Source organism: Choristoneura fumiferana, chromosome 12 (assembly GCF_025370935.1).
Source record: "Choristoneura fumiferana chromosome 12, NRCan_CFum_1, whole genome shotgun sequence".
NCBI lineage: Eukaryota > Metazoa > Arthropoda > Insecta > Lepidoptera > Tortricidae > Choristoneura > Choristoneura fumiferana.
In genome coordinates, this window is record NC_133483.1 from 14,868,071 (window position 1) to 14,939,712 (window position 71,642).

The following is a 71,642-nucleotide window of genomic DNA, read 5'->3' on the forward strand; positions in this document are numbered from 1 at the left end:
GGTCACTCGGAATCGAATATATAAATCCCGTTTTTTCCCGTTACCGTTAGAATTTCCAAAAATCCTTCCTTAGTGGATGCCTACATTGTATAAGGTATCTATGTGCAAAATTTCAAGTCTCTAGGTCCAGTGGTTTCGGCTGTGCGTTGATATATCAACGATTGGTTTTTGATTGACTTTGTCACCACATTACCCCCTTTTAGGGGTTGAATTCTCAAAAAACCTGAAACACGTGTTTACTTATTTATTGTTAACAATACTCCTGTGAAGTTTCGAAAAAAATAGTCTAACTAATCTTGTTTCCCCATACTAACTTTGGACCCCCATTTCAACCCCTTAGAGGGTGAATTTTGAAAAATCCTTTCTTAGTGCACCCCTAGACCTTAAAAGTAACCTACGTGCTAAATTTGGAATCCCTAGGTCCAGCGGTTTGGGCTGTGCGTTGATACATCAGTCAATCACTTTTGCCTTTTATATATATAGATAGATGTGTCTTAAGGGCGGTAAATAAGGAATTACGAACGAGAGTCTATTAGAAGCCCGAAGTCGAAGACTGAGGGCTTTAATGAGTCGATGTTCGTAATTCTAGTACCGCCCGTGCGACATACAATGTTTTTCATCACATTTGCGAGTAAAATTTTATATTTCTAAAAGAAAAAATATAATTGTTCCAAATATTGGCGATACCTTAGGCTGCGCTGTTGGCAGCGTCGCCCTCCCCCTCCCTCAGCATGTGCCTGAGCCGCGTGTGCATGTGGTCCTGCTGCTACACCATGCGCAGCAGCGTGCTCGCGCTCCAGTACGGGCCCTGCCTCATTTACCGACCTTGGGCTTCATGAAAAGAAGATTTGTACGCGCAGTGACTCATTTACCGACCACGGGTTTCATGACAAGCACATTAAGGTCGAGGGTTTTATTTAGGGGGTTGCAATCAAGGTAGCCTTCATGTTTTGACACTGTTTACGAGCAAGTGTGATGAAAAATAACTAAATGAGCCCATCGCAAACAAACGTCTAATGTCATGCAAACGGACCTCACGATACTAACGCCATCTAGCGATATTTCGCCTCTGTGAAAACCCTCATTGTTGCATATTAAAAGTGATTGAAAGGTCAGTTTTAATGCGGCACGATCGACGGGCATAGCTTATTTAATTGTTTTAAATCAGATTTCGTAATAACTATGGGTGCACAATCATTCCGCCTACAATGCCGGCTGCTAAGGTCCGGCAAGGCAGCTACTGAACAATACCGTTTGGTTAAGTGATTGGTTGGTGTTGTTTCTCTCCTACACATTATAAGTTCGAGTAAGATAGCTGGTGCTTTTTTATGTTATTGTTTATATTTAATACTTGTGTCCGGTATATGTGATCGTGAGCCTAAATGGTCGCGGAAGCGGGATTAGATAACTATTTTATATTAACAAAGGTCTTTGTTGTTTTCAAGGATGCCTGTTAAATTATTGAAAGGCACAACTTGAGTTCAGAGGTTGCTCACCCGCGAATTTTGTTATTCAACCGTAACGTCGACAAAACCCATTCATTTTATCGTTGTCGACAACTCTGACACTTAATTGAGTTGAATACCAGGATTTGAATAAGCGTTCTGTTGTGATTGATTTACTAATCACGATGTTTGAAATTAGTTTAATTTCTTAAGACATGCAATTCGTTAATATTCACGAATAAATATCGTATAGCATATTTATACTTAAAAGTAATAGCCGTTCCGCCTGTCATTAAATAATAGTGATCAGGACAGGAACGGGAAGGGTAGTTGGGCGATCAAACTTGTCTGTGATCGCTTTTAGAATGCTGTTGGAGCTATTTCGGACCCGACCTGACAACGAGACGAGACTATTAATTCTGTAGTCTGAACTTATAGTAACTGACAAAAATAAAACCGATTTTACTACATGTCAATGTTGTTAAATTAAAACAAGAATGAGTAATACCTTTATCAAGTTTAATACTGACATCTATAAGATACCTATGTCTAGGTATAATCAAGTTCAAAGACCACTTAGGTATCTAGATTATAGTTAAGAACTTACTAGGCGTAGGTACAATCAAGTCGTGGGAAACAATCGCGTATTAAATTTGCGGCTCGTAAAAGGTTAAAACATTAATCATTATCTGATCGTTAACAGCTTTTGCGTCTTGTATCAATATATAACGAAGTGCTGTTTTTTTTATTGGTACATACTATGCCTACTAAAAAATTAAATCATGTGTTCTCAGTAGTCAGAGTGGTTAAGCGTAATGAACTTACATGTATACCTAAACATAAAATTTAAAAACATCGCATTAAAGTGGTATGCTGCTTCATTTATGGTACAAACTATTAAAGATAGTGGTTTTCTAAGATCAAGTAACCATTTATTAAGAGTTTAGGTTACAAGAACTTTGAATGTAAAGGTGGAAAAGATAAATGTTACACATTATTCAGATTTTGTTTCACAAACTAGTTACTGGTTAAAATTAAATATTAATTAAGGTGTCGTAAAAGACTGCGTATTAAGAAATGCTCTGGTAATTGCTTCTAGTTGAGATAGGCTATCGGTCGGGCTTGGGCGTAACAGTTATTGCCTGGACATGGATTATTACTTAATGTTCCGGACACCGGGTTTAAGGTTCCGTGTCTTAAATGTAACCGAAAAAAATACAGGATTACACCGGTAGTGATCATTATTCTGAGAGGGGGTTTGGGCTCAGGAGTACGACTTATAAAAAGCTTAATATAACAACAAGTATCACTTACTATTGGATTTTTTTCGTTTTTTTTCCGACTGGATGGCAAACGAGCAAGTGGCTCTCCTGATGGTAAGAGATCACCACCGCCCATAATCATCTGCAATACCCCTGGAGATGCGTTGCCAATCTAGAGCCTAAGATGGGATACCTCAAGTGCACGCCGAAACACAACAGTGCAAGCACTGCTGCTTCACGGCAGGATTAGCGAACAAGATGGTGGTAGCAATCCGGGCGGACCTTGCACAAGGTCCTACCACCTGCAACTATGGATGGCGAACTAGTTTGTTCCCTATCCCTATTTCATATAAAAGACGATACAATTTACTGGATACTTATTTCCTAGTCTACTTGAATGAAGTGAATGAAGAAAATTTCCTATTCGGTTATTTAAGAAACACACTCTCAGATATAAGCGAATAATTAATAACTATAGATTATGCGAACAAAAAATGTACGTCCTGAAATTTGGCACTGATGCGTTATATTTGCAGCTTCATTGAATTAACATATTGACTTGTCCTAAGCATAGATACATACCGAGATAATAAATGGAGAAATCTAAAGGAAGTCTGCACCATCAAGATGGTAGAAATATGTTAAAAATAAATTAAGTAAATAAATGTAAACCTTAACAGTGTTTTTCAACCTTTTTCATCACACGACCTCTTTAGTATAAATAAATATTTCGCGACCGGGTACCCGTTGTTTTTTTCCCATGTATTTTATTTCGTGGCAAATATAATTAGTTAACGCATTTACTTGCTAAATATTATATAAACTACTTTTTGTTTAGAGAAGTAGTGCTCCCAGCATCTAATAGGGGCTCCGCGACTCCCCTATAGAGGCTTCGCGACCCACCAAGGGGGTCGCGATCCACAGGTTGAAAACACTGATTTAAAATAATAATTCATTTTCTATTCCAATTTGTGAGAGAATAAATGCCTGAGTTTTAGCTAAGTATATTGATTTGGTTCAAAACGGAGATTAATAAACAGAGGCAGTACCACAATGACTCGTTTGTCGGTTATAAAAGGAAGCAAATTAAACTAGGTAACTTAAATATATACCGTTGATTTTAGAAATTGAACACTGTCGCGATGTAGATAGTTTTTAACCTTATTAACAATTAAATACTTTGTTTTAGCGGATCATCATCATCATCTCGGCCTCTATACGTCCCACTGCCGAGCACAGGCCTCTTTTCAGTATGAGAGAGCCTGGACTGTGATTCCCACTTAGACCCATTGGGTGGATTGTGAATTGCATTGTACCTTAGTAACTATTTTCAAGTCCATTGTGTAAGTACTAAGAATGTGCTTGTGACGAAATATTTTTGTGTCAAGTAAATACCGATAACTATCAAATCATTTACTCAACTGTGATTTGTTTGCTGTGGGATAGTATAGGGTCGTGATTGATCGAATCGATGTTACTTTGTAGCGAGTGATCGATTTTATAACTAGTTCGCTGAGTTGAGGTAACCCGCCTTTGAAACGCCTATGACAGCATTGTATATCTAAGATGAATTTCATAACTTGCTTTAGATATATACAAAATGCATATCTCATGTTCCTATTAATTTTATCATTTGTTATAGTCTGTGCAATTAAAACTAAGCTAAACTTCGTTTTTTTATTATTAGAAAAAGGGTAAACAATCTTGACGAGACTATTTATTGAGAAACGTTAAAAGAAACCAGTAACTATTACTTATGATACCAAAAGCATGTAAATGATCATATGTCCATGCTAATTGTTACATATATGATGTGACTTATTTTTCAAAAGTGGTTTTCAATAAAAAGACACATCAAGGGCGCTTACCTTCTTTCTAATGCTAAAAAAAAAAATATGTAAGTTGTAAAATGTAGTGATTGTAACTTGATTTCATTTGGTGTCTCATTAGACTACACTAAGAGCAATTCCTACTAACGGGTCTCCTTTCGTAAATTAGTTCAAGCTTCAGTAATTGAGCTATATTCTATTTATCTCATAATTTTGAGGAAATATCCAAACTTACAGAGAACTGAATAATGTTTAAAATATAATAAAACCAAGTCCTTATTTTAATTTACGTATCTTTAATGACTTCATTGCAATAACAAATAGTACATCAAATACAAATAAATAAACAAGGTACAATTGACACATCAAACAAGCTTATTTACAAATAAGAGATCTAGTAATGGTGGTGCTGGGAGGAGTACACGTGGTGGCTGGGGCCGGAGTTGTGCACGACCGCGTTGAATCTGCAATCAAAACAAAAGTCAACACCTCAAAAGCTCAATTGTTCTTATTAAAACTCGTTTGAGAACGAGTTTGATGTTATGGCACCTGTTCTGGCACACGCGGACAGACCCGCGGCGCAGGGGTCGCGGGAGGTCATTACTCATACGGCAGACACCGGAACGCGATCGATACCGGTTTGACCACCATATGATAAAATGTAAACACATGCTAAAGTTACGACCGTATTACGTATCGGCAAAGCTTCCTGGGAAAGCAATGTCAAATACGACCAGGTACTCGTTAATTCGCCAGATTTACGCAATTGGGAGAAAGTTGCAATGTCATCAACTCGAGCTGGGCATTGCGTAGATTTTAATGACTACGCAGAGGTTAAGAGTGAGAAACATAAGAACGCATTAGCTGTGACAATGCGCGTTGTTGTTGAAAGACAATGTCCTTGTTGGTCAAATAGTTAACGATAATAATCCCGAGGTATTGAATGCGTGCTATTACACAAACAAAGGTTGAGAAAAGATTGCTAATCATGAGGTCAAAACATGCTTTGTTCTCTGGAATATGAGTATATCCAGGGTTCTTCTTACCCATTGTGGTCATCAGCGGTGTAAGAGACCTTGCGGAAGGAACCATCAGGCTGCAGCAGAGAGTATTCTCCCTTCACGACATCACCATCGCGGCTTTCGTGCTGGGATTTGTGGTCACCGGTATGGGGATCCTCCACGGAGTAGGAGTAGTGGTATTTAGGATGGGCCTGTTAAGAAAAACAACAAATGTTAAAGTGTGATAATGCATCATCTTAATTAATTGAAATATGCGTAATTTATAACATAATTGTATAAAGGTATACTATACTTACGTATTCGTCATGTCCGTCATGATGAGAAGCGTAACCATGATGAGCAATTGGGGCGGCGTGAGCGATGGGAGCGGCATGGATCAAGGGAGCAGAGTGGATTAGGGGAGCAGAGTGAACCAGAGGGGCGGCGGCGTAGTGGCTATCATGGGCAAGGGATCCGTAGTGGGCACCATGGGTCAGGGGAGCGGCGTAGTGATCATCATGCCCATAGTGAGCATCATGAGCGATGGGCGCGTAATGGGCCTCAGGAGCGTAATGCGTGTCGTGATGAACCACATTGTGTTGAGAGGAGACGGAGTATCCATGCCCATGGCCAAGCAGGCCCGCCTGGGCCGCTGCCACCATCGCGCCGAAGGCTAAGACCTGGAAATTCACAAAATAGCTTATCACTGTTTAATTTTTTTTTAATAAGTTTTGCATTAGTATCCGTTAAATCGGCCTAGATTACAGGTGCCGTGACATTATTGACATTAACGCCTTTCGAAACTAAAATCAAGATATTACGTTCAAATTAATAGTTCAGGAAGGTTACTACTACACGTTTATCTTTAATGGTATCATTAAATTCTATTCAAGCCGAGACGGTAACCGCAACGGGTAGTGACCGTTGAAACCTTTAAACCAAATACTTGGTGACTTACTTTGGTGAACATTTTTTTTGGATAGTTGTGCGTGACTGACATACATTTGATAAGCAGCAGTGGTTTTTATAAGAAGTGTTGTGACCGGTGGGGCGCGGGGCCGAAAGCACTGCCGAGTCCCAAGACGCAAGGTCGTCGCGCTTTGTCTTGAGCTCGCGTGGTACATAACATACACTATCAACCGAATGATCATTCATTACTTAACGTAAATATGTATTTACGCCCAAGATTATGCCTCGTTATTGTAGGTCAATGAGGTCTGAGAAAAGCTGCCGATCATTCGTTGTTTGCCTCTGGTTTACTTAGGTGGTATAAACGACATCGACGTGTGCTTCGCTGTAGTGTTTGTTTAGTGTGACTTAATGTGGGATATATAAAATTAAAGTGAAATGACAATATTCATATTTTCCTCTTTCGGCAATTAAGCTTTCAAGTGTAAAATTATGAAATATATTGTCACAAAATTAATCCGGAGTATTTCAGCACAAATTTGCAGAAGTTTGTCTGAACACACATTGTCATGTGAACTGTTTTTATGATTTTCTTTATTGTTGTTGACAAATGTTTCTGTATATTGGTATACATGTGTTTGTACGGCGTCAATGGTGTCTTCATAAGTTCAGATAAAATACTTTAATATTGTGTTCAGTGAAATGAACCCAACTATCTACCTAACTAAATAAATACACCGGATTTATTTTAAAACAACTTGTATACGTTTTCTTTTAAAAACGAAAAGAATTTTCGGGTGCATAGGACACGATTTGAAATTTCGTTGGGCAAATATACTGCTAATAAAAATAAATAACTTGTAGCGGGTTTAAAAGAATACTGTTTTTTATATTCCTCAAAAGGGAAACACAAATGGTGCCACATTGAATAGAGATCTATCTTAGAGGTTTATCTTAGGAAGCAAAGTCCATCCATTCTAAAAAAATCTTAACTTATGGGATCAAAAGAAAGTATAAATAAAAAAGTATTATTTGTTATTTTTATAAATTTTCAATGACAAGTTCGGAAAAATCATCATTAACTATGGCCTTTTTACTTTAAGGTTCTTAAAATAAAAGAGCATTTTTTTTTGTTACCTCCGTAGTTGTCTTCGCTACACGTGATCCGATTTACGAGTAGATTACCTATTTATTTTTGGTCGACAGTATTATCTTTTATAGGTAGTTCATTTAATCAAAATCGGTTCCACAGTTTCAATTTTATTAACGTTTGTTCTAAAAAAAAAAGAATTATTTATTGTTATTCTTTTCTTAAATCAAAAAGCTTACTGTAAAAAAAAGAAAAACGGAAAAACAAGTATAGTAGTCTAGAACTCTGTTAAGTTACTTAAATGATTATGTTTTTATGTTTTTTATGTTGCTGATTATTATGTTTTTTCATATTCGTACAGATACATGCAAGGTTATAATGATATTCATATTATTACCGTTCGCAACTGAGACAACTTATAGATTGAATTTAGCCCTATTGGGTTAAATTCATAATAGCCTATAATGTCTAAGCCTATTGATTGATTCGATAATTGATAATTTAAATGAAAGAGTGCAGTCAAAACACGATATAAGATTCATTGAAATATTGGAGGAAAATAAAGAGCAGTCATAGTCACAAGTTTTAATAAGGTCCATAGTTACCATTGGTTTAGCAATGATTAAGCACCTGCTCTTGGTTTCCTGTAACATAAGCAGTTGGCAAATATGGTGCAAAGTGCATGCTCATTCAACGCCCTTTTAGCCTTTAGCTATAAATACCAGAGCTAGGTATTCAATGAGTTTGACCTATTAAGCTGTCCTTTGAGTAGTTAGATTACGTTGAGCAGAAAGGTTATAATGTCGTTATTTGGAGGACCTCCACAAAATAACCCCTAAATCGCACTGGGATGCAATAAATAGGTAAACAGACAGGGATTCTACCATTTTAGCACAAAAAATCTTTATTCATTGAAGCTCTTATTCACGACTGTAGTCCCAGTCCAGAGGTGTTATCATTTATGACACCTCTTTCTCAGTCGCTCTCTCAATGTATGTATGTATCCTCTATTCGATTGTACCATAACATATACAAACAAACACAAGTGACAAATTGAAAATACAAACTTAAATATAGATGCACAGAAAAACCCAGAAAAATAAGACCATCACTGGGAATCGAACCCAGGTCCTCGGTATTCCGTACCGCGTGCTATACCGCTACACCACTGATGGTCAACATCTGTATTTCATCATCTATATTTCAGTTTGTATTTTCAATTTAGGTTTTACGGGATGACCGTAAAAGTAAAAATTTGGAATTGAAATAAAAAATACAAAAAGATTCCAAAAACCAATCTTAATTTGATTGCTTAGTAACGACATCTCTTGTCCGGGTGAGCGGTTAGTTCCAATGGAGAGCCGAAAAAAGTTTCTCGATGAGGGCTACGGTATAGATGTCGCTAGCGTCACTGCTCAAGTGGCTAAAATAAGAAACAAACAAGCTGAGATATGAGGTGCATAGGAGAAATTCGTGTCTGTACCGTTGACCATCATTGGTGTAGCGGTATAGCACGCGGTACGGAATACCGAGGACCTGGGTTCGATTCCCAGTGATGGTCTTATTTTGACCATCAGTGGTGTAGCGGTATAGCACGCGGTACGGAATACCGAGGACCTGGGTTCGATTCCCAGTGATGGTCTTATTTTTCTGGGTTTTTCTGTGCATCTATATTTCAGTTTGTATTTTCAATTTAGGTTTTACGGGATGACCGTAAAAGTAAAAATTTGAAATTGAAATAAAAAATACAAAAAGATTCCAAAAAAACAATCTTTACAAGTGACAAACGTTGAGATACATGTACGAAGGCGAACTTAACCCAATTTGACGCCATCGTACATTTGTCCGTTAAATATACCAGTTAGTAAATGTGCTATGTTAAAACCCAAGTTTCGTAGCAATAGATTACAGTTTCGGTAAATTATGATATAGCTTTAAATATACTGTAAGTAGATAGTTACCTACTTAGCAGGTCTATACCTACATTTTTTTACATTTAGTTAGGTATCCAGCCCAGATTATGTGCATATTTTTGAATTCCTTAAAACGTGCAACTCACGCTGTGGAATACTCTTGAAACGTTGTAAATTTCTAAGTAAATGTGTAATAGTTGTGATATTGTAAAATTTATGACGTTACGTGATGAAATTACGCGAGACTTCAAAAATGTGGCGAAGAGGGTCACAGCATGGCTTAATTATAACTGCATCTAATTGCCTTCAACACACTAATTCCCAACATCATTCATCTTTTATTACATAGATAGGAACCGCTCGTACATTGTTTGTTTACGTTCTTAGTCCCATATCAATTTTAATTATAAGCATCACTTTAAGCGCCTGGGTAGGCAGTGTTTAGGTAAATGTACTCGTATTAAGTTCAATTGCTTAATTAAATCTACAGAGGCAAAATCTTGTAAGGTTTCTTGGTATACCATAGGTACTATGTTTGATGGGAAAAAGTTAATATATGGTGATAACTAGCTTTTTCCCGCGGCTTCACCCGCGTGGTATTCGCTTATCGCGCGCTGTTCCCTCGGGAACTGTGTATTTTTACGAGATAAAAAGTAGCCTATGTCACTCTCTGACCCATATACTATCTCTCTCTATGCCAAAAATTACGTCGATCCGTCGCTCCGTTTCGACGTGAAAGACGGACAAACATACAAACACACACTTTCACATTTATAATATTTGTATGGATGAATAAAATTCAATGACATTGCTATTTGGCTATTTTCACTTACAAGTCAATTTGAAAATCAGCCTTATTGTATTGCTTACAGCTATGTCGAAAATGTTTTACGGTATGGTAGGTTACGATTAATTGATTGTATTGTACCTACGTCGTGCAGTTTAATTACTTTTTGTCGTAGGTACGCATCTCCATCTTCAACCTTTCCTCTTTAGATTCCTGTCCAGCGGTGGTGTAGGGGTTATAGCACGCAGCACGGATTGCTGAGGACCTGGGTTCGATTCCCAGCGCTGGTCTCTGTCTCATTATGTATTTTCGATATGGTTTCACGGGATACCCGTAAAAGTAACAAATTTGGAGTTGAAATAAAAAATACAAAAAGACTCCAAAAAACCAATCATAATTTGATTGCTTAGTAGCGACATCTCTTGTCTGGGTGAGCGGTTGGTTCCGAAAGATTGTGACGTCTCTCGATGAGAGCGGAACATAGATGTCGCTAGTGCTGCTGCATAAGTAGCGTAGTAGAAATAAGCAACCTGAGATATGAATGCATAGGAAAAATTCGTGTCTAGATTCCTGTCCAGCGGTGTTGTAGGGGTTCTATCACGCAGCACGGATTGCTGAGGACCTGGGTTCGATTCCCAGCGCTGGTCTCTTTTTCTGGTTTTTCTGTGTATCCATGTCTCAGTTTGTATTTTCGATATGGTTTCACGGGATACCCGTAAAAGTAACAAATTTGGAGTTGAAATAAAAAATACAAAAAGCCTCCAAAAAACCAATCATAGCTTCAAATAAAGTTGACAGATGGATACGCTAGAGGACTGTAGTCCAGATAGAATGTTTTACAATTACCACTAAATAAAACTACACTCCAAAATCAATAGATTTTTTGCCCTTATTCAAATTTTTGACGTGATTTACCTAAACGACATACAGTAGTAGGTTATGTGTATATTGGACGATACAGTATCACTTTTGTATTTTTACGTCCTTGAGTGTACCTATCCAAATCATGTCCATGTGTCCATGGCAAATATCATCCAAATCGGTCCTCCAGTCAAATCAGTCTAATCTAAGCATGAAAAGGTAAGAAATGTACTTACACATAGAAATCCATACTTCCCAACGAACTTTTTTTTTTTTTTTGAATTTGAATTTTTTAGAATTTTTTTTTAGACTAGAATTTAGGAAAAGAGAATAGATATCTAAAACGTGAGGCCGAGTATTTACATTTTATTTTATTTACTGTTATGTTTATATATGCATAACTAAATGTGTACATATATTATATCTACAGTTACATACAAATAAGTAGGTATGTAAAGTATATTTACATAACATTGACATTTTACAATATTTCTTTGTAAATATATCACATTGTGAGTTTCCCCGGCGGGCATCAGCACGAACAGCTCCGTGCGGCTGGTGACGCGCGAGTACGCCACGCTAGCTGCCCGGCTCATGTGTGAAACAGCCCGCGCACGTGTCCGGTTTTAGTTTACTTGATTACCAAAAGATGGCACTATGCAATGTGTGGCAATTAATTTATTGTCGTTTAATTTTGTTGTGTTATTAAATCAATTATTCAATTAAATTGGTTGATATCCGTACCCCCTCTTCTAAACTTAGTGTTAATTTGGCAAAATCCTTCCTCACCGGCTTATTCATGTCACAACGTATTAAATTCAGCGCCATTTGTTAGTTTAGCAGGGTACTCGATAGTCGAAAAAAGTTTGTACCTACCTCCTTGCGCGCTATGCTTATGGCGCTACTTACACCATAAGATTCAGGTGCAAAACTTAACTCAATCGAGTGTACCCCCCTTTTAGTAAGTAGTAGCCTAGTAGGTAAATATTTTCAAAAATACTGTGATACTTTGCACATTGCTTGGAATTGTATACGATTAATTTATCTCCAGGAGCAGGTATCATATCGAACGCCCACTACCCTGCTACGCTGTCCCTAAATTTATTATTTTTGATAATCATTACTTCCCATCCGAAAAATATATTTTATTTTCTCTATCTACTTCATTTTGTCCTCACTGTGTATTTCTATGTTAAGATTTTTTTTTGGAATCTTTTTGTTTTTTTTTTATTTCAATTCCAAATTTTTACTTTTACGGTCATCCCGTAAAACCTAAATTGAAAATACAAACTGAAATATAGATGCACAGAAAAACGAGAATAATAAGACCAGCACTGAATACCTACTGTCATTCTATGTAACCAATACCTTGTAATGTAATGTAACTTTTGTAATCAATCTAGTGAGATTGTAATTTAACCTAACCGAACCAACAGGTTACTTATAATCTAAAGATAGATTGTAAACGAACGGTGCTTATGATGACGGTGACAGAATTAATATTTTACCAAACTACATAAAATATCATACATAGCTAACTCAATTAGTTTTTATTTTAATTCCTTTCGAATAATGTGAAAGTACATTATAAATTTAGCCCGGTAATCCTATCCTCAATGGCGTATTAACAGATAAACTTCCAAAGTTGTGCCCATCTCATTTTTAGGGTTCCGTAGTCAACTAGGAACCCTGATAGTTTTGCCATGTCTGTCTGTCCGCGGGTACAGAGACCGTTAGTACTAGAAAGCTGTAATTTGACGTAAATATACATATCAGTCACGCCGACAAAGTGGTAAGTACAATAAAAAAAGTAAAAAAAAAATTTTTAGGGTACTTACCTCCCATAGACGTAAAGTGGGGTTGATTTTTTTTTCTCGACTAACCCTATATCGTAGGGTATCGTTGGATAGGTCTTTTAAAAACCATTGGGTGTCTGTCATATCGAAACTGTTGGTTGGCAAAATATGAAAAAAAATTTAGAATGATCCATACTAATATTATAAATGTGAAAGTAACTCTGTCTGTCTGTCTGTCTGTCTGTCTGTTACGCTTTCACGCCAAAACCGCTGAACCGATTTTAATGAAATTAGGTACAGAGATAGAATAGACCTTGGGAAAGAACATAGGCTATCTTTTATCGCGAAAAAGAGGTTTTAAGGGGTTGAAATAGGGGATGAAAGTTTATATGGTAGAAGTTCGTCACTGTCGAAGATAAAACCATGAAACTTGCCATTTAAGCACTTAATAAGGAATAAGTCGGTGTTTGTTTGAGCTTTTTTGAAAATTCCACCTGTGAGGGGATGAAATAGGGGATGAAACTTTATATGGGAGGTCGTCACGTCATTATCGAAGATAAATCGATAAATCTTTATTAAACTTGCCATTTCGGCACGTGATTAAGAGATAAATAGACATTTGTTCGCGCGTTTTTAAAAATTCTTCCTGGGAGGGGGTGAAATAGGGGATGAAATTTTATATGGAAGATCGTCATTGTCGAAGATAAATCGATGGTTCTTTATGAAACTTGGCATTTGGGCACGTGATAAGAGATAAATAGATATTTGTTCGCGCGTTTTTTAAAATTATTCCTGTGAGGGGGTGAAATATGAAAGTTTTTATATATGGGAAACCGTCATTGTCGAAGATAAATCGATGGTTCCTTATGAAACTTGGCATTTGGGTACGTGATAAGAGATAAATAGATATTTGTTCGCGCGTTTAATAAAATTCTTCCTGTGTGGGGGTGAAATAGGGGATGAAAGTTTATATGAAGGTCGTCATTATCCAAGATAAATCGATGGAAAATAGGTATCCTAAATAAATTAAAATCTTCCCAAAGTTACTATTCCACGCGGACGAAGTCGCGGGCAAAAGCTAGTAGTAAATATATCAAATGTACAAGGAAAATTATAACGGCTAAGATTGCTTGAGAATTATTAGCAGTTTAAGAGTAAATAGCAGCCTAAGGTATAAAATATACCTAAAACTTGAAAGATTCAGTACACAATACGAAATCCTTAGAAAAATATTATTTGATTTTTTCGTAATGGCTACGGAACCCTGTCCTGGGCGTGTACGACATGCTATGCATGCATGGTTTTTATATTATAATGGTACCAAACCAAATGCCTTTTCATGTCGTTTTTGGTCTCATGAATGCCTTGTAAATGACCGGATCCCACGCGACTCGCACTTGGCCAGTTTTTTCGTAGCCCCATTTATTATAGGAACTGTCATTTAAGATTTTATTTCTGAGCAATTTGTAAAACATAGCGGTCTTACCACAAAAAACTTTAACACAAATCTTAGACAATTCTAAAATTACTTGTGTGTAAATACCATCATTTGTTTTTTTTCGTAGGTACACGTTAAGGCAACTAATTTCTGTCAAGAAAAACAAACTAAAAAATACTTTACAGTACAAAACATTTAATAAATTATTTATTTACATTCTTGTTCGTTAAACACTTTAACAGTCGATTCTATTCACTCAATAATGATGATGGTGGGGTTCAGGGTGGATGGAGGGAGCAGAGTTGTGAACCACGGCGTTGAATCTGAAACAAGAAATATTTACTTACATTCCATCCCATTTCGTTTTGTCTGTCAAATAATTGTCTGTGATACTAAGGAACTACCTACACTGCTTTTATTTGCATCAATTAAGGACATGCATTGCATCACATACATATCCCTTTGGTACATTCAGGTTGATAAATAATTTACTCTGAACCTTTGTTGTAAGGTGGGTACCTATATCACTTAATGCAGCTTGCTCTTTGTTATATGGTTCAGGTCTCGTAGCGTTTTCTATTGATTTCTGATACGAGTCGCTACTTTCTTCCTATCGTCTGTATTGAACATTTTCGTTTCATTCCTTCGTTTCGTTCGATTCCTTTTTCTAACGTGACTTATATCCGTATTTATTTATTTTTGAAATGCAGCTCTGTTTGATTAGCTATCGATAATCTAATGCGTCATTCTTCAAATATTTGTCTTAGAACAATAATATACTCATGTATAAGGATAAATTATTAATTATGTAAACACGTGCACCTTAAAGATATCATCCATTTAATCTGATTTATTAACTCTCCGTGCCGTTTAAATCTAACTTGGATATTAGTTCGAAATAGTCTATGCAACATGCGCTGGCGTCGCCTGAGGTGATAAAACTAAGCTGATTGTTTTGTAATGGTGTAGAAAGAACACCAATTTATGCAGTTATTGGGTCTGCAATAAACAAATGAACCACGTTCTGTTGTACATGTATGGAATGCGTCAACATTTTGCAACTGCAACATTAAGTAAACCTAATTGTTTTTATTTTATGTCGGTTTAGGCGACAATTGTCATTTAGCTACAAACACACAATTAGGGTAGATTTACAATTGAAACATTACCATAGTTACTACAGAAAAAACTAGGTCAGGGATGCTCTACGCTAGCTGAACTGAACGCTTACTAGCCTTAACTTTTTTGCTGTTGGTAGAACCACAGTAGAACCTTATACCTACAAGGTCTTGCTGGATCGTTACTATTATCTTACTGTTGTGTTCCTGAGCGGAGCGGATGATCAGACAGCAGCAGTACAGGATATCTACAGGCAGGGGCGTTAACGTATGACCAACATTGGCCTAGTAAAGGTCTCAGGGCAATGGATTGTGGCGCCCAATGGCGATGTTACAGGTTTTTCGGGCTACTTCAAAGTGGCCGGTGGTATTCACATAGTCGCCCATTGTTCACTATATCACTGACTGTTGACCCATGGACCCTACACAATTGCACCAGGTACATTTCAAGTGTTCCACTTGCTCGTTTGTCTGTCTTGTACTATTAAAAAAAAGCTCACCCATTGTGGTCGTCAGCGGTGTACTCGACCTTGCGCACGGAGCCATCGGGCTGCACCAGCGAGTAGTAGCCGTGCACGGCGTCGCCATCGCGGGACTCGTGCTGCGACTTGTGGTCGCCGGTGTGGGGGTCGGCTACTGAGTACGCGAAGTCGTATTTAGGATGAGCCTGGAAAAAGCACATGTTACATTGAGATTAGTAATGACGCTTGGGAGAGAAAGAGTTATCGGATTACATGCGTGGATCGTGTTACAAATTTTTCACTTTTCTCTATTGCTATCGGTAAATCAGTGCGAAAGTATCGTCGACAAATAACTGATGCCATTCGGCATTGTCCCTAGGATACTGGACATTAAATAAAGGATATACTGTATTTGACGGATTAGCGACAGGGAAGACGATTGACCACGACGATTGACATTGCCTAACGTTTCTGCAGGGCTACTACGAAACTCGAAGTTCGTGTCGTGCCGACCCTCTGACACTTATACAATTTAATACGAGAGTGAGAGGGACGGTACGATAGTTAACTTCGACTTTCGAGTTTCGTAGTAGCCGTGCTGACGCTCGCGAACGCAATACGATGACAGATTTCAAAACAAAAACTGTCATTTGATTGCGATCGCGATCGTCAAAAACGTTAGGCAATACGGCCTCTATTCAACGTAGTTGATGGATTATGGTGAGTCTTTAAATCTCTTTGTCTTTGAGTCTTTTATTAGGTAAATAATCGATGAGTTGAAATAAAATCATAATGCACAGCTAGTTTGCACTTACAGATTGGGACGAAGGATCAAATCATGTCATTATACTCAAATTTTAAAACTAATGTGGCCACATTAAGTTGGTGACCATATTTTGGGGCTAATTGTACATACAAAAGTACAGTAATAGAGTTAAATAATAATATAGCGCTGGCGATAACGTGAGCTGCGTGGAACGCTTTCCACCTTGATAGTCAAAATATGACATGTAATCTTGCCTCTTAGGAGTGTCAATCTTAGATCTACCCTAAAAATACCGATGTCTACGATTAAAAGTCAGTATAGTTCTCCCGCTCAAAAAAAAAAAAAAAAAGACACAATTTTTGCTAATTTGGGAGCGATTATTTCCGGAAATCTTCACTTAATCAAAAAAGTTTTTGAGAAACCTGGTAGGTACTATCTTTTCAAAAGAACTGTCGAACTAGGTGCCACACGTTGATGCGAGTTAAAAAATATTTTTTCAATATCTGTTACGTGTATGGAGTGCCCCCCCCTATAAATATTTATTTTTGTAATTTTACTACAAAACTATATAGCGGCTTGGCAAGACTCTCTTGTAGTTTTGGAGTAAAATGCCTGTGACATACGGACGGACAGACAGACAGACAGGCAGACAGACGGACTTGACGAAACTATAAGGGTTCCGTTTTTGCCGTTTTGGCTCCGGAACCCTAAAAATAGCGAGGAAGACTCGATACGAACTTCGAACTCGAGAAAAGACCCGTGTTCTACTTACGTATTCATCATGTCCATCATAGCCGTGATCATAGGCGATGGGTGCAGCGTAGTGAGCCAGCGGCGCGGCGTGAGCGAGCGGCGCAGCGTAGTGCGCGGGCGCAGCGACGTACGGCGCGTAGCCTTCGTCGTGACGCACGATGCTCTGGGAGGACACGGCGTGTCCGTGTCCGTGTCCGTAGCCGTACAGACCCGCGTTTGCGGCTGCGAGCATGGCACCAAAAGCTACGAGCTGAAAAGAGATTTTTTTCAATGTTAGATTTGTTTTAATTTACGTACCTACATTAACTTATTTATAAACAGCCTAATGCTATCGAAGTCTTCATGGATTGGTTTGAGTACAAAAATAAACAGTGCCTTTGCTAATATGGTTTTGTCCGTCAAAAGGCAGTTCAAAACTGAATATTATTTATCTAATTCTCATTGATCACAAATTTTCTAATACGAGTATGCTTTTTAGCGTTACATTTAAATTTAAAAATTAACACTGTATCCACCACTTTTTGAATATTAAATGCTTATTAAATTTACTCACTTTGCTGAACATTTTGCTCTAGTTGTTTTCAACGTTGGTTGCTGATTGATGTCAATACCAGCGGTTGTAGGTTTTTATATTAATTTAACACTCAAGATCAAGTGGGGCTGCCCGCGGCAGGCCTCGCTGCGACAATAGATAAAGGTCGAATTAAAGCCATTATGGAATTGCAATAACGATATATGTCATGGTATCGGTATCTATTGCTTTTGGCCATGCGACGTTGCTGAAGCTTATTGTAATTCAAAAAAAATATATATAAAAAAAACTGGCCAAGTGCGAGTCGGATTTTGAATGGATCTCGACTGTTGAACTTTAAGTTATTTCACAGAGTTCTATTTGTAGACTACTGGACTTGTTTTTACCTTTTTAATTTTTATTCAAAGTTTGGGTTTTTGATTTGTCTAAAATATTTTTTTATTTCGTGCTATTTAGATGTACCTATGAAAATGGTAGCATAAAAATTGGTTATAACCTGTGTAGAGGTTTGCATTTGGAATGAGCTAATTGGCGAAATACCTATCATATCCAATAGTGGCAGTCCTAAGACTGATATTATAATGACGATGATGATGAATTAGCGAAAAAAAAAATCAGGACAATAGGGTCACAATTACTTTGACCGACAAATGGGGTATAGATAAGCCAAAGTATACTTCTTTAGCTAAGTAGCAGGGCCCCAGCACGAGTCTGGCCATTTTGAGCCGAGTGTCCACGACGGTGAGTTTGTGGGGCCCTAGGCTAATACTACTTGGTTGGGGCCAACCTAATTAATCAAGTAATTGCGATTTTGTCAAAAACTCTTGTTTGATAATGATATAATAGGGTTGGGGGCCCTTAATGTCCACGAGGCCCTGGGCTTCAGTCCAAAAAGCTCTGCAAGTATTAAACTCGAGGACTGCATACCTAGCTTATACTGCAGAGCCGGCTTAAGTATTTGTTCTAGGTAAACGCTCTGCCAGAGATATAATTAATGGAGAGCGAAGGTCAAGTTTAAGTCATAAAGAAACATAAGTGCGTTTTTAGGCATTTAATGCTAAATGTTATCCTACAAAGATTAAGACAGAACTATATTAGGATACATAGTCCATTAATTTTACTCTTGGAATTCAGGTAATTAGAATTTTTATCTTAATTAGTTATCATTATCTCCCACTGTTGCGCAAATATCGCTTTTGCACAGGATGCAATTTGTTCAGCTGCATTCTATTGGATATAACAGGTAATTAGTTTCTTAGGCTAAAAATAAAACGGCAGAATTTTCCTGTAAAGCTTTCTATGTAATGGTACCTATAAAGTAACAAAACCTTCTGTTTCATAAGGTGAAATACTATTTGGCCATTATTTTGTTTTAGCTTAATATACAGTGGCGTAGTTGGTCTAGTAGTTTCCTGAAAATTATAAAATGAACTGTTTCCTGTTCTTACTTTTCAAGTGCAGACGAGGCTTCATGTGTGAGTTATCAATCATATAAAGGTTTAAAATCCTGATAAACTCTGAAATATTCAATAACACTTCAGATTAACTAGTTTACAAAAACGTTCTCCGCTTGGCCGTATTTCCTGTTTCTCTTAAATAGTGCATTTTTATCTTCAACGAATTCAGATTACATAGCGGGCCAGAAGTTACTCGGAGGAAACTACCGATCAAATTTGTAAACAAAAGTAACATTATTTTTTATATTATCAGTTGAAATAAAAACCTTTATTTACAGCGTCTCATAAGAACCTTCGGTAAAAACTCGCGAAATATATTCCAAAATACCTAAATATGGTTAATGATCTCATAAAATATATGGTTCGAGGTATATGAGACATATTCGACATGTTATTGTCCCAGCTAAGTATATAAGGTCTCGTTACATTTATTTTTAACCCAATTTGACATTGAACATTTTTAACTGCTACTTTAAAGTAGTTTCAGGTACTTAGCTTGAAGAACAATGCCAGAAACGGTATTTTGATATCAACTTTTGCGTATTATTTATTTATTACATACTTAAGGGTATTTGTTCTTTAAGTTAAAAGAAGTGACATTGATTCTTAAAAAAAACTAGAAGAAAAGTGTAATAATAATAACGGGGTTATTATTCATTTATTCATTCTTTAGTATTCATGTTTGAAAACTTCAGTTTAAAAAATGTCAAAGAGTTGAGTTAAAACCGGCCAAGAGCGTGTCGAACACGCCCAAAATAGGGTTCCGTAGCCATTACGAAAAAAATAAAAAATATTTTTCTAAGGATTTCGTATTTTATACGGAATCTTCCAAGTTTAGGTATATTTTATACCTAAGGCTGCTATTTACTCTTAAACTGCTAATAATTCTGAAGCAAACTTAGCCGTTATTCAATGGTGTGTGTGAAGTTTCCAATCCGCATTGGGCCCGCGTGGGAACTACTGCCCAAGCCCTCTCATTCTGAGAGGAGGCTTGTGCCCTGCAGTGGGACGTATAAAGGCTGGGATTATGAAACTTAGCTGTTATAGTTTTCCTTGATAGCTTGATATACTTACTAACATCCTGCATTTTTTAAAATTTTTCCACTCACCGGTTTAGATTTTTCGTGAAAATTTGCCCTTTAAAGTTGAATATTTCGCAAACAAATCACTGAATCGAAAAATCGTCTTAGCAACCCCCTAATGGTTTTAAAAGACCTATCCAATATACATATATATACGACACTATAGGGTTGAATGAGAAAAAAAATCACCCCCACTGTACGTCTATAGGAGGTATCCCAAAAAAGTTATTTTTTTTAAATTTTTAATTGTACTATTTTGTCGGCATAGTTTATTTATATATACGTGCAAAATTACATCTTTTTTGCCATTTTGGCTCCGGAACCCTAAAAAACTGTAAAATAATAATATTTCGCAAAGCAGAAGCATCAACAAGTACTTACATTAAATATGATAATTAGTAAGTAGAGTAAAGTGCTACTTGATAATTAGAACAAACTATTTCGGCAGGGCTTTCGTTACAACAGGGTACGCAAAGTGCTTATTTAAGTTGATATAAAAAATAAATAACTTTTTTTAATTTACTTCCTCGATAATCAATCAAAATTAAAGACGAATGGCTGTGCCCAGTCAGTTGTGGAACATTTTGAAATATGCTACTTAGCCTGTTTCCACTCACTTCTGTTGCATAGCATAGAATACGGAGCTTACCTATTATTACGGAATCAATCATTTAGCTTCTTTTTTCTAAGACTGAAGGGATTTTTTTTTATTCAACTGGATGGCAAACGAGCAAGGGGTCTCCTGATGGTAAGAGTTTACCACCGCCCATAAACATCTGCAATACCAGGGGTATTGCAGACGCGTTGCCAACCTAGAGGCCTAAGACATTTCAAAAGGGAAAGGAAGGAAAGCGATTTTGGTTATAATACTATAAAAATATTAAGTTTAATCCAAACCACATTATTATTATCAATTCACGCTTTATTTACAGCATTCTCGCATTCATTTATTACAAAACATAAATAGTCTCCTTATAAATAGCACTCGGTGATCTGTTCCTCAATAATGATGGTAGTCGTGGGCAGGAGCGGCGTGGATGGTAGGTGCTGAGTTGTGGACTACAGCGTTGAATCTGAAAACATAAAAAAATATTGATGGAAAGTTATCTACGCTAGCTTTTGTCCTGAAATAACTAACTGGGTTTTGCGACTAGGATAAAGGTTTCAGTCGTTTATACTTCGGAGGCACTGGCGTGCTAAGTTAACAGGAGATGGTTATAAATGGGCATGACCCTTGTTGATTTGATGCTAGTCAAAGGTGAGAAAAAATATATAAGTACATACTTAGGTTTCAGTTCAAAATGTTGATGTGTCTACTTGCATCTTCTATTAATTCATTGCTGGTTATTCTTACCCATTGTGGTCATCAGCGGTGTACTCGACCTTGCGCACGGAGCCATCGGGCTGCACCAGCGAGTAGTAGCCGTGCACGGCGTCGCCATCGCGGGACTCGTGCTGCGACTTGTGGTCGCCGGTGTGGGGGTCCGCAACCGAGTACGCGAAGTCGTATTTAGGATGGGCCTGGATAAACAATAAAGTATAGTATAAATTCGGTAAGTGCTCTACCTTGAACTCTTTTACCAATTAAAATTATTACCAATATTCGAGCAGGAATGAGACGCACCAAGTAATAAGCAAGGGAATAGAATTATAAGCATGATGGTGCCAATTCATCGAGAGGTAAGTTTAAAGTTAAATGCAGACACATTATCTGTGTGTGTCAACAAATTTTCAGCCAATAGTAACTTACGTATTCATCATGACCATCGTAATGGGCGACAGGGGCAGCGTAGTGAGCAACAGGGGCAGCGTAGTGAGCGATAGGGGCGGCGTGGACGATGGGAGCAGCGTAGTGAGCCGGAGCATAGTGATCTGGGGCAGCATAGTGAGCTGGGGCATAGTGACCCTCGTCGTGACGGATGATGCTCTGCGATGACACGGCGTGGCCGAGGTGGCCAGCACTGGCCGCGGCCAAGAGGGCGCCGAAAGCTACAATCTGAAATTTTGATAGTTCAATTATAATAAAATCTATTTTTTAATACCCATATTACCATTCACATTATACAGATAGTAGAGGAGTATCTTTGGCATAAGAGACTAACTGAAGACAAAGAAAATGAGTTGTATATAATAAACTCTGTCTTATTATTATCTTCGAATTAACAACTGCTGCATTTTTTCAAAATAATGATTGAATTTATTGCAATAAATATTTTGAATAGCATTTTTAAAAATTGTATTATGAATACTAACTTTGCTGAACATTGTTGTTATTGTTGTTTAACAATCAAGTACTTATTGATAGATGTCAACAGTCAGCGGTATGTTTTATAGATCGCGAGCACGCGTGCGCACGCGGTGGGGCGGAGAAATGCGAAGCCTTGACTCTGTAGCTTTGACATGGCGGCAAGGTCGCAGCAGTTCCGATACTAATGTGTAGCCGTTAATCATTGCGTCCGGCTTGGTTTTCAGATATAGATTACAACTGCTAATTAAGAACGCCTTTGTTTTATTTCTGAGAATTGCTTTGGTATATACTTTTACGATTATGTTTATAAAGTTGTGCTTTGGTTATTTTTGGTATCGTCACATGGCGCTTTATGATGATGTTAATATCCTAATAAAAATATAATTTTCGTACAGTACTTGAGTTTTGTTTGTTTCCAGTCGCATTTTCACGTACTTGATTATTTTTTTGGAAGATATTGTTTATATTCCCAAACGTTGATAAGTAGTCAACGTATTGGCATTGCACAACGAGGAAACGCAGCCAGCCTTATGGGCACCCTGCCCAATAGCAGCGATATGGGTGATATTTGCAAACATAGATTTTTAGGATTAGAGTAAGTCTGTTTTAGTTCTATTTTTCTTTCTATTTGTTAATTATTGTATATATTGTGTTTTATTTATAAAATTTTATTATAAGTAGACTGATTTTTCCCAGGAGTATTTATTTATTTGCTCCTGATTTACAATAAGCATAGAAATTAAATATGTTATGTAGTACTACTATTCTTGTAGTATTCTATCAAAATGACTTCTTTTATCATACTTAAATTATTATTATTTTAAACCCTGTCAACAAAAGCTGGCGCAACGTGTTCGATTCTTGGTAATTGAATAATTTATATTAATAAGTAATAGCTTAGCTTTATTAATTTCGTCATTATTATCCTGTAAACAAAAATACCGCAGCAGTTTTGCTTAAAATATGGATATACGTTGTTATGTTAAGAACCTTGTTTAATCCTTTCAAGATTCAGATCTTAGTGGTTCTTGAAAACATAAGTCCGTGAAAAATTATCATAATATGACCTTGTCTCAGAAGAATGCGTGTGCACATAAACTTGCATAAAATTATTTTAACTCAATATTTCTACACAAGCCACGTATAGCAAATTTCAGAAACGTTGACTGTGGAAAAATAGTACATTTATTTATAATATCGACATGAATAAGAAGGTTTTCAGTTATTTGGTTCAGTAGCAGTCCCTGATTTATGTATTTTTTTACAATGTCCATTTAATCCCGCTTTATTAGATTAGATTAGGTGTTAGTTTATTTGTGTTAAGGTAACAATTAAAGTTACGTATCACACTTTAAGAAGAAATAAAACTTTTACTAAGTACTATCATCGATAGATACGTAAAATAAATTTGCTGACATTGAATTTGGAAGCCAGCTAGAAGTGCTTTTAACGAAATTTGGCTATCAAAGCTTTATCTCAATCAATCTCTATTTAACATTAGTAGGTAGGTAGGTACCTACGTTAAGAGGTTTGACAAGACATTGATCGATTTGCTGAAACGTAATAGTGTGTGTTGCCATTGGGTTGGCAGTCAAATTTAAAAGTAGGCTAGGTATGCTACTTTGTTATTATAAGTGTTATCAAAAATATACTCTCATGTGCAGGAGATTTTGCAAAAGCATAGTTTTGAAAGTACAGTGCAGTACGAGACACAATACTCGTATAAACTGAGGTTAGTTCTAAGTTTTTTAGTCATAGATATTATTATTCTGCTGATGACAGGAAGGAATGAATAAAGTTTCGTGTTACAGATTTTATTTCAGTAACAAGATTTTCCAAAATTTTATATCAATGTTTACTGAAAAACAGAATGAGAATTAGTCAACAAATAACATTGTAACTTTTAGACTAGACGCTAATGTCAAGTGTCAAAAAATATATTATATTAAATAGGCATTTCTTAGCACGGTTTGTTTAAAATAATGTATGTGAGAGGTGAAGCTGTAGGCTTTGGCGTGTTCACGCCGTTGATAGCAGCTTGTAGGCATTTAATAATATCGTTGTAGGATACAAGCGCGTTTAATTCAGCAGGTTTTTCTTCGGCACTGTTCTCTGCTCTTGGTTCTTCTTCTTTCTTTTCCTCACTTCCTTCTTTATTTTCCTCACTTCCTTCTTTCTTTTCCCCGCTTCCTTCTTTCTTTTCCTCGCTTCCTTCTTTACTTTCTTCACTGCTTTCTTTCTTTTCCTCACTTCCTTCTTCCTTTTTCTCGCCTCCTTCCTCTTCAGAACTCTTGGATTCTTCTTTCTCTCCTTTTTTGTCAGCTTCTCCTTGCTCCTTCGACTCTTCCGATTTTTCTGGTTCTTTTTCTTCTTTGGATTCCTCTTGTGATCCTTCTTTTGATTCCTCTTTCGATTTCTCCTTGGATTCCGGTTCTCCATGTTCTTCGTGCCCCTCATGTTCTCCATGATCATGACCTTCATGATCATGTCCTTCATGTGTCTCTTCTACGTGTGCTTCATGACTTTCCGGTTCGAGATCCTTTGATTCACCTTCCGGTGATTCCTTTAAAGGCTCGCTTTTTACTTCGGGACATGGCGACGCCTTTTCTCCTGAAGCTGTTTTCAGTTCAAATTGAGGTAAGAAGTTCTTAACAACTGCATTAAACCTGTGAAAACAAAATACTTATTTTAAAACACCTTTAAATTTCTATAAAGTCCTGTGATTTTACTTTGTGCTGTATACTTATACATAAGTGTCTTAATTTATCTGTCCTTTTCTTGCGAAATTCTATCAAAAATACTAAAATAAGCTTAATTAAATGATAAATGTACCCTTTGACGTCATCTGCGGTGTATTGCACTTCTCGCACATATCCATCAGGCTGGATCAATGAGTACTGACCCCGTACTACTGAGCCATCACTTAACTCTCGCTGAGCCTTTTGGTCACCAGTATTTTCATCGTAAACCACGTATGAGTACTCATAGCTCGTAGTATCCTGCCAATACAATGAAATATACAGTTTATTAAATGATGTTATATATTGGGAACCTAATATTAAAAGCTTTAACAAAAACTTACATCATTGGCGGGTGCTACTACGACTGGTACGCTAACAGGCGAATTGTAAGACACAAAATTGGCACTACTTGTTGCTACAGGAGCTATTGCAGCAATTTGTTGACCAGGAATTGCACAGGGTGACACACACGGTGGAATGAAACTTGACATTAGTGGTGCAGCAGCCAAAGGCGCGAGCTGCGCACTTCGGTAGCCCGGCGGTCCATATAGGCTCGCGAGGCTCGGGCCACTCTGTACGTACACATTCGAATAAGATGTCGCTCCCGCGACCGACCCTATCCAGGCGAGACTAAACACTAACGCCGCGGCTAGACCCTGAAACAAAAATGAAATACATTTCAAAAATATTTATATTTATTTCACTACTGCACAAATATTAAAATACTTACTTTTAAAATCATCTTTCCAGCTGATCGGTGGAAGACTACTGACATTTTTCGGAAAGTGTCTCGTCTTATAAAAGGTGCTTTGTTTGTCTTAAAATATGCTGTTCGGTAATACCGAAACAAACCATCAATGTCATTACTGGATGAATAGCGGCGAACAATTAAAATGTTAATGAAGATTTTAACACTAGCTACGTTGTCTCATCTCCTGCATTCAGAGCACGAGACTTACAATTAGCGGGTAAAATGGCATGACATTTGCTTTTGTTTTAGATAGACCGGCTAGTGATGAAATGTAACCGGGAACAACTGCAAGTTATTTCTTTATCCCTAACCCGTGTTCGTCTTTCAGTGGCCGTGAGCTTTGTGGCGAGGACGCTGCGAATAGTCAACTATTTAACATTGCTCATGTTTACGACTTTACCATACGTCATCATAAGATTCATAAGTATAAGTTATAGGTACAGTCCAGGAGTTTATCCGTTGCCCATTTTTTGGTTCGCGTAGAAATCATTAGTTTAAAACCAATTCATGAGGACAATTAACTACTGACATGATTACATTTTGAAACGTGATCAACGAGAATTGAGGCACAAATAGTTTTATAGGTAATATTGTAACAGTCTACTAAAAATAAATTACATTAGGCCTTGCAACAAATATTTTCAAAAGTTTGGGAATTAATTAGTATTTTTGTGCCAATTTACAGTAAATAATATTATTGTAAAGCCGCAAGGCAAATATCACGAACAAAACTTAATTTTTGAGCACATTTGCAACTAATTATGCAAATACATACTTACAAGTGAGGTACGTCTGGTAATCTCAACAGAGTGACGTAGGAATTACGTCTTATTTTCTCATACTTTGTAACCAAGTTTAAAATTTAAGAAGTATTTTTTGTCAGTAAACATAGGTGATTACTAGGTGACATAGACTAGGGTCTATGTACGACTATTATTTCAATATTCAAAGGTCTTCGACTTCATAAAAAGCGCTGCGGCCTTCATAAATTACCCATAATGTACTAGTAATTAAATTAAAATACTAACTCATTGTAGGATTCAAATGGCACGCGGAATTCTAATTCGTACGCTTTTTATGCGCCTGCGCTGTAAGAGTAAGCAAAAACTTCAGTTTGACAGTTGCGTTTTGTTTCTAGGAACTTTGTGAATTTTTAGCAAGCCACACCTAAATGTGGAATAATCCTTACTAATGACACTTATATTATTCAGGTTTTAAACTATGACTAAGCTATAGTTGATAGACTAGAATACTGAAAACTAATTTATCTTGAAAATATAAACATTTAAGTACCTATTTACCGTGACAAGTACAGTATCCATATCCATAATAATATTATAAATGCGAAAGTGTGTGTATTTATATGTTTGTCCGTCTTTCACGTCGAATCGGCGCAACGGATCGACGTGATTTTTGGCATAGAGATAGTTTATGGGCCCGAGAGTGACATAGGCTACATTTTAACCGGGTAAAAATGCACAGTTCCCGAGGGAACAACGCGTGATAACCGAATTCAAATGTTGGTCAAACCTGGCAGTACCTACCTAAATGCTCATTTCTGGCTTGTAATGTATTTTATCAAACATACTGTAGCAAGTTATTTTTGTATCGATGAATTAAAGTTCCTTAAACAATTTTGAACATGAAACTAACGTGAGACTCACTCATATTAAATGATATTGTAACGGATACAATATCATTTAATATGTTCCTTAAACACTCCATGCTTACGAGCAAAGAATTAACATTGTTGTTTGTGTTACAATTATGTTTCAGGCGCTTAATATAGGTAGTGGCGAAGCTACCGGAGGGCTAGACGGGGCAGTGCCCCGGGGCCCCAAGCTGAGGGGGCCCCTTGGTCTCTGACTTAAAAACTATAAATTGAACTAGTGAAAGTTCTCCCACATTCGGAATATTCTGAATACGAAACGAACAATTTTGAATATTCGGAATACGGAACAAACGATTTTAAATAGTTCAGTTGGGGCTCTAGTTTATTTTTTGCACCAGGGCCTTTGGTTCAAGCAATATAGCATTTTGGTTGCATTAGCTACACGGTATCAAATATATAATTATTGATTTTTTTGTACATTTATATTCTTTACATGACAGTTTATCAATATTCGGCTTGGCATCGGTACTAGTTCTGTCAAGTGTGTTTTTTGTAGATAAACTCTGAGTAGTGTTGTTATGTAGTATGATATTCTGTTGTATGCTTTCATCAATTATTTATCTTATTTTCCCGGTACCAGGTGCGGCTGCAGTCGAGTTCTGTTCTGTTGCACCTGAACAACCTCTTACGTACTGACAATACTTAAAGTCTGTTTGGATAAAAGATAATTTCGATCGGTGGGCTTCTTACACATTGGCGTATCTAAGGTTATTTTCCAAGGGAGCCTGGCCTGGATTTTTGTGTGATGATATCAGTATTATAGAATTTCGAATAAGTAGTCCAACATCCTGGGGTGGGCACTAGACCATACTGGGGTGGGCACGGCCCACCTGCCCCCCCTCTATATACGCCTATGTTCTTATATATACAAGGTGTTAATTAAATAACTGAAAACCAGGAAGTAGTTTGCTCAGAATCGTAGAATCGATTACGCTATGTTTTAAATTAGGTTGTGTTTGTGTTTGAAATTCTTTTTTTTGTTGCGCCCAGTCTAAAAGTTACGACTGCAACATGCGCCTATTAAATATTTTAGCGAGGTTGCATACTATTTCGATAATTGAATACTGGCCATTTCGGTGTTCGGCTGTTTTGTTTTCTTCTAAAAACGTCAAAGCGCAACTGACAAGTACAAATTACAAGTGTAGATTTAGAATGAAGTAGAATTACTGACTAAACAAAACACACGAATAGTATGACATATATAGATATATATATGTATATATAAGTACTTAGGTACCACATAGTTAGATAGTTTATTTGGCAGAACTTCATGTCATATTATATTACTACATTTCTTTTATAATATTGAAAAATTTTTTTTGTTGGGACGCAGTTCAACCTACTAAACCTACTTTCTGTAGCAATTTATTTATTCGGGTCGATAGTTTAAAGGCTACTAGAAACACAGGGAAGCTTAAAGTTCCATCTCACAGACTGGCTAAAACCAAAAAGTCGTTTCTGGGAATTGGCATTCATAAGTGCGTGTTATAGCCTAAATTGAATAATGATGTTTTGATTTCGAATAAACAATAAGACAGAAAAAACTATCTATTAAAAGTGACTTTAAAAAACTAATTTCAATCGATATTGCACTATAACGGTAGAAACTGTTGTAGCTTAAATTAAGTACAATGTTTTATGTACGTTGTTACGTGTTTTATTGGCACCATACATTCAAATTAAAGCATCTTCCTACTTGTTTTTCCACAGATGAGACTAGCTAAAACCCTATACTACATAACCCTACTGCATAAACTTTACAATCATTTAAGGAAGTTGATCCTCTAGGTCTTTGCAATGATGTCAGTTCTCTTTGCGTATCTTCAGGATCTAGTATGAGAAGTGTTCTGAACAGCGGCGGCCTTACCCATTGCGAGGCTCAGGGCGGCCGGTCTTTGCGAGGCCCTTTGTCCTTCGTGAAAACTATGAGATGCGAAAATATATTTACAAAAAAATCCATATTTTATCAAATTTGCTTGGGTTGCTGCGCGAGGCCCCTGCAAGAGCGAGGCTCCGGGCGATTGCCCTGTTCACCACCCCCTAAGGCCGCCTCTGGTTCTGAAGAACAATTTAACATTGTCCGTGCTGTCAGGTTCCACCAACCAAAAGGAAAAGTCATTTTCATCAACACTCACTCGATGGATGGTGTTCCTCTATTATGCGGTAGGTGGTTAAGTTGTGTTTCTTGGGGGACGTATCTGAATATCGAAAATAAATGTACCTATTTAGTGTTAAAAAGTCGACGGTCAAAATATTGAAAGTAAGTTAGGTTAGGTTCCATATTTTGACCGCATATTTTAACTATCGATATTTCAATTTACGATATTCACATACGTGCCCGTTTCCTGCCCCGAACACACGCGCTAACACTAGAATGACTGCCGGCTGAGGCTTTTACATCTTGCTACACATGGGTGCCTTTAAGTCGAGTGTACCACATTTTGCCAGGCCGACGCGCCTCAGCCTATATACCTAACGTCCCACTGCTGGGCACAGGCCTCCTCTCAGAACAAGAGACCTTGGGCTATAATTCCAGTTTAATTCCAATGCGGGTTGGGAGCTTCAGACACACCATTAAATTACTTCGCAGGTTTGTACTGGATTTCAAACGATTTTATCCTCCACCATAAAGCTCGTGGTAAATTTAAGGCCGACAACGCACCATCTTTGCTTAAAATTAGGTAAATCGCGTGCCCGTTTTTTCGCTATATAAAAATCAATAAAATTCCACCATCAGTATTAGGGCAAACACATAGGGTAGGACCCGCGTTCCCACTTATTGTATCAGACTCGTAATAATATTGTCATCATTATTATTATCATCTTCATCATACGTCCCTCTGCTGGCCACATTCCTCCTCTCGGAATGAGGAGGCAAAAATAAATATTTTTTTCAAGGCTATTTACATTTATTGTCAAATATATTTTATTATATTAAAGAAACTCACCAGAAACCAGGTCTAAGTGGGAAAAGAAAACATGAAAATCGTTTTTTAAATAGTTTATTTTCGCCGCAGTCTTATAACAATAAAAGTCGTCGACTAAAGACTATCTAATTAAGAATTAAAGGTAATAATATCACATGGGGAGCACTGGCTAGGGTCCACCGACACTTAGTGGTATTCGTGGTGGGCGGGCGCGGTGTTGTGTACTACTGCATTAAAACTGAAAGAAAAAAAAACTGCATTATAACCGAACCATACACTAGGTTTAAAGACTAAATCCCGGGTTATTTATTTTCTGCAAGTGATTATTAAATCAAAAAAATCATTTAAGATGCTCAAAAGTTAACAAAAATATTAAAGTACAAACTGCAAACCAATTCCTTTCAACTACTTAGTGATATTAATAAATAATATGAGGTTGTGTTCAGTTTTAGATATTTTGTTATAAATAGACGTGAAATTGAAGGGTTTTTATGTAATAAAGACAAGAACTAAGTAAGAAAATTTACCCATTATGGTCATCAGCGGTGTAGGTGACTTTGCGGAAGGAACCATCGGGCTGCAGCAGCGAGTATTCGCCCTTCACGACGTCGCCGTCGCGGGCCTCGTGCTGGGTCTTGTGGTCACCAGTGTGAGGGTCGGATACTGAGTAAGAATAGTCATATTTTGGGTGGGCCTGTTGACAAAAATTAACAATCGTTAATACACAAAACGATGTCACATCTATATTTATTTGCTCGAAAGTCATTGAAATAGGTCGCTCGTTAATGCCAGTGCTTATATTATTTAGGGTCGTGCTGCCGATATATTAAATACTGAACTTTGCAATGACCTACATTCAAAAAGATATGCGGGCAATTCGTAAAACAATTGCACTACAGATAATACGTACAAAAACCGAATGACAATCTGACTCGCTTCGTAAGGCGATGATGACAGGTGGTAATTTATCATCATGTTATATTACTTTTATTTCGCAAGTGCGTTCACACGTGATTGCCGGCCACAGGTGCATTAGTTGCCAGACATTGTCTGTAAGTGGAGGTAGGTACATATTTGTTGTATAAGCTGCACTACAATTACATATTCGACTTTGTACAGACTAAAATAAAAGACCAAAGCGTTTGCCATTGTTTCGAATCAGATAAGCTCGACATCCGTGCACGCAACCCAACGCAAGCCAAACGAGAACCGTGAGGAATAATCCAGATTAGTGACAAAGTAAAACTGTCAAATCGTGAGAGCTTTTACGCAACCGCAGATATATTTAGGTCAGCATCGGCCAGCAATGATTCCACATCTGTCATTAGAACAAGCGCGAGAGCACGCGCCGGTTTATGCAAACAACGGTCCATTTTCCCTTGTATCATGACGGTCATTACGTCCTGGGGCCTCGTGATTTGTGGGCGCTAATGTCGCAAGCGCCCTGGGAACCGTTCTGTTATCGGCCCTCAGTCACGACCGGGATATACTAAGTTCTATGCAAAAGCGTTATGTAATCCACTTTATATCATATCATTACCTGCGGTGCTCGATTTATGACAACACCGTAAAGACTAGCGACAACGAACTGAACCATGAATTATCTTTGAGTTACATCGTCCGTTAATTCCTCCGACGTGGAATATTACGGTGTTGCTTAATAACGTTCTAGTTTGTCGGAATAAGTAGTTTTGTATAATTACAAACGCTGCAAAATAGTATCATAGGGTACAAATTTTGAGCACCCGGATCTCACGTGTGAATAGGAAATACGTTTCAAGCGATGTGGTTGGATAATGCGTGGCGCGTAGAATAATAAAAAAAATGTTGCTTGGGGAAATGAATTCTATAAGAATCATAGTTTGTACCGTGAGATATATTTTGCGGCAAAAAGTGTGTGGCGCAAGTTTGATTAGGTAGCTGTGGGCTGCGCGGGCGCCGCATATCCCGGAACCGCAGCGATTGTGTTGAATCGGGTATAGGTACAACACGCGCAGTTTATGCAAGCCATCAATTAGCTCGTTACTATGTATTACGCCACTGCTCGGGTAACACAGGCCTAGGGAAACAAAACTAGCTTTATTGCTCCATTTGCGCTCTGAGATATTACTTAGTGGGTGTTTATTTATTCACAGCGTAACTGTTTTAATTAGGAGAAAATGGCAGATTAACTCTACTTTTTGTGCGGGATTTTCATGCTTAGGGGTGTTTGTAATTTTTATTGTACTTGAGGGCATCTTTATGTCAGTAACGTGTAATAATTTGTTGGTAGTGTGTGGCGGGGTGTTGTAATTGTAACGAGCTTTATGACGATAACTTGCGTCTGCGTCTTGCTCTCGTTGCGCGTAATAGCCACAATGTTCATTAGTTGAAGGTTAATGCGCGATGTAATGGAATGAAACAACGGAGCATTAAGCTTCGCGGAATTTGGAAATATGCTCACCTTGGCGATAGTAATCTGAGTCTAGATGTTGCGAAGAGAAAATGAGATATGTTCATACATTAAATCTTCAACGTTTTGTATTTTAACGCAGTAAAGACTTTAAAAATATGATAAATATTTTATTTAATTGCGTAAAATTTTGCAAACATTTTTATGTTTTTGTGAATGATGAATTAATTTTTAGCGGAAATTTTTGATTTAAATATTACTCAGGAATTTTTCTTAAGAAAATCTTAGTCTGTGTCTTGGTGGCCAAATTCTTTAAAAATATTTTGACCGGGAACATCCAAGTTTTGCAATTTTTCTTATAATGAAAAATTTACGGGAATTTTGGGATACACTGCGTCCGGGAAGTGAAGTTGTTGAACAATGAATAGTCTGTAATTTACTCGTTATGAATTCGTCACATTTTTCTAATCCGATAGGTAAATACTGAATATAGAACTGTATACTCGTAATCTCAGCTAGCATATCGCCAATGATTGAAAAACCCTACTTCGATACGTAATCTCAATGTAAAAATTACTGAAGAGAATTTACGTTTTCCTATTTCTCCCTAAAGACATACAAAATGTCTGGAAAAATGCTATAAAAACTTAAGGAGGTGATACATCGGAGTAAGTAGGTATTATAAAGAGTTTGAGCCCACCTATGTCCTAGTCAAATTATGTATATACTCAGAACAAGGAAAGGTGCCGGTTGTACATGGTATTTATTTATGTAGACAAAACAAAAATGAAATATTTGACTAAGACATTAAGGATTCAAACCCCTTCTTCCTAATACTCCGTGCATCACCTCCTAAAGTTCCTACATCGTTATTCTGTATACCCGGTATTTTCTATGAAAATAAATATTCGCGGTCTACATCTAATAATTAGCCGTGAATCATTCAAAACTAGTGTCTTCTGTCACCTGGCAGTGTTAGGATTAGGCGGTTTAATTACAATATGTTTATTTACGATGAAAGTCAAACAAAGCTCAAACGTTATTTTGCAAATATACACACGATCATTAAGTTTTTTTAGCTAAAATATTATAAAATTATTTAATAAACCTATTCTTCGAAATGGTTTTGGAATTAGACCACATTGTAAAAAAGTGATCAATGCCAATTCTCCCATCATCCCAATTCCCATTTTCCTAGTCTTCTCAATAACCTATTCTCGCAGTGGCTTACGTGATAGTCGACGTGTTGTTCCTCGTGTCCGCCGTAATGCGCGACTGGCGCGTACGCCACGGCTTCATGGCCGTACTCTTCGCCGCCGTAATGGCCCAGCTGGACTACACCAGCCGCTGCCAACGCGACCACGGACAGGATAACTGCGGCCTGGAATTAAGGGAATGATTAAAAAATGCTTTTATTGCCGGGTTATAGAAAAACTGAAATTTGTTTTGGTTATTCGGCTAGAAGGACGATGCAGGCTTAAGCCCTAAGTCCTTCACTATGATTTTAGAAGCATGGAACTAAGTGGAAACAGACTTTATGGGTCAGTTAGCTTTGATAATACATATTCTCAGCATTGACATGATTCAAATATCTTAGCATAAGGATCAAGGAGTGAAGTGGACAAAGATATTGGCTATGGTTTCTGGTTCGGTTCTGGTTTTGGCCTGTCTTCCGGACTCCAGCGCAGCGGGCGATCGCGGCAGCGCGGACAATCCTTTCACTTAGTGAATCACAGGCACTTACTTTGGCGATCATTTTGCGTTTGAATAAGGTTTGCTTCGTCTGAACGACCACACACGACTGGTGGTGAAGAGCGTGGACGCCGACTTTTATATTAGTTTAACCGGCGAGATGCGATGCAGTGTGCGTTGTCTACGCAAGAATACGGTAGTTTGATAATGATAAAGTAATTACGTAAAATTACGTAGCACCTGGTTCAAGGTGATAGATCACCTGGTGTCATATAATAATTAGAGCAGATTAGGACAATCAGAGCAGTTTTTGTTAATGCTATATTCCACGGGAACGTTTTAGGTTCGCGTAGGATACCTACGGTTACACAATACCGGCGATTACATAGCGATGTGACAAAGATAACGTTTTACGATCCTTTCTGTTTTCTCCGCTAAGGATATCTGATCAGATACTACGTGACTGCTTCTGTCTGCCAAACTGTGGCTGAGACTGTAACCTACTTTCCTTGTATTTACTTCCATGTCTAAATATAGGATAGGCTACGATACAGGGAGTAGTAGATTTCTAACTACGTTTATAAAGATTTAATTTTATACTCTCCTTTTTCCTTTATGATCGCCGTTTTCAAAAAATATTGTATGCCTAGTTTGTTGACTATTTATCAGACATACGTTTAAAGGTCGTATAAGATTTTAAAAATGTTCTAAATAGTATATAGTCGCTATAGATAGGCCTCTGAGAAAGACGCAATCAGCTCCCCAAGACGTGATGTTTTGCTTAGCGCAAGGGCCTTGCTTTCATTCCCAGACTACATGAATACTTCAAAAATGAAGTTGTAGCTAGGAATTATAAAACGCAACACTTTCATTAACGCTTAGTATTTGGAGATTGAACCTGTCTTGTTAGCATGCAATTAGATACCGCAAAGAAATAAGTAGAGCGTTGCTAGCAAGCACAGCATATGCAAGAGCGGCCTAAAGACAAAATAATGGTCGTAATAATGGCGACCTTGCCCGAGACAACTTAAATATGCAATTTTATCACATTCTTAACTGCAAATTTTATTTGGTAATACAAATAAAAATAAAAGAATGCTGCCAAGGCTTTAGATGCATAAAACTGAGTTCGTTTATTAACTTAATTAGTTTGTCGAACGTTTTATAGTTTCTTGTTATTATTGACACATTTAGATGACCGAGTCCACCTGCATAATATTCGATGTCGATGAATCCCTATGTATTAGTGTTTAGTGTACCTATATTATGTATGTGTATTTATAATGCATTGTTTGAGTTAATTTTAAATTTCGGTTCTTTTATCTTTTCATTGTACTTCGTAGTGTCTACTCTTGTGTCTGATATCCTGTCATTTGTTCAAAGGTTAACTGGAAGAGATCCCTTTAAGGGATAAGTTCGACTGGGTTCTGTTATTTTCATGTGTTTTTATGTGCAATAAAGAGCTTTACAATACAATAACGAGTACAGTCAAATTTGAGCTTTTGAGCAAAAATTTTATGAAAAATATCTAAACACGACTCTATTGTTAACGGCGTAGAGAAGCGTGTTCAGATATTTTTGATTGTATTTTTACTTAGAAGTATATAGTATTTAATAACAAAAAAACATAATTATATGTAATAAACTTTAAACTGATTGAGATAACATCAAAAACTTAACTAAATCTCAATTTTGGTGTGAATTACCAATCGTTCAATTGTTACTTAGTTATTATTTTTCGTTAATTTATATCATTTAATACTTAATATAGGTAGGTAGTTGGGTTTAGGTATACAGCATGAAAAGTTTTTCATCTTTTTTTTTATTGGTTTTCTTAAGACCGTTTTGATTAATTTTAAACTGACAGGCTTACTTACAACGAGTAATATGAGTGAAATTTGAAAATTGAAAAAAGAAAGTTTGCATGTTTGTTACTCCATTACGCGATAACTCAGCATATGGAAGCAAATGATTATTAGATATTATGCCTTTTTAATTGTGATTTACTTTAATTTTATTCCTGGTACACCACTAAAGGAAATGCTTTCATTCCATGATAATAATTTTTCTTTCATAATATAAGATGGTTTAATTAGTAAAACAAGTCCTACTACTATTATAAATGTGGATGTTTGTGAATTGAGTACATTTCATAGATAAATACATTAATTAATTAATTCATTCATTTAATAGATTATATATCTTCTGTTTGATAATTAAATCCCGGGACATCTGGCTATTTTTTGTACAAGCTTTTTTTACTTAATTGAAATTTTACCTCTTTGTCGTTGGCTGGCAGTTTGCATGATTAATGCAAGTACACACAGTCAGCAAAAACTATTAAAACGGAATTGGGATGTACGCATGTAAACTCTCGAAATCCCAATCGCTAAGTTCAGACAGATGTTATTTTACAATGGTATTCTTTATACCGGGTAAATAAGATCGCAGTGTAATTATAGATAATTATAATGAAGTCTCAGAATTTAAGTTCAACTGCTTAACCTTACAGCTCATGCAAGCAAAGTCGAAGGTAAGAGCTAGTAAAATATAAATTAATAAGCTCATAGGTATTCATAAAACATGTCACAACGGTAAACTAGGGGTTATAAAGTGATGTATAAGTTGATATAAGTTACAGCTTATATCATTTTGTAGTGCCATTTCCGTCATCTGATAAAAGTTGACGCAAGATGTCAGAGCTGCTTGAAAATATTTAGCATTTTATGTAAATAATTGAAACGAGTTAAACTTGCAATGCATTGCGCTCGTTACAAGACAAGCAATCTTTCAGGTTTAACTTAAAGTTTTGAATAATATTTCAAGATTATAACTTACATTTTGTGCGGACGTTAAGTGTTTATTTAAGGTCCGCAGTCACCGTTTGGTAACTTGTATTGTTGTATTACCGAGACGTAGTTTAATAAAATGTATCTTGGGCTGATAATTTTATTTTGGACCTGTGAAGAAACTTATTGGTGACCCCTGTACTAGTTCTTACCCGCGGCTTTGCACGCGTAAATCATTAAAACCAGTAGTTAAATTGAAATTCCGGGATTTACTAAATTCCCAAAAAATACATCGTGGATTTTATTAACGTTGTGTAATTACGCCAGTGACAAAATTCATGACTCTAAACCCAGCTGTTGAAATTTAGAGATTTTATCCCTGTCCGGTATAAATATCGGGATAAAAAGTAGCCTATGTGTTATTCCAGACGTTAAGCTATCTACATACAAAATTTCGTCCAAATCCGTCCATCAGTTTTAGCCTGAAGAAATAGCAAACTTAGACACACACGCACACATACACAATATTCACAAACTTTTGCATTTATAATATTAAGTAGGATGATATGAAGAAAAGTGGATATTTCGGCCTCCCCAACGGATGGGGAATTCTTCAACGAATGCAGAAGCAAGATAAGATAATCATCTTGGCCAATATACATACCTACATCCTACCGCGGGGCAGGCATCCTGTCAAAATGTAAGAGCTTCCCTAAGTAAATTTTAATATCATTTCGCGCACAAATTTCGGAAGAAAAACGACAAGATAGTACAAATACGTAGGTACGTTACCTATATTACATAGTTCGGTATTCAATAATACATGTTTAATTTCAAAGCAGACTTATGGTATGTTGTATCTACTGTTGCAGGTAAAAATATAATTTAAAGTACCTGGGTGATCGAGCTTTGCTCGAGCTAAAACTTTTTAATAAGCGTTTCCCCATAGATAAGACTAAGCTAGATTGATTTGTCATCCCCGACAATCCCTAAATACCCAATTTCTTCGATAGATACATATGTATATATTTTTGAGTGTGATTATTACTATTTGTTTCTTAATAATCGGATTATATTTAAAAAAATGTGTTTGTTTTGTAAACAGGTAGGTAGGTACATATGTGGTTTTATTCTCACACGACGTATTATCGTTAAAGCAAATGACACAAAAGCTTTTTGTAAATAATTTATTCTCATTTGAGATATTAAACATTGAAATCGGTCTAGAATTAAATATTTTTTAAAGAAGTGGCTTGACAGGCGAAATATTGTTAGATGGCGCATTGTAAGGTCCATTTCACATTACAGTTTTTCTGCTATTAACTCATTTAGTCATTTACAATCACAAACGTCATAGACATGTCAAACTTGGCAAACGTACTTCACGATAGGTACTAGCGCCAACTAGCCTGTTATGATAACCCTCATCCTATTAATATTATAAATGCGAAAGTTTGTAAGTCTGTTTGCTTGTTTGTTTGTTACTTCATCACGTCTAAATAACTTAACTGATTTAGATGAAATTCGGTATACAGATAGTTTGAGTCCCGGAGAAGGACAAACAATAGGTTTTATACCGGAAAATTGCATAGTTTCCGCAGAATAGCGGTAAACGAATTTTGCGCGGACGAAGTCGCGGGTAACGTGTATCTTGTACTTATGCGTAATTTTCGTGTCACAAGGAAATTTTTTCCGGTCAGTCGTTTGGTTGTCTAATGTTTCTATGTTTGTGTCTAATTATTTCGTGGATACAAATATCCTTTGATGTACGCAGTGTCATTTTTATAAGGTCTATTGCTTGACAAATTGCAGTAAAACTGTTATTATTGGGCGAACAAAGTTACTCCCTAGAGCTAATGTAATCCGACTTTACGGTAACTACTCTTAGGGTAATTACGTAAAATATAGTCTTATAATTATAATGTAATAGAATGGCTTTCTATGTGGGCACCTCTTAGAAACCACATGAATTCTATGAATAATGCCCATCGTTTTGCGTTTTGCGAACATAAAGTCGTAAAGAATTAGGTTTTTATAACGAACAGTCTATTTTTTCTGTGCAAACGATGTTATTTATACGTAGTAACTTGCGTTTGTTACTTGGGATTGCTCTATAAAATTACATGACAAACTAGCTTTAGTCGTGGCCACGTTTCCGCGATCCTTTAGATCAAGCCAGGCAATGGAAATGGGAATGTCATGGGAAGTCTTTAATGATATCGTGATATTTAATTTAAAATCTACGAAGAACACTCGAGAAGTATTTCATGTGTCTATAGACTTAGTGGTTGAGAGTCTGCGATAATGCATTCACATATCCCGATCCTATGGAAATATTGAGATTAAACTACATTTAGGGGCTGTTTCGCCACCCATTGATTTATTTTATTTAACGGATAAATGTGGTGCCGTCTCCGTCTATTCGAATAAAACAAACAAAGACAGCATCACATTTATCCGTCAAATACATTTATTCAACGGATGGTGAAATAGGAGGTTAAATTAGTTTGCTAATGTCGTTCAGAACTCGAAACACAAAATATCGGTTTTCAATTTCATTCTAATTTGCATTTTCAGGAAAACGAAGATCATCGACGTGTCCCGAGCGTCATTAATTAATATTTAGTTGTACCGTACCTACGTGATATTCTAGAAAATTTAGCAATGAACATAGCAAACGGGACTGGGTTCTACAGAAAAAAGAGTTAATCATCGCCTTATTATTTTGTGAGGCGCAATTTATTATTAGATGTTCGTTTTTGTATTTTGCTGCCTAATTTTTTTATTCTGTGTCTCGAAATATCTGTAAATCTCCCTCTTTTTCTCTCAATCGTTACACTAAATCGTATTTATAATATTAGCAATGCTACTTTTTATGTAACGACATAAATTTTTACCATATCCTCAGCTATATTGGTATTTAATAAAAATTAACCGACTACAAAAAACCATGAAAATAATTTTCTACCAGTCTGAAGTCGGTCGGTGCCTCAGCACGAGCCAGCAGGAGTGGACCTATAGTCATCTACCTCATCCACGCACTTTATATTGGGTTTCAATCACTCCTGCTGGCTCGTGCTGAGGCACCGACCGACTTCAGACTGGTAAAAAAATATTTTCATTTTTTGTTACAAATTTTTTCTTCACGCTTTTTAGTGTAAATAATCTAAGATACAATAGTTTAATATCAACTGCTCATCACCTTTTACGAAAGATTGCTTTTTCCGATGCAGAGACTTCATTATTGAGAAGTCCTGGTGCTTCACCATCTATTCCATTTCACCATATGCATTACGAGGAGCATAAATTGCTTAGCAACTTTATTAAAGTATAATTGAAATTCAACCCATGAAATACTTTTTACTGAGTAATAACTCCGATGGTCAACTGTGGTCTTCATCATCAGTTTCACTTCACCAAATGATGATTTTCAAAAGCAAATGCACGAGTTAGTTCTAAATATATTATCAAAATTACCATAGGCGGCCCTACAACATTTGAAGAGTTCCCTCGATTTCCTTAGGATCCAATCATCAGATCCTGATTTGGTGCTGGTGATCCTAAACAATTTTTTTTCAAATTAGTTCATAAATGACGGAGTTCTGAGGTAACAAACATTAAAAAAAATACAACCGAATTGATAACCTCCTCCTTCTTTGAAGTCGGTTAAAAATAGATACCTACTTTGGATGTATGAGTGACTCGTAACTAATCATAAATTAAACTTACTCTTAACCGTCATTGGTGCTATAAATATGTTTAACTCATGCTACGTTTTATGGCCGTAAGTATTTTACTTACTTAGTTAGATCTCAGTCTTTTCTAATAATGTGTAAACGTAAAATGGTCAGCTCGGCTCTTATTCTCGAGTACGCACTTACTTGCTTAAATTTGAAAGTTTAGATCAAATGTTGTTGAATATTCTTTCTATGTATTTTGGGGCCTACAAATTGCCAATACTTATTTAGTGACGCTACTATTTTACTAAATGTGGTGCGAAAAAATTGTAATTTTCTGACTGGTTTTTTAAACTGCTTACAGCTCCCGGCAATTATTTTACTGGTATTTGCTGTTACTCAATCTAAACGTCGGATGCTTCATTTGTTAAAGGAACAACGTAACCAATATCGAACATTTTCCTACAACGTACGTGTCGATAGCGAAGCAAAAAATGGTTCTATAATGACTACCGAATACTTTTTAGTATTGCCATACGAACACGCATCGCTCACTTCGAATCCAAAAGCGTTCATTGAAAGTCGTTATACTCACGGGGAATCTTGATCCCTATGACAGTTTCACTGACATTTCTAATAGTGATGCAAAAGTTTCGATTTTCTCATTTTTTTGCGGGCAAAGGTATTGCATTCAGCCAAGTTATTTAACATAAATTATTTTAATAAAATAAGATAGATGCACTGGTAATGTTTCTCAAATTCCTATATTTATGCGTTCAGTACTTCATATAAATCCATTACACACATTATTGCAGCTCGGAATCGGACGCTGAAAGTCAAACAGATAACATTTCACTATCACATTCTGATTAGAATATAAAAGTTAACCATAACTCAAAGCGTTTGTTTTATTTTTGCCTAGTCCAAGGACAGTAAACATTATTGACAAAACATGTTTCCTTACATCCAGCTGTAGTCATCGACATCTGCTTATCGATATGCCCCTCCTTAGTCGATTCAGCCTACCGAAGTAACTTTTGCAATACGTTGCCGTGTAAGTTTGGATGATCTTATTTCCGATAATTACGAATAATACTTAATAATTTGATAATATCCTTTTTTTAAATATTATAATTCTACAAATTATGACGTGGTAGACTTCCAAGCATTGCTTTTAAACAATTTCGCGTAAATCCATTACAAGTTTATATAAAAGTGGAACTAATGAACTGTCACTGTCAGTGTCATAGGGATCAAGGTTCACCGTGAGTAGTATAGTCATTTGAAAATATTTACTATTTGACTATTTCATAGATATTCTTAGGACCTATTCTCAATGGGTTTCGGAATCAAACCTATCGAGCTGGCATTGGTATCTGGTCATCAAGTTAAAGTCACAGGTAAAACGCAGGTAAGCTGTTACTCAATCCTAACCTAATTGCAAAACATAAGATCTTAATGACATTTTGCATAAGGACCGTTAAGTACTACACCAGAAACTGAACCAGCTTTAAGTACGGTGACATAATAATAGAACCGATAGGCTTCTCAAACTAGTACCTATACCTTAAAGCGAAAGCGTTAGGTGATTTATGAACATGGAGGAATGCGAACATTTAGGTAACCTACAGAATTCTACGATGGGTACGGTTTTATGGACAGAGTGTTTTTAGATTTAGGGAACCGTTTGCAAAACATTAAGCTTTAACACGTCAATATTCACTAGATTGGCAGATATATGGAATGTCAATATGACATTAATAGCACAAAGGTTCCACCCTGGTACGCGATTCAGTTTCTTTATCTGTACTCGGACGGTTTTTGTAATGTCTTGATGACGTTTCAATTAAATGATTTAATCTGTCATCTCCCAGGATAACAGGATCAAAGGAATTAGGGCACAAATTTGTGCCTCTGGGAGAGGACAGGTTAACCCTAAATTACAAATGTGTGTGTGTGTGTGTAGATGGAATGGGTCATAATTAACTATGTTGTAACGACAAAATAAAAATCAGATGTGAGTATAAATAATAACAATATTTATTTAGTACATTAGTAATGCGTGGTTGGCGGCGGTAACTTAATGGTGGTATGCGTTAAGGCCGTGGCCGTCGTGGTGCGCGGGCGCAGGCTCGGCGTGCACGGTCGGCGCGGAGTTGTGGACGATGGCGTTGAAACTGGAAGCAACATATTAAATCAGATTTGTCATGTATACAAGGCAATTGGTGGATTCTAGAGGCTTGATCAGGATCAATTGTAAACAACTTCGTTAATTATAAGCTGGCGTTATTTCTTTTTATTAGCAACTAGTTGTTGCCCGCGACTCCGTCTACGAAGAATTCGTTTAAAAATTTACGGTTTTCGCAATTTTTCCTTTATCTGTGTTATAAGACGTTGCTTCGCACAAAATTTCAAGATTCTGAGTTTACGGGAAGTACCCTGTAGGTTTTGATTCCCTTGCGAGCTTCGAAAATTTGCGGCATGAACGGCTGTATCTTTTGATTGCGTTGGCTTAGAACTTTGATTTTTTCACAGCTTCAAGGGACAGTAGACTTGATTATTTGATATAAATTTCAGCTTGATACCTCCACGCGTTCCTGAAAAAAGGGTCTTGACAGACCGACTGACGGACAACAAAGTGATCCTATAAGGGTTCCGTTTTTTCCTTTCGAGGTACGGAGCCCTAAAAATTATATAAAATGGTGTTTTGTATCATCAATTAGTGTAACCAGTGTTCTTCTACTTTTGTTTTTTTTTCCCTGTGTGAAATATCCGGGTTATGGGGGAGGCCTAGGTCTTACAGTGGACGTCCTACGGCTGATTGTGCTGATGATTAGATATGGGTTAGTAACATTTTTTACGTAGATGCCGTTAATCTCGATGACTGTAGACATGACAACTGCTTTAAGGTAAGCCCCAATCGGAACAAATGTTGCTGCGTGTGGCTCGAATGCAAATTCAAACGCACAAATTAATGTTGAAAGCATAAATAATAGTCGCCGGCACTAATGGTATAGCGTACAGTAGCTCTTATGATATGAAATGTAAACAATGTATCTTCTGTTACGTTGTGCGGTATAAAGTAATTTACTGCTTATTGAAACACAAGACGCAGGAACTCGTTGTTAATAAACACCTTTCATCTGTTTGTCATTACAGTTCTTATTATTACACACTACAAGTACCTACGTAAGAATGTTCATCAACAAGTTAACACCATGAATGAAATATTATAGTAATAAATTCCGACGAAATTTTAAAATCCGAAGAATTATCATATCCACTTGTTCAGTTATTTAAATCAAAAGCTGTTTTTGTGACTCAGGAAATTCTGAATAGGTACGAAAGTCTTTATAACATTATGATCGAAGCCCCAGACGTGCCTATAAAATACCTATCTCTATCTGTCAGTTGTTTCCAAAAAGTTACATCATTTAATCCGTCAGATCAAGCGGTATGACTTCCTAACTAGATCAATCAATTCAAATCGATGCCTGACTCTTTAGTCAATATTTGTCAGTCGAACCATAAAAAGCAATGTGAATTACAATTTCAAAATTAAATTATGTGCAATGATGACAAAATATTGCCAGCGGGGAGGCATTCTTTTGAGCTTATTATCCGACTATGTCATAACTAATTATAGTTGTGCCCTGCAACGTTCGAGCCTGCCGTGCAATTTGATCATTGTATCAGGCACATCGACTGAAGATCGGTTAGATTCCGCAAAATTGCAGGATTGCTGCAAAGTTTGTTCAGATGCTATCGGAGTTATCGAGCGAAACAACATTAGTATTAAGATAAAGAGATGTAATAGATTGCACTGTCTACACAAAAAGCAATTAGTCTCGCCAGGTTCGTTTTGGCCTTAACATAGTGAAGATATCTTTTACATAACACGGCAGATGCGCGGCGTGTAGCGTGCTCCATATGAATGGGATGGACAGCTTCGCACTGAATTGAATTAAGATAAAAGATCGCGTGTCTAGGTCATCATATCAGAATTACTACCGCATAGTTAAGTAAGTAATGTTGTTTTTGTTTATTTTGAACGCAGATTATGCAGTTTAAAAAAATACATACCCATTGTGGTGGTCAGCGGTGTAGGTGACCTTGCGGAAGGAGCCATCGGGCTGCAGCAGGGAGTATTCTCCTTTCACGACATCACCATCGCGGGTCTCGTGCTGGGACTTGTGGTCGCCGGTGTGAGGGTCTTCCACGGAGTAAGCGTACTCATACTTGGCAGGGGCGGCCTGAGGATTTAAAATTTAGTCTTACTGTTTGGTCTGATTTATTTAGAACAATTCTCATCTTGTAAGCAAAACGGCCAGTTTCTTAGCTTTATGTAATCTTTCAACCGTGATTGATTATTTAGTATATTTTTACGCAAATGTGAGCGATGCATACAAACATATAATGGAGTGCTTGATAAATAGACATTAATCCAAATCGCAGCATGATAGATTGTCGATGAGATGTTACAAAACTTTCTATAGTCTTTTAATGACAAGGAGCTTACACAATAAACATTTAATTGGGTTGTACTAACTGATCTCATTTTTAATCATATTATTAGCTTGCTGTGCCTTTCACTTTCTTTGTGTTAGTAAGTTTAGGTGCGTGTGTTCGTAATGGTTCGTATAAAGAATTTAAACTGCATTAGCAACCACAATTAATGGCTTAGAAAATAAGACCTGGAAAATAAGTTTAAGGTTTAAAAAAATCTACAAAACTTTGTCTATCTCACCAAATAATTTTTCACTTCTCATGCTTGTAAAGTTGGTATTTATGCTGGATCTAGGTGACATAAAATGTCTTTTTATGCTCTAGTGCATAAAGTAAAATCTTCGTCTAAGACACAAGGCAGTTAGGTGTAAACAGCCACAAACAAAGTTTCTACATCTTTTTTATATAATTTTAATTTATATAAAACTAAAAATCAATCAAATTAATCAAAATGGATCAATAAAACTAGAAAAATATAATTATAATAGTAATGCGTGTACAATAAAAGATAGGTACATAGTAAGTGAACAACTTTTTCCACTGTTGCTATTTCATTTCCTTGTCATCGAAGTGAAAAGCAGTGTAAAACTCGAGCATTAAACTCATTTTCCCCTCGACGTGTCTATTCACCTTCGCTGTACCGGCTCTGGTGGCTATTTGAACGTCTCGGGTAAAACGGCTCGTTTTGTGCTCTCGTTGTACAATCTACTATTATCCGATTAAGAGCCAATTGTCATCTGACTTAATAGATATTACAATTTCAAAGTGCATACTCCACATCATACTATTATACTCGTATGTATGTAGGTATATACGAGTGGGTAAATATAAAATTTAGGCATCCCAGTGAGAATCGAGTTGTTAGCGCGTAACATCCCTGATATGTAAGCGGTAATAGTAGATTGATAACCAAGGGTGGAAAGTGACCCATTTCACCTGAGATATTTCTGGCGCTCAAACGAAGTGAGAGCGCCAATAGTTCGAGGGGAAATGGGTAATTTCACCCGAGTTAGACACTCTACTTTTCATTTCGACTGTGAGGAAAGTTAAATAGTACAAAAAATGAGAATATCATTAAATTGAATTTCAGTATTCAGTAAATAATGTATTTACTTATATCCAACCTCCAACGGTACCTTTTCGAACTGGCCACTTGCCTCGGCCGAGTATAAAAAAAATCGAGTTGGCCACGACCAAGGAGTTTAATATCCCTACAAAACTGGAGGTTGAACGCCGAACGAAGAAGTTTGACCTTAATTACTTATTTATATATTCCACATCTTTCTTTCACATTTCACGAATGACATTCATCTCTTTCTTAACCTGACTAAAGAAAGAGATGGAATATGTTCGTGACGTAATAAAGATCTAATTTCTTGTTTTAAACGGATATGTTGGACGTGCATCTAGGTGGCCATGCCGAAACGTGAAAAAAAAGTGTCATTGATGTCACTAAATTATCTTCGACTCCGTGGCTAATCGAAAAATTAAAGAAAAAGTACTTTCCACCCTAGAGATGAAAACGCAATTTTCCACCCGGCTATCTACCCATGAAAAATAAACTTTCCGAACAGGAGAGATGAAAAATAACATGATCATCTATTCTATTTAATGTTCTTCTTTCTGATTCGTTCCTCGTTGTATAAAAATGTAGGCAAGCTTTTACAGATTTGCAAAGAATGAATACTCACGTGTTCCTCAATATGTTCATGGTGTCCGTGTCCAACAGCGACAGCCACGGGAGCTACGTGCTGCACGACGGGGGCTTGGTGGATCTGGGGGGCGGCGTGGTGGATCTGAGGAGCGGAGTAGTGGACCTCGGGAGTGGAATAGTGGACCTCAGGAGCGGAGTACTGGACGGTGTGCTGGATAGGGGCAGCCTGGTGAACAACGGGGGCGACGTGCTGGACGGGGGTGGCGTGGAACAGAGGAGCGCTGTGCTCATATGAGTGCTGGACGTGAGAGCTCTGTTCAATGATGGAAGGAGCAGAGTGCTGGAGAAGAGGGGCGGCGTGTTGGTACACGGTGGCAACAGGGCCGGCGTAGTGACCGTCATTGTGACCATCGTAATGGCTTTCTACGTGGTGCGAGGGCTGGTCGTGACGGACGATGCTCTGGGAGGAAACGGCGTGTCCGTGGCTTTGGCCATGCCCATTGTCCAGGATTACTCCGGCGGAGCAGATTGCCACTAGGGCGCTGAATACTGCGATCTGACAAAAAACAATCACCATTGTTTAATTTGTTTAAGTATTTTAAATTTAATTAAAAAATCAATCACTATTTTTAATTTAAGCACTCACTTTAGAGTACATGTTGATGCTGTACCGAATGGGACTCGATTGATAAAATCCTTGCCCCGGTGGTAGTTTTTATACTTCAGATGCGGCGCGGGCGCATGTCACCCGATACTCAAAACCGGCTCGATATGCGATTCCGTTGTATTCGATTACCTTTAGGTGTATTACGTCAGTGTCATTTTTTAAATCCTCCAAGGTTGGGGTAAAGCTCTGCGCATAAAGCCCTTTTTTTCTAAAAATCAGATAGTCACTAAAATTTGTATATCATCCAACATTTTGATAAAAAAATAGTAATGATTCATTTTGCATGATATATTTTAGCAGTTTTATGCAATCATATTGGCCCACATCCATCCACTGCTGAGTAAAGGCTTTTTCATTTTCACGCTACTTCTAAATCGTAAAACGGATACGTAATGCAAAATACCTCTTTGCGTGTTAGTGTGATTAAATTAAAGATAGATAGACATTCATTTGCGATATTAATTAACCGGCTTACCGCACTGACAAACTTGCGGTTACGGAGGTGTTAGAAAATCCAATATCAAGACTGAAACTTTGTAGTATCATTAAGGTGAACTTTATAGTTTTTGTTCACATTAAACTGAAGTAAGGTCACAAAGACCTTAATTATGCAATAAAGTTTTAATAAAAATAACATACGTTTTAATGCGACTACCTAATGAATAACAATCTTATAAAGACTGAAATGTGGAACGTAGGAAAAGGTTTTTGTAGCCAATGAAGGACCGCGGAAGGGCAAAAACGAAACCCTTATAGTTTCGCCATGTCTGTCTGTCTGTCTGACTACCAATGCTATATATATATATATATATATATATATATATATATATATATCTAGTAAACTATGCAGACAAAATGGTACAATAAAAAACTAAAAAAAAATTTTTTTTAGGGTACTTACCTCCCAGAGACGTAAAATGGGGGTGATTTTTTTTTTATCATCCAACGCTATAGTGTGGGGTATCGTTGGATAGGCCTTTTATATTAGGGGTTTGCTAAGACGATTTTTCGATTCATTGGTTTTTTGTGAAATATTCAACTTTAGAGTGCAAATTTTCATTAAAATTGAGCTCTCCCCCTCTAAAATCTAAACCGGTGGGTGGAAAAATTTGAAAAAATTGGAGATGGTAGTAAGTATATCAAACTTTCAAGGAAAACTATAACGGCTAAGTTTGCTTGAGAAATATTAGTAGTTTAACTCTTAAATAGCCGCCTAAGGTATAAAATATACCTAAACTTGGAAGATTCCGTATAAAATACGAAATTCTTAGAAAAAAATTCACTTAATTTTTTCGTAATGGCTACGGAACCCTATTTTGGGCGTGTCCGGCACGCTCTTGGCCAGTTTTTAATGTTGGCCTAACTAAGTCACTGTGTCTGCTTTGATCAAAAAAATTTTTTTATATATGTATAGTGGTCTATGAAGCAGAACAAACTTCTTCAGAGTTGTACTCAGAGTAGGTAGGCAGCTAAGTATATCTATCTACTTACCTCAGAGAAGAACTCTAATACTCGTATCTTATGTTCAAACTCAAACTCTTTGCTGCGTTAATGTTGTGATGAAGATCGTAAGAAAATATTTTTCTAATCATTTCGGCCTAGCATATACACATGATAAAAATAATAACACCTTTAAATATATCAATTGGTGTCGAGCTACTTAGCTTTTTTCAGTTTTATATCCGTGTCACTTCCGATGCTTTGCTGCTTTGTGTAATAATGATACACGCTTTTGCGATTGGTATCGAATCGGTTACATTTGCATACCGAATTAATAATTATCGTACGTAATAATTATGCGTTATAGTTTGTTTATTGTTTACAAATTTATGCAGATTGAATGAGTGCTGAATAAAGCCAACGTTTAATTTATTATTCTTAAAGAGACGAGATGCGTTTTATTAGGAATTAACTTATTTAATGAACTGGGAAGACGTAATTCTTTTTCGATCTTTTTATTTTAGTTTTGTTTCAGTATGGGCTACTGTACCTAACTAATTAAATATTTAACAGTGTGATCAATAATCGTAAAAGTAGATTTTGACATAGTTTCTTTGGTCGGATTGATCTTTTTGGATGGTATATGAAATCCCGATGGCCATAATTATAATGAGACAGCATTGCCAACAAACAAAAAATATTATTTGGATAAAATCTTCCTTTTACAAGTATTATGAAATGAAACAGTTTTCTTAAACAAAATTGATAGACTAAGTAGCTTATAAATAACATAATTATTAAACTATAATAATCAATATACATTTATTACACAAAGTTCGATATAACATTAGTTATGAGCATTTTTATAATTGATAAATCTGTCTACCTGTTTGTTTAAAGAGTAAAAAAAAAACAATTTTAGTGATTCATAATTCTGACAGAATTTATTCTTTCGTAGTGTTATTAACACTTGTAAATTTTATTTTAATTTAGTTGTAAATAATAAATAAAGTGATTCAATTGAACATTTTTTTTTCTTTAGGGTTTTAGTGTAAACGAGTCCGAATTGTATCGACAAGAAAGTAGCGCTTTGGTTGCACCGAGTGCTCCGGTAAACTATTGCGTAACGCAGGGCCTTGCTACACTTAGCTCATTACTCCATTAAGTAAGATGAAGGCTTGTTAGGTCGTTAAATTGACTGTATTTTCTTTCGTTAAATGCTTGGGTGGCTATATGCCTTTTTAGTGTTCAAGAGTAGGTGTATTTCAACTAAGGGCTTTTTACAAAAAAGTAATAAAAAAACGACGATCATTTTTGGTACCGAACGAAATTAAAATAATGAAGTTCAAAGTATATCATTCATTTCACGAAAAAAAAAAGTATTCTTTGACCTATCTTTTGAGTGTCAATATTCGCTAAAGATACCTCGAAGGGCTTTTTATAGTCGTGTTATTGTTATTGGTTTTAGTAGTGGGTTTGGTTGCGTTTCCGTTGTACATTTTATTTAGTAGGCGGAGGGAGTGTGAGAAACTGGCTTTTTCTTAGCACAAAGATTTAGCATCTGGATACAGCGTGGTAACGCTGCCAGCCTTCTGGACACCTTACCATTTGATGAATTTTAGTTTGTATGTAGTTTTAGTTACCTTTATTTTGTTTTATATTATACAGGCACTATATGGATGCCAATATCGGATGGATTACTTTTTTTATATACTGTTTAAAGACTACCGAATAGCTGAGTGGTTAGGGGACCTGACAAAACAAAGCTTGAGGTCTCGATTGATTTCTCGATTCAGTGTTTAAGTATACATAATAATATATCTATCTATTTAAGTATGTTCATCTGTTGCCTAGTATGCATATGCTAATTGTCCCGTGATATAAATTTATTTATGTACGAGTATTACAAAGAGATAGAGAGGATAATAGTCTATCAGATTACCATTTAGATATGAACAGTTTAAAATAGGCGGCGGAAATAAACATGAGTGGTGAAAAACTAATAAAGCAATATTTAAATAACACTAACTAAACACATTATATAAGTGAACATTCCAGATACTTACCAAAATTAAAATGCTCCAGTACCCAGTGTGCCTCTGTCACAACCGCTCTGCATACCTCCCCTCGCCTCGTAACGAACGCGATGGCTTCAATACCTGCCTGCATTTCTGCGAAGGTCACTGCATTGCTTTTACTTACACCCATTACCGACCAATTAAAAAGCAGTTTAATATTCGTTGTTTTTAAGACTGAATTGGGGTGATTTGTTTCATGGATTTAAGATATTTGACGTTTGAAAGTTTTGTTTAAAATGAAACCTTGCTATGGCAACCTTTTGACTTATTTTAAACATAAAAAAATCTAAAGTGGTACTTGGTGTTACTGTCAAGGCTACAAAAAGTAATTAATATTATGTTATTCTGTTTCACTTCCTTTTCATTTACTTTATCGAAATACGAGAACAATACTTAATAAGAAGATACGTACTCTGAGGCGCATTTCAAATAGTTGTTCGTCAATTATTATGTCATCCTTGTTTGCCTTACCGTCTCTAATTTTACATTTTTATGGCATGACACTGCTCAGCGGTTGCTAATTTAATAGCAGATGCCATTCTTGCGTGCTTGCAATGTGCGCCGAGAGTCTTCCTTAAAAAGTTTGTACATTTTAGCTCCAACTGTTTAGCTGCAAAACATGTGTGATAGTAGACACATAAGTAGTTAGACATACGAATATGTGAGACACAGTAACAGGCTCTGTTTTGCCCTAAGATAACCCTAAGTTTGTGACGCTTAAATATAACCATTTGAGAGATTTCTTCAGCGACACGGATTATTATTGGTCTGAGACCCCACAAAGCGTTCAGTATTTCATTCTCAGACACTTGACACGCAACTCGTAAGGTGCTCTGCGAGGATGTTGCGAAAATGCGGTCTGTCCTAACAAACCACACAGGTTAAGAACATAAGCGCACGATATTCGATACAACAAGCTATATTCTAAGAACCCTTTGTTAATATATCATGTAGACTGATTTTAAATACGTAAATGCTTTTGTGCGGAAAAAGATATTAATCGTCTTTTTTATACACTCGTGCGGTAAAGACGAACTTCCTGTGGAACCTTTTTAACCCACGAATATGGCAGTTTGCATGTCTAATAATTATTAAAAAAGAAAACCTTACAATCTATCAAATAATCAGACTGAAATGCAGTGACTGAGTATCCTAATTAGTACACGTTGAGCTTGGTGTAACTTTATTTATTTCTTTGAGATTTTTCTGTATTGTCTTGAATCTGTTGTATTATGTTCTATTAGTTACTCTAATAACGAGTACCTAACAACGAGTGTTTTTTTAATGTAGGTACTTAAAAAAGTACATTTTGTTTACTTATTCTCTGGTACTTACAGTCAATATTAATAAAAAAACTTTTTGGAGGATAGAAGAATAGTCGCATATCGTTTCGTAGGTGGTTTATACGGATTAACTGCACTAGGTTGATGATCATCTAACACATCACTAATTCTGCCCCGTTGCAGCAAGTTTTCTCCCAGCGAGTTGTGTTACGCACATCGCGATGCGTCTAACGGCCTTGCCACCGTGACTGATTCGTATCAATGCTCGGGCCTGTTGCGCTCACGCAACCGAATGCATTCAAACAAATTCCAATGTCATTGTTAAATTATTTAATTGCTCAATTGTAAGCCCCTTAGTTACCGTCAAGGAGATATCGTATCTGTTTAAAAGTTGCGAGAGAATTTGGGTGGAGTTCATCCATATTGACAAGTCGGAGAGGGTGGGATCTGGCAATAAATCAATCAATTAAAATTTTCATATTATTGCACTGAAACGCTTATGAATCTTTTTGTGAACGCCCAGTCAAACCCTAGGACATGAAACTGATAATTTGCATAGTGGTTGCGTTGATGATGCTGACAAGTAGGTAATAAAGACGGAATCGGCGAATTTTCTACGATATAAGGAATTTCGAATATATGGCGAAGCTAATAAATAACCTAGTACTCAATAAAACAGCCATTTAACTTTCAAAGATACCTCTTAAAACCGGCCAAGAGCGTGTCGTACACGCCCAGGATAGGGTGCCGTAGCCATTACGAAAAAATCAAATAATATTTTTCTAAGGATTTCGTATTGTGTACTGAATCTTCCAAGTTAATTTTATACCTTAGTACCTTAGGCTGCTATTGACTCCAAGCAATCTTAACCGCTATAAATTTTTTTTCCACCCAACAGTAGATTTTTGAGGGGGGGGACGACGCTTGATTTCAATTTGCACTTTAATGTTGAATCGCAAACAGATCACTGAATAGAAAAATTGTCTTAGCAACTCCCCAATGGTTTTAAAAGACCTATCTAACGATACTCCATAATATAGGGTCAGTCGAGAAAAAAAAAACACCCCCACTTTACGTCTATGGGAGGTACCCTAAAAATTTTTTTTTTACTTTTTTTATTGTACCACTTTGTCGACGTGACTGATATGTATATACATGTCAAATTACGCCTTCTAGTACTAACGGTCTTTGAGCTTACCCGTGGACAGACAAACAGACAGACGGACAAACATGGCGAAACTATAAGGGTTCCCAGTTGACTACGGAACCCTAAAAAGGTCTCTTATTTAATACGATGTCTGCAAGCCAATTTATTTCATTTTTGACGAATTAGCCGGCTGCTTTGCATTCACCGATTACTTGTTGTTAAAACAGTTGAGTCATTTATCTTTTTCTTATTTAATACCTTAATTGGAATACCATTTTATAAAATGTCAACATGAAAATACCATTTGGTCTTACATTATTTCACGTTTTGCACGTCATACATGATTAATGGCTTTTCTTATTATTTTTTTACTTGATTTAATTAGGAATGAGAAATAATTCAAGAAAATGTCTGCTACCGTCGATATGAATGTGTTATTTATTTGCTGACTATTACGACAACACTGGAAATCTAGCAATTGTGGTTTTTCCCCAATACTTCATAACTCTATGAAACAAATGTCTACCTACAAAGGGCAAATGCCCACCGTCAACGATTGGTGAGAAGCGAATGAAGTCAGAAAACAGTTAACTAATACGAAAAAAATATCAAAATCTCCACGCTGATTTCTGCCGACAGTGTGAACAGTTTGTGTTCAACTCACGATCAATTATAATCAGGTATGTATTTTTTTGTTGACTCGGAAACTACCTACATTTAAAATATTCCTCATCAGTAGGCTGCTCCCTTAAAATTTGATAAGACATATAACCTAAAAATTACATTTATTTACCCCCTGTTTCACCGGAGTCGTATCTGAATATCGAAAATTAATTTATCTAGTGTTTAAAAGTCGACGGTCAAAATATCGAAAGTAGGTTAGGTTATGTCAGGTTCGATATTTTGACCGTCGATATTTTAACTATCGATATTTCAATTTTCGATGTTCAAAAACGTGCCCGTTTCACCATCCATTGATTAAGTTTATTTGACAGACAAATGTGATGCCGTCTCTGTTTGTTTTGTTTGAATAGACGAAGACGGCATCACATTTATCCGTCATATAAAACTAATCAATTGGTGGTGAAACAGCCCCTTAGAGTTCTGAAACGATAGCAAAAATGTTGTCAGTTTAGAAACAATTTAATATTTGCACTGTTAGACATTAACTGTGTACTGGTGCGATCATTTCATATACGTTATTTCAACGTTCAAGTGGTTGCAAAAACTAGAAAAATATTACAGTCCAGTAGATGAATTAAACCAGTTACTTATAGTAATTAATTTATTTGCAGATATAATTTCCTATTAACTTCCCTGTATATAATTGAATAAGACTAAGTTGTGCAATGCTGATTATAACACAATATCATGAATCTTTTCTCAAGTCCGCAGTTTAATAGTTGTAATTACAGTTAACTTTAATTAGTTTAGTTGAGATATCGGAGTAATCTCGGTTGCGAAATGTCGAAATATTGTAGTCTAAATGCAAGTTATGCGGGGCTCCACTGTCTCAGACGCAGGCGCAGACCCTAGGCAGCTTTCACTCCTTATTTTGGCTCGCATATTGTATGGTAATTCTCGATATGCATTTTGGATGCGATCTGATAGTTCCCACGCTCCAGTGGACTGCAATTCCAATTAACATGTGCTTGTATACAAGCTGCTGTACTAAAAGGTTGCTTTTGTTCCACTTTTACGAAATAAAGTGGTTAACTATACACATTTTCAAAATAGGGTTTGACGTAGAAATGAAATTGTGTACTATTTTTAACATTTCATTTATTATTAATTTTGACTAATATACAAAACAAGTATTTATGTACAAAAGCGTATAAAGGTACATTGTTTAAAATGGCAAGAAGTATTGTTACATAAAAAACGGTCTAACTACTTCGAAGAGATTAAAATTATACGAACAATAAGGGCATGTCTACATTAGATATGCGTTTGCATTTTGTAGCCGAAGTGTTACAAGATGTAAAATAATATGTAATTTCATAACAAATTATGATACGCACTAGTGGAAATGAGAACATTATGGAAGACTTAGGGACTGGACTTAGCGACAAAACTAGAACACATTAACTCTAATATCACAGATTGGGTAAACAGGTCTTCTTAATGATGATGGATTACTGGCGGGGAGTTGTGCACTACAGCGTTGAATCTGCGAAAATAACAATACGCATTACAATGTAGTATACGACTAGTTTGTTCACATGCCTATGAGTACAGATGTTGAATATATCTTAAATCAAGATAACGTTAACAATAATAGAGATTGCGACGTCTATTAAAAAAGTTCAGGGGTGCTCTTTGTTGTAGCACAATGACATGAAATTGACATAGATAGGTTTGATGTAAAATTGTGATAATGTCTTACCCATTGTGGTGGTCAGCGGTGTAAGTGACCTTGCGGAAGGAACCATCAGGCTGCAGCAGGGAGTATTCTCCCTTAACGACGTCGCCGTCGCGGGTCTCGTGCTGGGACTTATGGTCGCCGGTGTGAGGGTCTTCCACGGAGTAAGAATAGCCGTATTTAGGATGAGCCTGTAAGAAAAAATAAGTCGTATTTACTGATTGGCCTAGAGAATTACACTAGAATTTAGAGAAAATTAAGAAAAAATAGTAACTGATTATGCCCTAATTTAAATTTAGTTATTTCAGAAATTTATACCACAAAGCTAAATCCTGGGACAAATAGTCACTAGTAGACATAATCTAGTTCATAAAAGTACTCCTGATTAGAAAGTTAATAATGTTAGGAAGACAATAGTTAGCAAGGAGAGTACAGAAGATTAAGTAAACTTCGATAAAGTCGACAAAATTACTAAACAAACGTACGTATTCATCAACATAATGGGCTTCCTCATGATGAGCTGGAGCAGCATGAACGGCGTGCACCGGGGCAGCATGGACAGCATGGACTGGGGCAGCGTGGTACGCTGGGGCAGCATAGTGGACCGGGGCCTCGTGGTGCACACTTTGCTCGTGGTGCACGATGTTCTGGTGGGACACCGCGGGGGCATGGTGCAAGAGACCAGCTTGGCACGCCGCCAGCAAACCGCACACGACTACGATCTAACAAAAACAGGATTTGAGGAACAGATCCCAACAACTTTATAGGGAATTGTATCCATGAAAAACACACAAATTGTTCAGGTACTGATACAAAATATTATTTGTCATACGGGACTCGAACCATGTATGAGGCTTCAAATTATAAAAGCTAAGCTAACCGGTCAATCAGCTTATTATAATCTAATAATAAAAAATAACGCTTATTCATAAGCCAATGTCCTAAGCATTACGTAAGTTCAACTTAGGAACGCAAGCTTACTTTGGAGAACATTTTGCTTTAGATACAAACGCCTGTACTTGACTGGTATTGCTCAGATAGAACACTCTTTTTATATAACAAACAAAACATAAGAGTGCGGTGGAGGGGCTCTATTCCCGACGATATCCGATCGGATCACAGTAATAGCAGCGTTGCCAATCTGTTCACTTTATTGGGTGTCGCAACCCGATATGGCTATAGTATGAACAGAAAAATGGGCATTAAGTAAGAGGCTGATCAAACTGATATGTTTTTTTAGCTGAACACCTAATTTGAGTTCTTGTAGTCGTGACAAAAAAGGTTTGATATAAGCTTTAATATTCGAGGTGTTATGCCACTTTGGATGTAAAAGCTTTCTTTGATCACGATGATCTTGAGTCGATTCGATATCTTTGAAAATCGACGCTGATTACTTTATTCATTTAAAACTATAATAGGTTTTCATTTAAAATAACATTCCCAACCTGGTGTATATTTTTTATTTAATTAATAAAAATGCATTCGAATGGAAAATCTCCTCTTTATTTTGAAAGTAGGTCAAAAGTAATTTTAACGTTTATTTTTAAAATACGTCGAAATTGAATGTAATAAATTGTTTTATAATATGTAGATATCCTTTTTTAAGATTCTACTCACGATTTATACTAGAACTTAGTATTTATTCTTGAGGTCAAAACTAAATGATATCAATGAACTTATGCACGATTCCATCGTTATAAAAATAATTAAATGCAATTGGTTAATATACATAGACGTTTATCAATTTGATACATCATTTGATGGTCACAATGTAGACCTGAGACTGATCATCATCATCATCCCGGCCTATATACGTCCCACTGCTGGGCACAGGCCTGATACGGGCAAATAAAGGTGCATATTTGAAAAAAAAACCATGTGCCGTGTGGTGTCGGTGTAGGGGAGGCCTATGTCCAGCAGAGGACGTCTTTCGGCTGACATGATGATAATGATGATTTAAAAAAAAACAGGCCGAGTGCTTTTTGGCCGTATAATGTGGGGTTATGCATCAAATTGAACGGTTTCATTGACTGTTATTTGTTAATTTCTAAAGCCTACTCGGCTGTGATATTTTTTCTTTAATTGGTTTTTTGTATTTTGCCATCGCTGTGATATTTAAGCCGTATTCAAAACAAACTTTGAACTCGAAGAAAGAGGGAGGGTAGCACTTGGCACTCACAAAATTTTGCATTTTGTAAACAGATTTGCAAACTTGCAATACTACTACATAATATCTTAAGAGACTTATGGTAGCCATCGAGAAAGAAAGCGAACTCGCTTTACCTGTAGGGAGAGGTAATATTCTAAAACTTTTTTTCGAGATTATTATCCACAACCACTTCAAATTAAAGTTTTCTAGTATGTACTCACTTATACTCTTTGAGCTAATCCGCAGACAGACAGATAATGGAGTGAATCTGTAAGGCTTCAAATTTTATCGATTTGACTACAGAACCCAAAAAAACTTAAAATGGTTATTGTTTAACAAAAGATGCGTAGGACTACTCGTAGTTTCAGACATCAAAATTTTCATCAGGAGAGTGCTTTAAATGTCGACATTATTGTTATGTGTTTTTTTTTTACAATAATTTGCTTTATTAGGGTTCCGTACCTTAGTCGATAAAAATGGAACATTAATGGGGTCAATTTATTGTTCGTCTGTCTATTCGTCCGTCTGTCAAGACCCTTTTCCTCAGGAACGAATTGAGGTATCAAGCTGAAATTAAAATCAAATACTAAAGTCTGCTACTCCTTTGGGCAGTGAAATAAACTCCTAAGTTGGCGCAGTTAAAATATATTAAAAAAAGGTTATTTCATAAAATTGGCAGGGTACTTTCAGTTGTACTAGAAACTTAAAATTTGGTATGAAGGTAGCGCTTAAAGCACAATAAACAAGAAAAGTCTGAAAATCATAATATTTACGTCTGTATGCCTATATCCATCTTAAATTATTATAATAAAGAACGAATGAATCGAATACGTAAGGTAAACGTTACGTGTTTTTTTATTTGTATATATGGCAGGTAACCTCTGAGTAACAACCGATTAAAAAAAAACGTATTCTAGACAACAATAGTTCATTATTTCTGATAGTCTACACTACAACGTAAGTAAGCTATGTCACTGAATAAAATGGCAATAACAGAGTCGCTAATTAGAGTTTGCGAAACCATCGTTATATGTAATATGCAAAGCGACAGATAAACGTATTGTAAGTAGTGCTAGTGCAACATCTTGCACAAACGTTCGCAAAAGTATTCAGACTCGCTTCTCATCCAAATAAAAATTATAATTATGTTTGCCACACATTTGCAGAAATAATTAGACAGTTATGAACGACATAATTATGTCAAGGAAAGTTTACCAGTTGAATGTTGAATGGCACCCGATCAGTCATTTCACTGCCCTGCAAAATAAGTTTCACTGAAATCTTTTAATAACGACAAGTATAAATATTAGTATAAATAATCGCAACAAAAACATGCTGTTGAAAACGCGCCAAGTCTCGATTGTTGGTTTTATGATGTTCATGATCATACAATACAATACAAAGATTCTTTATTGTACACCAGACATACTTAGTAAGCGATACATAAAGAAGGACTTCAACTGACTTTAAGGTTATTGTAAGATCCCTCAGCTTATCATATTTAAACAGAATTTCAGCCTTCTAACGTAAATGAGTGCTGGTTGACATACAAACGACAAAAAATGAAAATGCTAAAATACGCCGCCAGTTGCCTTGCCCTCAACCTGGCTGGGGCACTACCGTGCCCCCAGATTTTTAATTAAGTATAATTAATAATTTCGATTTACTGCCTCTAAAGGAAAAATAGTTTCTTATAAGAATCGTGTGTGTTTGGCCGTTGTTACAGTCAATTTGCTCGAAATTTACTGAGCTGAATTGGATAAAGTTTGGTACAAACATGCATTTTGGTAACTCAAACATAGACGTGTATTGTAGACAAATAAATTCTGAATTTCTTAAGGATCACTCACAAGGAGGAGAGAAAATGACAAAAAAAATTAATGAACTAAAATAATTTCCTTGCTCACCCGCGACCTTACGATAGCTAAGCTTATGTAAAATATGCGTGTTCATGCAGTTCCTCCACCTCCACACTGTAAGAACACACACAAATCACACAATCCCATTTATCACCACCACCACACCACACTGACGCGTTTCGAACTCAACCAGAGCTTATCTTCAGAGTAACACAACCGTACACCACGCTACCAGTTGTTAGACACAACAACAACTACACAATACTGTCTGTCTGTGTGTGTCTAACAACTGGTAGCATGGTGTACGGTTGTGTTACTCTGAAGATGAGCTCTGGTTGAGTTCTAAACGCGTCAGTGTGGTGTGGTGGTGCTGATAGATGGGTTTATGTGATTTATGTGTGTTCTTACAGTGAGGAGGTGGAGGAACTGCATGAATTCATATAGACCTCCGCAAAGTAACGCCTGATTCAATAAATTATTTAAATATCATTAGACAATTGACACCAATTGACCTAGTCCCGAACTAAGCAAAGCTTGTATTATGGATACTAGGCAACGGATAAACATGCTTATATAGATAAATACATTCTTAGGTAAATACATATTAAACATCCAATACCCGAGAACAAACATTCGTATTTTTCATACAAATATCTGCCCCGGCCGGGAATCGAACCCGGGACCTCAAGCTTCGTAGTCAGGTTCTCTAACCACTTGGCTATCCGGTCGTCGCGCGGCGTCGTTATTAAGTGTGGATATTTGTTTCAATAGCATAAAATTACATGTTTAATCCAACCGAAATCGTAATGACTTACTTAGGGCCAGTGCAGACGGAGTGCATTCTGACTGCAACCTAACTGCCAACTGCCGACTGCCCATACATTTCAATTGCAGTCAAAGTGTAGTTGTCCCGACAGCAATTGAACTGCAACGAAAGATGTATGCGCAGTCGGCAGTTGCGGTTACGTTGCAGTTGGAATGCAGTCGGTTTGTACTGCAGTCTGTTTACTGCCAAACTGCACTAATGGCGGCTAATATGGCGGCGCTACTAGTTGAGTCGTCTGTACGAGTATAACACGAGCTATCAGTAGTGCCGGTGGCGCGAACTTTGAATTAGATATTCGAAATGGTTCAAGTCTCCCACCTGGGCATGTCTCCCGGATTCCCCCTACTGGCCCTTAATGTTAAGCGATGTGGATTTAACAGAAAATAGCCATGAAATCCCGAATTTTGTCTTGTGAATGTACTTAATATATAGCCAATTTATGGCTCAGGTTTACAGAATGATGTTATGTGTGATTTTAATAGCATGATCATAATACGATTTAGAATGAATTTGACACGTATATATCTTATATTAAAGAACAGAGATGGAGTAGGTAGTACATACATATAAAACAGACAATTTTTTGAACTATTTATTTCTTAAAGCAGTTCTGTTTGTAACAGCTGGACGTATCCTTATTATTTACTTCGTAAAGGATTAATGCTTAAACCGGTAGACGTACTAAAATTTACATGACCATTTATATTTACAAGCCTTAAATTACCCATAAAGATACAGCTTACAACTACAAATAAATATCGATCTGTCGTCTAATATCTTACAAAGTAAACTCTTGAATGGTAATATGAAGAGGCTAGTTCGGAATCAGACGCCAAATCTTCTTTTTTCACAGTTGGTTGAGCTTCATTGACAATTGCTGTAGTTTCTGGCTGAGTATCCTTTAAGATAGGTTCAACCACTGGCATCAGGACCATGCTGTCATCATTCACTTTCGGAATTTGTTGCATTATCATTGATACAACGGCAGGAGTTTCTTTTACTTTTAGCGGAGCACTATCTTCTTCAATCGTAATATTTTGCATTTCCATACCTTTTTTCTCCGGTACTTTTTCTTTGATTTCACCTTCAATGTCGCCATCTTTGATTATTTCAATCTTTTCTGAAGAAATTTCACTAACAGGCTTGCTTTTCTTTTCTAAGGTTACATTATCAGTTTTTTCAGCTTCATTGTACTTGTGATCTTTACCAGGAAAGTAATGATTTATTTTGATTCCATGACCGATGGGATAAAAGTGTCTCGCATGGCCGCTGTAAGAAACGGCGTGATCTCCGTGTTTATTTAGGGTTTTGCTGACAACGGCATTAAATCTGCAGGAAAAACAATCACTTTTACTTAATGATAAATAAATGAATAAATGGTTGATTGCGTGATTATTAACTTAACGATCCTTTTATAGAGCAGAGCTTTTCATATAATGTAATGAATACGATTGTTGAGTGTAAAAAGGTGACTTGGAAGTTTTAGTTTATTTGCCTCGTTAATAGTTTAGTTTAACTCTTTGAAGGTGTTCAATTGATATTTGAAGGTGTTCAATTGATATTTGAAATAAAGAGAAAAAATATTTTTACTATCATTCTATATATAATATCTTTGCTTTGATACATGCGGTAGTGTATCAAGCCAAATTCAAAGAAAAGTAAACTTGCGATACAGCAGTCATGTGGTATATTTATTAGAGAACATAGGAGGACACCTTAATTTATACGTAACGTAAAAGCACTTTTTTTCTTCATTAATACAGTTATACCTTACAGGTCTATGTAGAGAAAACGGGAAGTATATACCTATCTGAGAAAAGAGAGGAAGTTACAAACTTTTCTTTAAATCCGGATTTGTTAATTATAAAACCAAAATTACCCATTGTGATCATCAGCATCATACTCGACTGTTCTGAGCGAGCCATCAGGTTCGACCAGGCTGTACTCCCCTCGTACTCTATCACCATCGCGAGACTCACGATGGCTCTTGTGGTCACCAGTCTTCTTGTCTGATACTGAGTATTCGAAGTCGTACTTAGGGTATGTCTGAAAAATAGAAAATAATTGATTGGATCGTGTAATGTAGCAACGAACAAGTTGCAGAACATTCGTAAAAATGATCCGGAAGCTTTCAAGAGAATTTAAAGACACTTTCCACTGAGTAAGTTTCCTGTGAAAATTTTCATGAATGTTGTATAAATAATTATGATGTATCAGATATTAATAAGGCTGTTATAATATAAATAATAAATTAAAATATCTTTCAACTTTTTATGAAGAAATTTTGCTACATTATACGAACCAATCACTTGGAACTGGAACTTCTCCTTGGTGCAATACTTAATTGTATGTTAAAATTTATCAATATAAATCTTTTTACAGAATTTTCGTTAAAACATAGTATAATTTACGAAGATCTAGGATGGTATGTGGATGATATTTGAGTTAGTGATCTGAGCTCTGTATCTCGTTCTATGTATCACAAAACAATCAATGACACTTACAAAATATGAGTCATGTTTGTAGTAGTCGTGAGAGCTGGGTGGATGGTAAACCTTTACCATTTGCCAACCTTTGGAGCCCATGGCGTCTGTCACACCCTCATCCTCACTGTGGTTTATCAAAACTGCCCGCACGGCACCCACGAAGTAAATGAATAATAGGATCTAGAAAATGAAAAGTTTCAACAAATGTCTGCCTTGTAAATAAACTTCATCAATTTAAGCTTTTTTGAACACTTTAAAACACTGTGTATCGCTTAAAGCATTTCTGAAGCGATACCTACCTTCTCAGACATTTTGTTATACTTAGTTTGAACTGTCCCTAACGGAATGAAAGAAAGAACTGTTGAGTGTGCGTAGATTTTAAGACCATTTTATACTTTTCCAATTCCTATTATATAAATTTATTAAATCTTTGTCATCGGGCAACTATCATGATGTCGACAGAATAGTGTGGATCAGCATATGCTTTTACATTAAATACTATAAATACCTATTTTCCTTTTGATGAACAAATAATGGTCAAGCTATTTTTTTTTATTTGTAAGCTGGTGCTTTTCATGGTGTGATCTCATTTAAATTTGATCAAGATTCGACTTCTAATTTCTGAGTTATTCTTGATAATACGTGCTCATGTTATCAAGAGTTGTTGACCATGAAAATAAGTTTTTGTTATAATTGTCTGTGTTAGTTGGACATTTATCTGAACTCTCAACTATCATCATTTATACTATACCTATATAATTAACCGAAACATTATCCAGTTAACTTAAGAATCAGTGATACTCGTATCAGCGATGTCGGAGGGAGAAGCGGTATGGAGGAGAAAAGTGTTTTTTCTTTTTCTAAAATAGTAACCTTCATTAAGTACTCCTAATTAAAATCAGCTACCTGCCAGTGAAAGTCAAAAACAGACAAAAAAGATAGACACAGACAGAACAGGTAGATTAAAAATAACTAAAGTATCTAAAAAATCTAACGGACTACCTACTCATACGTTAGCGAAAGTTGATGCAACACTGTCCGATTTGATAACGAAAAAAATAAGTTGTTACATGGAGGTTAGTTACACTAACATAATTTTTTGTGCTATTTGACGTGCACGAATAATTTCACTTACATCTGCAGAATCCTTATATTGTTACTAAAAAGACGTTTGAGGTATGTCCATATTATTACCTTCCGGTACTTTTGTAATTTATCGTATCATCACATTACATTTCACAATGAAATGAGTCAAAGGAATCATTGAGTTTATCTTTTTGGGGATAACAAACCGATAAAGACACGCTTATTCTGTATTTAAAAAAAAATCTTTTCTTCAATAGGAAGATTGAACATTTAGTGAGTTTCGTCAACAGCATAGCTGTAGTAGTTCTCGCATAGTATTGAAAAGAAATTACGTAGGTAGTAATGTATAATCTTGAAATTCTAGTGTCTTAAATTCTCTTTGTTTAATTTTACACATTGATAGCGTACTTTCACGCTCATCTTAGGAGTGAAATTTACACGAGACCAATAAAGCCACGTAAATTTATTAAAATCTATATATATTTCTGCCAAAAGTGTATAAAAAATTCATGGGAAATAAAGGTAGGATCCTAACAGTAAGCCCAATAATACCAAACTTCCTCTTCACCGATTCCGTGTCTAACAATAATTATTATTTCACGAAAGAGAGTGGATTCTCGCCGATATTATCGCTCATCGCATCGCTACAATTCAATGGATGCCACAAATTCGTTGTACCAGTGAGTTCGCATCCTAAACGATATTTGCGGTTTCTTTTACTTATAAAATGCTTCGGCTAACTATATCGCGTTGTTCGCCATTGCACTCCCTGTATTGTGCATTGCGCATCTTGTATTTTTCTATCGAATTTACGTTTTTTTAATCTTATTTTCACAATAGCTTACGATGCTCGAAGTAAAAGAGAAAATTCACAATAGAATAGAATAGAATACAATCGAAAATATTTATGTACCTATGTATGTATGTAAACTCTTTATTGTACAAAATAAAATTAACAAAATACAATTGACAAACTTTGAGATACTTGTACAAAGGCGGACTTATCCCTTTAAGGGATCTCTACCAGTCAACCTTTGAGTGGATGAGAGGAGAGGAGCAATACGTTAGGGTCCGACAAAGAGTGAGTTTAAGAGTTAAAATAGTGGAAGCTACTATACAGTGCTTTAAACAATATAATACATAAACTACAATATAAATAAATAAACTACTATACCATAATACATATAATAAATAAGCATATTAAACAAAGGAATGTTCACAAATTTTTAAGGAGAAGGTGTAAGCCACATTCTTCTCAAGCCTTCCCTAAAAGATCCCACGGTGGGAGATTGCCTGATGGAGGTCGGTAGCCGATTCCACAACCTGGCAGATTGTACTGTAAAGGATTTAGAGTATGTTTTGGATGAGGTAGAAGGACAGGCTAAAAGGAGATTGGTACTCGATCGTAACCGATAGGTACTGACTGCCAGCAGCCAAGTAGCTGAATATATTTTTGAACAACTAAAATAATACAACTAATAACCTAACCAACAAAAAGTTGGAAAACCCCCGACTTTGTCACTTCAAAGTTTAATATCTCAAACAAATTTTGATAAAACATGTCTGTGTTTGAGAAAACCTGCTATCAAATAAAAAAAAAAATATATAAATCGGTCCACCCGTTTAAGAGCTATGGTGCTACAGACAGACAGACAAACACACACACAGACACATACAGAGACACAGACATACATAGTGGTCAAACTTATAACACCCCTCTTTTTGCGTGGGGGGTTATAAAAACCAATAGTAATATTAAAACAAGCGCTAAAAATAGAGTTAATTTGTTATTCTAAGGTTATTCTCAAAATTGAGAGCCATGCGACGATGTCGAGGCGCTGACTTAGCAATAGATACTGCACCTGCAGTGCTGATATTCTGTCAGGAATCCTGGGTCATAGCTGTACTTACATCACAATCAGTCTGTGCTCTTACACTCATTCCAAATAAAACAACGATCATCATCATCGTCCCAGCGTATTACACGTCCCACTGCTGGGCACAGGCCTCCTCTCAGAATGAGAGGGCTTGGGCCGTAGTTCCCACGCGAGCGCAGTGCAAATTGAGAACAACGTCAAAAGAGGCAAATCATCTCAAACTAACATAATACCAATTAAAAATATAATTTAAAAACATTATCTGTTCGCTAAAAAGATTTAAACATCGGACCGGCTAACAATTAAAACATTTCTGAAAAATGAACAAATATAAATCAGGGTAGTATAGGAGGCTGCTTTAGATTCAGGAGTTTAAAAAAATGCTGTTTGTAATAATATTACAAACAACATTTTTTATAAATTATTTAATATATGAAAATATTATTGTTATAAATATGTACATTAAATGATATGATTATAACAAACAGCAGTTTTTTTAAGTTTTCTAGGATTTACTAGTTATGTGTCATTAAGTAATGCCAGATTATGTCCTGTTTAATAAAGTTACGAGTAGGTCATAGTCTACTCCTCAATATTGTAACGTTAATAAGCATAATGACTTTAGTTATGCTTAAGTATTATTAAAGTTGTGCATATTAAACGCTATACATATTCAGTACATTATAGGTACATATTACTAATAAAATAATGCTCAATACACATAATAATGAATCATTATTATGAATATAAGCATTATTTTATTTTTTTGGTCATTTCAACGTCTCATGCGTAATCGGTATTCATTTGATGCTAACTTAGGGAGGCATAAATGACGGAATATGGTAAAAATACATGGTTACTGAAGTAAATTGAAACAAAATATAGGTACTATAGTTTTAATAAATATTTTAAAGGTAATATTTTACTCTATACGTTTGGTCATTTAATGATGGTAGTAAGTGGGAGCGGCGTAAACGGGAGCCTTGACAACGACGGGCGCGGCCTTGACGACGACGGGGGCGTGGGTGGGCGCCGTGTTGTGCACCACCGCGTTGAAGCCGTTGTGGGCATCAGCGGTGTAGTCGACGGTCCTGATGGAGCCGTCAGCCTCGGCGAAGGAGTAGGAGCCCTTCACGACATCACCATCGCGGGTCTCGTGCTGGGACTTGTTGTCGCCGGTGTGACCGTCAGCAACGGAGTAAGAGTACTCGTATTGGGCGGGGTGAGCCTGTAACAGAAACAAAAATGTTAAGGACGTGACGACTATAATTGTCTAATATTATGATGACAACATAGGGCAAACTTACGATTTCCTCGTGGGCAACGGCGACCTTAGCGATGGGTGCGGCGTAGTGAGCGACGGCGGGGGCAGCGTGGTAGGCAATGGGGGCGGGGGCAGCGTGGTAAGTCACGGGAGCCGGGGCAGCGTGGTAGGAAACAGTAGGAGCGGCGTGGTAAGTCACTGGGGCGGGGGCAGCGTGGTAGGCGACGTGAGCGGGGGCGGCGTGGTACGCCACGGGGGCGGCAACCAGCTTGTGGCCGATGGTCTGGGGCTGGTCGTGACGCACGATGCTCTGGGAGGAGACAGCGGCAGCCGAAGAATAGTGAGGCTCAACCAGGAGACCAGCCTGGGCTACAGCTACGAAGGCGCAAAGGGCTACAACCTGTAAAAAGAACAAATAGTAAATTTATTTCGATAACGTAGCTATTTTCTGACGTATGTTTATTTTCAGTCTCCACTTACTTTGGAGAACATTGTTCTTTGATCTGAGACGGTTCAAAAGTAAATGATAATTTTTGAGCCTAGTGCCCTACTTTATATACATTTGCAAATCGCAATGGGTGAGGTCAATTGTAGCAGATACTGGGTTCGCGACAGCGGGTGAAGTGGTCAAGCAAGCTGTTGGCGCAACCTTGCCTCGGGTTAGCCGTTTGCTCATATAACAATTCTTCCTAAAAAGCCTTTAACTATCGATATGCGTACCTAATCTAACTTGTGTCGTTTCCTTATCCTGTTCAACTATAATACTATTCAATGGAAAAAATCAATTGTGTAAACAAAGCATTTTTTCACGATTACTCCGTAGTTACTTACATTTGAACGCCAATCCCGATCATATTCACATCTCAATGAGCTCAGCACTGTTTTTAACAATCATTTTATCATTAAATAATCGTGTAAATATGTTTTATTTATAGAATTAAATGGAAGACGAAAATCCGTTATATTTGTCAAATTGACATGATAATTTTTCCTCACCGAAGTTGGTCTATGGTCGGTCTAGTCTCTGGAAATTTAGTGCTGTACCAACAAAATTAATTATTTGACTGAACCAACCTTACCTACCGATAATTATGGCTGGCTCTGCAAATTAATTTATTCGTAGATATTAATTATTTGTGTTAAGTTACACTATTTAATGAAGGTTTATAAAGGTTTCTAATCCTATCCTACTATCCTACTAATCCTACTAATATTATAAATGTGAAAGTTTGTGAGTGAGTGAATGAATATGTTCGTTACTTCTTCACGCTGAAACGGCTGGACGGATTTGGATAAATTTGGCGAAAAGTTAGATAACATAGGATACTTTTTATCCCGATATTCCCATGGGATAGGGATAAAATCTTGAAATGACAACCGCTCAGCTTTGTCATGAAAATTGGTATATAGATAGTTTGACATCTGGAATAAAACATAGCCTACTTTTTATTTCGATATTCCCACGAGATAGGGATAAAATTTCGAACTAATAACCGCTGGGCTTAGAGTCATGAAATTTTACCATGATTGTTTTTAATGTAATGTCAATGAAAACAACGATTTAATTTTCGGGAATTCCCACGGCAATTTTTAAAAATCCCGGTATTTCAGCTGTTGGACCTAATGATTTACGTGTGCGAAGCCGTGGGTAAACACTAGTTGGACGATAAAAGAGTATTATAGTAGAAATTATGTAGATTTCTATTTACTAGTACTTATCATATTTACTGTGGAGTCCATTGTTGGACCAAACAATCATTTTGAATCACTTCCCTGTGTCTACTCTCATTTCCCTGTCTTATGTAAATTTAAAAATGCCTCTTCTAAATTATATCGAAAATACAAACTGAGACATGGATGCACAGAAAAACCAGAAAAAGAGACCAGCGCTGGGAATCGAACCTAGGTCCTCAGCAATCCGTACTGCGTACTATAACCCCTACACCACCGTTGGACAGGAGTCAAGATACAAATTTCTCCTGTGCACACATATCTCAGGTTGCCTTTTTCTACTACGCTACTTAAGCAGCAAAAAATTCTAAATTAATCCATATTTTAACTGACCCTTTCAATTCTAAAATACTCCATCATAAACCTTGGGGAAAATATACGTCAAATAATATAAGTGGATATACATGTTTCACCATTTTAAAAATTCTACCCTTAAAGGGGTATAAAGGGGAGTGTAAGTTTGTATGAAAAACGTTAGGTATATATATTTGAAGATATACCTAATTCTAAAACTTCGTGAAAATGCTATTAAACATTTTATGTTTAAAGGGACATGGAAACATTGTGAATGACTCTTGAACAGGACTAAGAGAATACGTGATTCGCCATTTTTAAAAATTAAACTTAGGGAAAACAATAATAATGAAATATGAGTAAATTCAAAATAATTATTTACTGCTGATTGAAGTATCTTAAAGAGCTTTCACATCACTAGAGCCAACGTCAGTCAGTCAGTCAGCCAGTCGTCAGTCAAGTGTCAATGTCAGTCACCACATTTGTTTACACAATTGATTTTTTCCATTGAATAGTACCATAGACATGGGGAAAAGCACTACATTTTTATATCAGTGACTGACGATCTCGTTCCAAAAAAGTCACAGTGAATCCTGTGGTTCATTACAGTGGTCCTGTAATGAACGTTTTTTTTTTGCTAACTTAAAAAGATTTGCTAACAGTAACAAAAAAATTGTTGCTTGTAATAACTTGAATGACTACAAAACTAAGGCCCACTAAGTAGCACATACTTAGCTAAAAGTTAGGTGATGTCTTACAAAATCAGTTTATTAGCATAATTTTGGTTTCTAATTAGTAAATTTTGGCTATACGTCAAGTACCCAAACTAGTTCAGCTATCCTTTTTTTCAGTGGCATGGAAATTTAAGTACCACATTTTTTATACTTAGTTTGCGATAAACTAGCAATGGATGAATTTGTTACAAGATCGGGCAATGTGGCGTAGAAAAGAAAAGATTTAGCAGTATGCGTATGTGAGTTCATTTGATGTATATGTCGGCGGCCGATCGTAAAATCCGCCAGATCACGAAATTCCTAGGTGTTAAATAAATTATCAAATGAAATAGAGCAATTCGTTCATCACAATATATTTTCAAGTGACAAGCAAAACATGTAAACAAACGTGTCCAGGTAACGACATGACAGCAATAGTCTATGACACACCTCCGCCGTGATTCCCACTGAGGACTGTTGGAGGAGAAAATTCCTCCAGTGATGACCATGTACCATGCCATGGACGAAGCGTTGGCAGGCTTTCCACTAGGTGGACTGACGACATCGTGAGAGATGCGGGCAACCGGCGGATGCTAGTCGCGAATTGTCGTTAATTGTGGCGTTCTGAGGACTAGGTCTTTGTTCAACAAAGGACGTCTTCCGGCTGATGATGATGATGAAACTTGATCACCCAGATACTATTCCATGAACTCGTATAAACACATAGTAATCATTGCTCTACACACAAACGGAGATAACGGATTTGACCCATTTTTGATAATTTGTTAGTCAGACACGAAAGCTAACTAGGTAGGTTGTAGGTTTCATTTT

General features: G+C 36.6%; 7 protein-coding genes and 1 pseudogene across 8 annotated transcripts; all 8 read right to left on the bottom strand.

The window, feature by feature from the left end:
* Positions 1-4,812: 4,812 nt before the first annotated feature.
* LOC141433462 (uncharacterized) lies at positions 4,813-6,582 on the bottom strand. The gene is made up of 4 exons (XM_074095513.1): positions 6,496-6,582; positions 5,855-6,217; positions 5,583-5,749; positions 4,813-5,000 (listed from the first exon to the last, which is right to left on the bottom strand). Exons 1-4 carry the CDS (start codon positions 6,535-6,537, stop codon positions 4,931-4,933), a joined length of 642 nt encoding a protein of 213 aa, XP_073951614.1. The 5' UTR covers positions 6,538-6,582; the 3' UTR covers positions 4,813-4,930.
* A 7,924-nt stretch (positions 6,583-14,506) lies between these two features.
* On the bottom strand, positions 14,507-22,848 carry LOC141433711 (uncharacterized). The gene is made up of 8 exons (XM_074095806.1): positions 22,754-22,848; positions 22,251-22,496; positions 21,855-22,021; positions 21,507-21,573; positions 17,983-18,000; positions 17,449-17,679; positions 15,950-16,116; positions 14,507-14,654 (listed from the first exon to the last, which is right to left on the bottom strand). Exons 1-8 carry the CDS (start codon positions 22,763-22,765, stop codon positions 14,588-14,590), a joined length of 975 nt encoding a protein of 324 aa, XP_073951907.1. The 5' UTR covers positions 22,766-22,848; the 3' UTR covers positions 14,507-14,587.
* Positions 22,849-24,546: 1,698 nt separating this feature from the next.
* Positions 24,547-26,326, bottom strand: LOC141433445 (uncharacterized). The gene is made up of 4 exons (XM_074095492.1): positions 26,220-26,326; positions 25,831-26,145; positions 25,581-25,747; positions 24,547-25,414 (listed from the first exon to the last, which is right to left on the bottom strand). The coding sequence occupies exons 1-4, from the start codon at positions 26,262-26,264 to the stop codon at positions 24,709-24,711; spliced, it is 1,233 nt and encodes a 410-aa protein (XP_073951593.1). The 5' UTR covers positions 26,265-26,326; the 3' UTR covers positions 24,547-24,708.
* Positions 26,327-30,898: 4,572 nt separating this feature from the next.
* LOC141433481 (cuticle protein 19-like) lies at positions 30,899-35,057 on the bottom strand. The gene is made up of 4 exons (XM_074095533.1): positions 34,976-35,057; positions 34,463-34,612; positions 31,367-31,533; positions 30,899-31,077 (listed from the first exon to the last, which is right to left on the bottom strand). Exons 1-4 carry the CDS (start codon positions 34,985-34,987, stop codon positions 31,026-31,028), a joined length of 381 nt encoding a protein of 126 aa, XP_073951634.1. The 5' UTR covers positions 34,988-35,057; the 3' UTR covers positions 30,899-31,025.
* An 8,350-nt stretch (positions 35,058-43,407) lies between these two features.
* Positions 43,408-47,951, bottom strand: LOC141433464 (uncharacterized; annotated as a pseudogene). The gene is made up of 3 exons (XR_012451928.1): positions 47,587-47,951; positions 45,473-45,642; positions 43,408-43,566 (listed from the first exon to the last, which is right to left on the bottom strand). The product of XR_012451928.1 is annotated as an uncharacterized protein (transcript).
* A 7,978-nt stretch (positions 47,952-55,929) lies between these two features.
* LOC141433471 (uncharacterized) lies at positions 55,930-57,570 on the bottom strand. The gene is made up of 4 exons (XM_074095523.1): positions 57,508-57,570; positions 57,012-57,248; positions 56,551-56,717; positions 55,930-56,334 (listed from the first exon to the last, which is right to left on the bottom strand). Exons 1-4 carry the CDS (start codon positions 57,517-57,519, stop codon positions 56,286-56,288), a joined length of 465 nt encoding a protein of 154 aa, XP_073951624.1. The 5' UTR covers positions 57,520-57,570; the 3' UTR covers positions 55,930-56,285.
* A 4,403-nt stretch (positions 57,571-61,973) lies between these two features.
* On the bottom strand, positions 61,974-64,212 carry LOC141433451 (uncharacterized). Its single transcript, XM_074095501.1, has 4 exons — positions 64,146-64,212; positions 63,865-64,026; positions 63,240-63,406; positions 61,974-62,689 (listed from the first exon to the last, which is right to left on the bottom strand). The coding sequence occupies exons 1-4, from the start codon at positions 64,155-64,157 to the stop codon at positions 62,131-62,133; spliced, it is 900 nt and encodes a 299-aa protein (XP_073951602.1). The 5' UTR covers positions 64,158-64,212; the 3' UTR covers positions 61,974-62,130.
* A 3,481-nt stretch (positions 64,213-67,693) lies between these two features.
* LOC141433460 (uncharacterized) lies at positions 67,694-68,639 on the bottom strand. The gene is made up of 3 exons (XM_074095512.1): positions 68,554-68,639; positions 68,117-68,473; positions 67,694-68,037 (listed from the first exon to the last, which is right to left on the bottom strand). Exons 1-3 carry the CDS (start codon positions 68,563-68,565, stop codon positions 67,753-67,755), a joined length of 654 nt encoding a protein of 217 aa, XP_073951613.1. The 5' UTR covers positions 68,566-68,639; the 3' UTR covers positions 67,694-67,752.
* Between the last annotated feature and the right edge of the window lie 3,003 nt (positions 68,640-71,642).

Coding starts and splice junctions, on each gene's coding strand:
- LOC141433711 (XM_074095806.1), bottom strand. Junction 21,574..21,854: donor ACCGCTGATGACCACAATGG/GTAAGAATAACC, acceptor TTATGTTTTCAG/ATTCAACGCTGTAGTCCACA. Junction 14,655..15,949: donor ACCGCTGACGACCACAATGG/GTGAGCTTTTTT, acceptor TTCTTGTTTCAG/ATTCAACGCCGTGGTTCACA.
- LOC141433481 (XM_074095533.1), bottom strand. Junction 31,534..34,462: donor AACAACACGTCGACTATCAC/GTAAGCCACTGC, acceptor TTTTGTCAACAG/GCCCACCCAAAATATGACTA. Junction 31,078..31,366: donor ACCGCTGATGACCATAATGG/GTAAATTTTCTT, acceptor TTTTTCTTTCAG/TTTTAATGCAGTAGTACACA.
- LOC141433451 (XM_074095501.1), bottom strand. Junction 63,407..63,864: donor ACAAACATGACTCATATTTT/GTAAGTGTCATT, acceptor TCTATTTTTCAG/ACATACCCTAAGTACGACTT. Junction 62,690..63,239: donor GATGCTGATGATCACAATGG/GTAATTTTGGTT, acceptor TTTTTCCTGCAG/ATTTAATGCCGTTGTCAGCA.
- LOC141433445 (XM_074095492.1), bottom strand. CDS start 26,264: ATGTCAGTAGTCTTCCACCGATCAGCTGGAAAGATGATTTTAAAA. Junction 26,146..26,219: donor CTGGAAAGATGATTTTAAAA/GTAAGTATTTTA, acceptor TTTTTGTTTCAG/GGTCTAGCCGCGGCGTTAGT. Junction 25,748..25,830: donor TAGTAGCACCCGCCAATGAT/GTAAGTTTTTGT, acceptor TTGTATTGGCAG/GATACTACGAGCTATGAGTA.
- LOC141433462 (XM_074095513.1), bottom strand. CDS start 6,537: ATGTCAGTCACGCACAACTATCCAAAAAAAATGTTCACCAAA. Junction 6,218..6,495: donor CAAAAAAAATGTTCACCAAA/GTAAGTCACCAA, acceptor GTGAATTTCCAG/GTCTTAGCCTTCGGCGCGAT. Junction 5,001..5,582: donor ACCGCTGATGACCACAATGG/GTAAGAAGAACC, acceptor TTTTGATTGCAG/ATTCAACGCGGTCGTGCACA.
- LOC141433460 (XM_074095512.1), bottom strand. Junction 68,038..68,116: donor CCGTTGCCCACGAGGAAATC/GTAAGTTTGCCC, acceptor TTTCTGTTACAG/GCTCACCCCGCCCAATACGA.
- LOC141433471 (XM_074095523.1), bottom strand. Junction 56,718..57,011: donor CCCATTATGTTGATGAATAC/GTACGTTTGTTT, acceptor TTTTTCTTACAG/GCTCATCCTAAATACGGCTA. Junction 56,335..56,550: donor ACCGCTGACCACCACAATGG/GTAAGACATTAT, acceptor TTATTTTCGCAG/ATTCAACGCTGTAGTGCACA.